This window comes from Setaria italica, chromosome II (genome assembly GCF_000263155.2).
Source record: "Setaria italica strain Yugu1 chromosome II, Setaria_italica_v2.0, whole genome shotgun sequence".
In the NCBI taxonomy this organism is placed as follows: Eukaryota; Viridiplantae; Streptophyta; class Magnoliopsida; order Poales; family Poaceae; genus Setaria; species Setaria italica.
The window spans coordinates 46,076,131-46,144,870 of NC_028451.1; the positions used below are offsets into that span (position 1 = coordinate 46,076,131).

Sequence of the window (68,740 nt, forward strand, 5' to 3'; positions counted from 1 at the left end):
ACCTCACGCGAGATGGATCGATCATGGCTGGAGAGGCTGGTGCGGCAATATGCTATTCGGGGGCGTACGTGATCGGCGCGAGCTACTTTGTTAAGGTTAAAGATACGGGGATCGTATCTGGACAGTGAGATTTGATCCCATTTTGTTTGACTCTGCCGGTTCATTCTAGGGTTCCGACACGAATTTCCAGTTTTGGTTGGGGCTCCGCCTATATAGAGTATGGGAAGCTGCTGGCGGAAATGGTAGAAATATGAGCAGGGTAAACTGGAACCTAGCCCCGTTTTTCATGGGGAAAAAGTACACGGAAATTGATAGTTATAAACTTTTTATATGCTACCTACCTAGCTAAGCTACCTTACGTGTTCTATGATGAATCGATCTCGTGTTCATACATACGCCGTTATTTTTACTTTGTTTAATTAAGAATCTTAATGAGAAAAGTTTTAAATTGACGACAGAACCGTGTACTGTAGTCCATGACGACAAATGAACCAGCATGAGTCACCATGCATCTTCACTGACGGACTGATCGACAGCAGCATCAGTGTGGCCGGCTGCTGGCGAGCAAAGCTGTAGCTCGCATGCCTGCTCGTTCGTGGACACGGCGTCGTCCCACTGTACATGGCTGGCGCTTCCGGCCGGCATGCATGGCGCTGTGCGTGTTCCCCTGCTCCCTGATGTCACGCAGGTCCTATCCGTCAACAAGCCTGCTTAATCATGCACCCATGGCCTGGGCTTTGCCCCCACCACCCCCACACGTTGCTCTGTTGCCTCCGATCTGACAAACAAACAATGGCTAGTGACCAACAGTATGTAGCAGCCGATCGATGGAGTATCACTGTCACATCATGATATACTTAACACCTTGCATAGAATACTAGTATATAACATTCCTATTAGGCCCCGTTTGGATCATTGGAATTGAATTCCATCATAATAATTATAATTTAGACACAAATTAATTAAGCTAATATAATTGTATGTGGAATATAGTTGTATATTATAGTTGGTGATATGGGAGAGATACTTATATGCTGCACTTTTACTATAGAGAAGCGAGTCTAAGAGCGTGCTATAAGAATTGAATTCCATTCTAATAACCATAATCTATAGAATCAATTTCCATCTCCCACCCCATGAATTTAAGATAGGCTTATATCTAAACTTTGGAAAGTTGTGGAATGCCACATTCCAACATAAATTAGCCTACTCCATTAAATAGATTCCAATTCATTTATACCAAACGGGGCCTTAACATAAATTGGTTTTACCCCTTGCAGTTAGCTGTGGTAATCGTTTCCCAGTTACAGCAGATAGATTATAGAAAGGGGGAAAAAATTAAACAGACAACAGGAGTGTAATGGGCTAAAACCGAAAACAGCGCTCGCCCATGTTGGGGCCCAAAACGTCCGCTCCCGCACTCGAAGGCCCGATACACACACACACCCGACGACCAGGAGGCGACCCAGCCCACCTAGAATGCCAGAAGTCACCACGCAGCCCACTTGCCACCGATCTCCCGTCGGCGCCGTCGCCCTCCTGCGTCCCGGCGCCGGCGGCGGAGCTGCTCTTGCCATGGCCCTCCTTCCTTCCTCTACCTAGGGTTTATCTATTCTCCTCCTCTCAAAAAATTATAAAAAAAAAACTTTCCTCGCGATTGCAATAGTTAAATCCGGGTGTTTTTCTGAATCCAGTTAACGTCTGGTCATCAGTTAATCTGAGTCACCGCGGCCATGGACGACCGAATCAAACGTGAGATTGTCATCGCTTCTCGTCCGTTGGGACGGTCTGTGCTTGGATCTCAACTGCTTGATCTTTCACATCATTAGTCCCGCTGCTTGGACTTTACCAGCTTGTGCAGGAACTCCTTCACCTGCAGTGGCGCAATCAACAGCACACGGGATCAGTCCACGTCGGTGACAGCTCAGTCGCTTGTCACCAAAAAGGACAAGCGCAAAAGAAAAGATCCCCAGGTCGAGCTTTTCCGAAAGCAACAGGCAGTGGAGACTTGAGAGGTAGCACGCAAATCTGGCCTGTGCCTAAATGCAGTAACAGGCTAAAACGTGAATTTGCTGTTTGGATTTCAGCTAGCTTTTTCTTTCACTTTTCCGAGCTCGAAAGTGCTGTTCCCTTGAACTACACTGGGTAGCTAGTGCATTGTACTGTAGGCAGTAGGCTGTAGCTGTGAAAATAGTATAGACATGTGCGTATACCTCGGAAGGTTCGCGCAGGGAGTAGGATGCACTGGTCTCCTTTGGGATCTTGGACACGAGGATTCCGACCCCTTGTCCCATGTTGCGCAGCACCTGTTTAATTTGACGACAAGGTTCAGAAAGCTAGCACAAGCGAATAGTCCTTTTAGATTGCACATTTAGTGAAAATGCCATGTGTGATCCTTTCAGGGAAAAATACTAAGGCCCCGTTTGGGTCCCTTCATTTTGAAGTAATTGGAATCTATTTAATGGAGTAGGCTAATTTATGTTGGAATGTGGCATTCTACAACTTTCCAAAGTTTAGATATAAGCCTATCTTAAATTCATGGGGTGGGAGATGGAAATTGATTCTATAGATTATGGTTATTAGAATGGAATTCAATTCTTATAGCACGCTCTTGGACTCGCTTCTCTATAGTAGAAGTGCAGCATATAAGTATCTCTCCCATATCACCAACTATAATATACAACTATATTCCACATACAATTATATTAGCTTAATTAATTTGTGTCTAAATTATGATTATTAGGATGGAATTCAATTCCAATGATCCAAACGGGGCCTAATAGAAATTGTCTTCTTCTTTTTTTAAAAAAAATGTCCTTCTGATATACAGACATAATAAACTTGTTTTGCTACAGGTCTGAGTACCTTGAAAGCGTCCTCATCAGTGCGATCGTCTCCAATATAGATCGGGAAAACATTTTTACTGTCCGCAAAACCTTCAAAAAAAAAACCAAGCAATTCGTTGGGATTGAGGGAGACAGAGAGAGTGGGAAAAAAGAAGAAGATCAAACAGATTTGTCTTTTTTTTTAAAAAAAAAAAAAACAGATTTGTGGGCGTGTACTCACCGAGAGCCTCCAGCAAGAACTGGAGTGCGTTGCCCTTGTCCCACTTGATGGAGGGGCGGATCTCCAGGACCTTCCTGCCCTTGGTGAGCCGGAGGTCCGGGTACTCCTTGAGCACCGACCGCACCTGCTCCTCCAAAGCACGCCATTTCTGTCAGGTAGATCGAGCGGCACGTCAGCAAACTGATGGGCAGAAAATCGCGAGGTGATTTGCTCATCGATCGGAACCCTCACCTCCTCCTGGACGCAGCGGAAGTGGACGGAGAGGCAGAACTTGTTGTTCTCCACCCTCGCGCCGGGGATCGCCGCCGTCGTGGCCGTCAGCGCGCGGCACACCTGCAGAAGGAAATCGCGAGGAACTCATCACCGGATTCTTGTTTGTTTGCGACGTGCGCGGCAACGAAACCGTGTCAGCGATGACAGCAGGAGTCATCTACGTACTCCACCGGAGTTTCCAAGAAGTTAAAGATTGACAGTGGTGGTGGTATAGCAGTTACCTCGTCGATGACCGGCAGGAACTCGCTCGCCGGTTGGCACAGAACAGCTTCGGCCTGCGTTTAATTGTTCCCAAGTCAACACAGTTCTATATTTTTTTCTGCCAAAAGCAGTCGCTTTCTTGTGACATGGCGGTGACTGAAACTGAAAGCTAGTGTAGTGTGGTTTGCAAACCTTTGCCTTGGCGTGCTTGGACTGCGCCGTGGGCCCCTTGATGTCCATGCCGTGGCTCCCGGCGTAGTACAGCTCCGCCAGCTTCACGAAGTTGAACACCTACACATCGCACCACAACAGACAACAGAGCCATGAGCATCATGGGCACAGTACTCGGCCACACCGGAAAAGCAACGCAGGTACTACATGAAAGCAAGGTCCCTGTTTGGCACATCCCCATGAAGTGAAAAATCACTAGCAACTCGCACCAACTGTGCGATCAATTTTGTCCGCGCTTCCGACCAGGTTCACGGTAGCATGTGCATCGTAAAATCACAAGTTTGCAAGGCCACAGAAAAAGACGGCGAGTTTTTACAGCACGAGGTGGAACCGGAACCCCCCAAAGCACGGAGGACCAAGAACGCGATGGTTGGGATCGGAATGCACCTTGTCTCTGCACCTCCCGCTCACGATCGCCGTCGGGAAATGTTCCGCCACGCCTCGCACCGCGTCGCGCATCTGCGGGAGCGTCACGCAGTTAGGCACCGCGAGGGACGGCGGCCGTGCACGCGACGGGAACAGAGCATGATGCTCTGCTCCGCCTCCACGCGCGAGGGGCCCAGAGAACAGGAACTCACCTCGTCGGTCATGACGGCGCTGTCGGGGTCCTTGACGATGGGCGACAGGGTGCCGTCGTAGTCGAGGAACATCACCACCTGCTTCCCCTTCGCCGCGGCAAGCACCGACTCGAACGCGGCCAATGCCGATGGGTGCTTCTCCTGCGGGACATCGGCGACGGGCGGTCAGGCCACGGGCGCCGGCACACGGAAGCAAAGATAGGGATCGAGTGGCATAATGCGTGCGTTCGCGGGTGTACACGTACCATCCAGTCGTCGTGCTCGGCCTCGGCGCGGCGCGGCACGGCGCCCAGCCAGGATCCCGCCCTGGCGACCACGCCCGCCGCGGTGCTGGGGTCCACCATGCCCTGCGCCGCGGCCGTTCTGCAGCTCGCCGGCGGGTACGACGTGAACCGTCGCCCGGGCTGCGCGGCCGCCGCGACGTCCTCGGCGGCGAAGGCGGCGTGCTTCGTCATTGCGCGCGGTGTCAAGAATCGAGAGGCCTGGAGGCAGAGAAGCAGTGGCAACCAGCCAAACCAAACCAGCAGCAACACGAGGAGGCCTTGGAAGAAGAGGAGGAGGCCAAGGCGGGCGGGGTTGTGTTTGCTTGAGGTTTTGGGCGGTGGCGAGGAGGGGCATATATAGATGTGGCCGGCCGGATGTTTTGGGGGCGCCCCGTCCTGTGGTTGCGCTTGGAAAAGACGCCGGTTTCGCAACAGTAGCGGCATGTTAGGTTTGTGGCAGGTCGCCGTCGAGCCGAAATCACCGTGCAATTTTTTTTTAAAAAAACGAAATCACCGTGCAATTGGGTGGCTAGACGTAGCTAAACTTAGTTACTATACGACACTAATTCCTATGATGAGAGGTGATCTGACTCATAATCCTACCAGCTGCAGTTGCTATGCAATTTCAATGCCTGTTTGATTGCGGTTGTTTGGCATGGGTGAATTTGTTATGTCATTGCATTAACTAATAGCAAGATTTGGACATTGAAAGCGAAGTAATAGGGCACTGCGTGAACGAGAGGTTTTTCCACGATGTATACTTGGTTAAGGCACGTACAATGGAAGTGCTTAGACATGTTGCCTTTTTTGCCACCTAATATTTACTATACAGTTTTGTCCTTGTCAAACTGTCATAAATTTGATCAGGTTTAAATATGTTTAACCAAATTGTTAGCAAACCTTATGTTTGGTATCATCAATATTGGTCGTTTTTTATAAACTTGATCAACTTAAGACGGTTCGACTTAGTACAAGATCATAATGCCTTTTTTTAGGACTAAGGGAGTATATATAAGATGCTCAATGTTGTACCAATACTAAAGGTGTGCTAATAATGTGTCTGAGCTTATTTAAGCACCAATTTATGTTGAAGGGATAACCTTTCATACAAGTGTTTCATGGCATCGTGGCACTCTCTCCCTCTCTCTCTTCGTAAGTACTCATGATGGTTAAGCATCTTGCAACTTGCATTGTATATGACCTAATTGAACTATTTTGCTGGATTTAACTTCTCTTTTGTTTAGAATAAAATGGGGTCATTTCCGTTTCGAAACGTACAGGCAGGAGGTCTACATGTTATAGTAATTAAGATCAATGTTTAGATATATTGACAAAATTGGACAAAATTCACTCAAGCCTTTAGCACCCGCTAGCGTCCAACTCCTGATCTCCTCTTTGATCTTGGCTATCCCAGACATCACCGTCAGCTCCCGCCGGTCGAAAACCCGCGCAAAAATGGGATCACTTTTCTAGCCTCCAAAGTGAAAGATATGCCTTTGGTATCACTGATCATTTTTCTGCATCCCTGATTGAGTAGTAAAACCTGATGTGCTCATTGAGATCGTCAGGGTCCCTGTTTAAGATCTTCTAAAACTTTGACTCAACACGAAGAAGTTCTAGAGCAATCTTCCTGAAAGCAATAAATGGTTGCTTGTCCAGATACATGATGAAAGACGCCGGCTCATTCTAAATTTCCTGAAAGCAATAAATGGTTGCTTGTCCAGATACATGATGAAAGACGCTGGCTCATTCTAAATTTCCTTTTGTTTTCATGCCTGATTTCCACGGTGGCTTTGAAAGGACTTTTCCATGCCTGAAAGCAAATATGGTCTCTCTCCATGTTTTCAAGGGACACCTACAGCTGCTACCGCCCGCTGGAAACATATGGATCTATGGGCTTGGTGAGGCAAGCATGCTGCCATTACCACTAATGCACATGATGGCATATTGCTCAAAAATTAAATGTGATCAGCCAATTCAACAGGGGCAGTGATTTGATAAATACCGAAGTGTTTTATGTCAGAATCAGATCAAACTAAAATTCAAATACCGAAGTGGCCGGGGATGGTCACATTCAAATTAAAAATTCACAACAAATTATTAAATACCATAGTGTTTTATGTTAGACAGAAAAGGATGGAATATATTCCTTGTTACTCTCCCCGTTCTCAGATATTTGACATTTAGGACAAGCTAATTAGTTTAGAAATAAACTTACTAGTTTGTCATAAACATCATATATTTGAGAACGGGGTTAGCACAATATTTAGGAGCTTTAGCTTGCTAATATTGGAGAGAATGTCCACTTAAGTTCAATCGTACTACTAATCTTTGATTCGAATCTTCATTAATGCGGGCTATTGTCAAACACGTTTATTCCAGTGTTATGACGACCAATGTTTCATATATACACACACCCGTTTTCTTTCATAGCAAGCTAAAGTCTATTGCCTCCAATAATAATGCTACCAGTAGACATCATCGTCTATTCGTAACGAAGTTTCACAAGCATCGATGACGTGCGACTCATATTCTAATGCCTGCAATTGCAAAGAATCTTTGCCAAAATTTCAGTTTCTTCTTTGGGTCCATGCTCCATATGCACTAGTTTATGCATGGGCAAATGCACGGCGTGTCCAAAGATTGCGCCAAAACTTTTGACTTTAGGGATCCAGAGGGCTTGCTCTAGCTACAAAAATCCATGTGAGTTGAAGCTAGTATACATATTGCCGCGTTACATGTATTCTACTAGTAAGCCCCATCACATTGTATTGTTTTTTCAGCTTCACGACTCAAAAGTCCATGTCTCCAGACTCGAAGACTCCGACCACGTGAATTTCTTGACTCGGTGCCGGGGTCACCACGCGCTCGCCAGAATTGCCGCAGTTTGTGTAGAAACTTACCTCGATGTACATACCCTCCCGTGTTCCTTTCTTTGAAAGGCGCCCCAGCTAGATAGTTTTTGTCTCACTAGCCACAACAAGAATAATACACATATGTGCATCTGAAATAAGGAAATATATAATTCGTCATTTCATCTGCTTAGGTCGTGCACAGAGTTTTGTGCACCCACTATAACTCATCCAAAAGCTTAACTTGTTTGAGGGATGGTGTACGTGATTTTTTTTTCCTAATCCGTTGTTGAAGTATAAGCGAATCACCCATATTTAATTTTCTTATCAATTTAGGCTGTTGAGTTGAATTATAATTCGTACGTGTAGTTTAATATTTCTGATGCAATAATAACATAGTAGAGTTTTATGTGCCTACTAACTCACCCAAAATGTTAAAAAACGACGTCTAAGGGATGATGATGGCAATATGCTACTTTCTCCGTTTCAAAATGTAGATCGTTTTAGCTTTTTTAGGTTCGAGATGTTGCTACGTATCTAGATATAATATACATGTAGATACATAACAACATATATGAAGGTAGGAAATCTAAAACGACCTACAATTTGAAACGGAGGGAGTACTGAACAGGAACAGGGACTTTAGGTTGTTTCTTCGCCTCTTGCGTGACGCCATCTTCAGAAAACCAAGTGGTCCTCTTGGTGACTTGGACCGCACGACGCCGGTGGTGGCGGCAAAGCTAGCTAGCGAGTTCAAGGAGATGGCTTTGTTGGATACCGAGCAACACTCTAGCTTTTGTCCGATCCTCTGGTAAAGCTGGGCATCTCAAAGACTGAAACTGGACATAGCATCTGCGACGAACACAGCTATCGAGCACACGCCCTCTTTCTTGCCTAGCAAGAATTGAAGTAGCATAGCATCTCGTGGCTGTTTCGAACTTTGGAACAGCACGGAAGCCGAGACCATATATACCGCAGCTGGTGGATGCATGTAGATCGACGCGTTTGCTGCCGCAGCACAAGATTCCGGCCAGGCCAGAGACCAGAGTGCTGGACAGCGCAGTGCTCCGTACTGCTCCGTGCTGCATGCATTGCAGGACTCTGCTAGCTGCAAATGAACGTGCATGGAAAAGGGATGGAAAATGTGACCAGTTTTATGGTAACGCTACAGGTTGCTGAAGGCAACTTGATGCATGTATACCTTGAGTCCCAGAAACAAGCTTGGCGATCACCGGCCAGGCGGCCAGTACGGCGTACAGCTATCATTGACGTGATGACTCATCGCAGGAATATTCAGTGACAGCAGTTTGCTAGGCCGCGTGCATGTGCATGCGCTGAATCTCGATTGCTTGCTTCTTGCTACTGCAAATTTGCATCTTCGTATCTGTTGGCACACAGAGCATGATGTTGCGACTGCTTGTATATACATGAATTTAATGTACCTGCAATTCATTTTATTTGTCGTTTCAGACAAGGGAACAGACCTAGGATCAGGCCAAAATTTCTGTCCTCAACGTCAAGTAAAACGAACCGGAGGTAGTACGTCTGTTTGAGCCGATCTGAAAACTATTTGGTGTACTGTACTGCCGACAGTTCGCACGATGACAACATGCTGTTCCTTTGAGATGAATTACGGGTCGTCGTTTCCTGAAGGGCGGCGAGCAAGAACAGTCTGGCCAGCAGTGCAGGTACGTACCAGTTATTCAGATTCAGGTGCCATCGCCCATGGGCATCTGTTACCATCGTCCAAAACATAGCAGGCACAGGACAAAGCAGACGGATACGAATCCCTGGCCTCCTGGGAGAAAAAACCATTAAAGATACGGCGCAAGTACGCTTACTCATTAACCCTTCAATTTGGCAGCATATATACCGATCTAGCTCGTCTAACCTGGGATCCAGCCCATGAGGGGTCGAGGCCATGCAACGACTCGATCGTGTCAGTACTGGCGCGGCGCATATGCTCGTACGCCGACCCCGGCCGATCGAACGCGCCGGCCGGCCGGGCAGGACAGGACAGGACGCCAAACCCCGCTGGCGAACGTAAACGAGCGCCAGGACCCGGGTCGCCTCGGGCGCCGGGCGAAGAGATGACGGGCGCATGCGGGAGCCCTCGTCTGGCCGATCGGATGGGTGCGCGCGCGTTAGGGGGCCCGGCCGGGTTGGCCCGGGGTCGGTGCGCGGAAGGAAAGAGAGTGGAGCAGCGGGGGCACAGCAGCCGTCCCATCGTCTGGTGGTGCCGCCGGCGGTGTGTCGCCGTCAGGTGCGGGGTAGTTCCTCTTGGCGTCTTCCGCTGCGGCGCGGCGCGCGGCAGCGCCCGTGTCACGACTGACTCACGCGAGATCGATCGGTGTGGGTGGAGGGACCGATGCGATGCGACCAAAGGCCGGCCGGGCGGGATGCGATCGATGATGGATACTGCTGATGGAAGAAGGGACGGTTGCCTTGTGCGTGTGTGCGCTCGGCTCGGCTCGGCTCGGCTGGGTCTGGGTTGGAAAAACCACCGGCCCATGTATTTGTTTGCCCACAGACTTGTGGGGGCCTGGCCTGGTCCTTCGCGGTGCGGTCCTCCTGATTGGTCGATCTCTTCTCAGCAGTTTTTCTTTTAATTAACCGTCACTTTCTTTGTTTCCAGATGTTAACCGTCACCTTGGCTAATAGTAACGGGGTGGAGATATGCAATGCAGTGACTGGGTGCTTACTCTACTACACCGAGCTGTCAAATCTTGAAATTGACGAAATCATTGTATGGTGCTTAGCAATTAACAGGCATTTCGTCTTCCACCGAAAGAATAACACCAGTTAGAATAATATCGATTAATTATTTTAGAATAAATTTAGAAAAACACAAACACCGGTGCCGAGTAGAGTACTCAAACCTAGGTGACCATTACTCCACAAATAACCTTATCTGTAGAGCTTGGCACCACTGCAAGAAACAAAATCCTTGAAAGTATCCAGAAGAAATATTAACACATGCTCTATGTTCAAAATAAATATATATTATCTTCATTGGATCAAAAAAAAGTTACTTGTACTAAATTCAGTTCAGGTCTCCAGAATCGCCTGTATGTACATGATGCCGGTCAATTTCCCAGTGGTTCATTCAGTGAGTGCGCCCACCAAATGAGCCCCCATTTCCCACCGGCCGGAGGCGACAACGACAAAGTGAGACCACACCGGCAGGAGCGAGCGCGAGAGTCACCGATCCAAGTCAATCATACGTGTTGGCCATAAAAAGCCGGCCGGGCCACTTGTTGCCTCGCTCTCGTGACACCCATCGGTCTCACTTGCTTTGCAATTGCAGCTGCTTTGCTGAGTGTAGGGTAAGTTGATGCATGTACGTGACACATCTCATTAAAAATTCTGCACCCAATGAACGAAGCTTCCTCTCTCTCTCTCTCTCTCTCTCTCTCTCTCTCTCTCTCTCTCTCTCTCTCTCTCTCTCTCTCTCTCTCTCTCTCTCTCTCTCTCTCTCTCTCTCCCTCTCCCCCAGAGTTAGGCCAAAACGAAGACCAGGTTAGGCCTAATTGATCGGCCTGCATTTGTTTATGCACCATCGACGTCTTGGCAACGATTTGCCACGTCGGCGCCGTACCTCTCTCAAAAGGTCCCTTTCGAACTTGGTTCTTTAATTTGGAGAAGAGAGGCTGTCAGGCTCAGCTTAACTTTGCAACTGGTGGTTGTTACACTCGCACAATCACATTACATTATCGATCGATCGCCTTTTCATTAGCTTGTTGTACGACGACTAGAGAGTGCATGCAGCAGTGTAGTGTTGCTTGGTTTGGAGTGTGTGGCAGAAAGCTGATAAAGAGGCAGCTGCATCCCCAAGTACACAAACAAAGCTATAGCTAGTGTAATGGTGGGAGGTGACTGGATTTTATGATTGGATGATATGGAAAGCTAAGAAGCGGTGGTTTTAGTTTGTTGACATTTTGGTTGGCATGGGCTCTTCGCGCCTTTTCTTTTCCCGCATCGTCTCTTGCAATGGCAAAGTAGTTCTCTCTCTTCCTTTTTTCTATAGCAAAAGGCAGGGAGCACCGTTGCTCGATTAAGGAAGAAAAGGTGGAAGATTGTAGATGTAAATAAGCGAAACGAAATCATCAGCATTTGATTGGGATGGTAAAGTCAGCTTGATCGATTACATATTGTGGGATTAGTTACATAGTTCATGTGCAAAGTTCTTCAGAATTGCTGATTTGTTATGCACATACATTAATTGATAACTTTTCGTCTTAGTTTGGACATACATGTTTGCATGCATGGAATATGACAATGTGCTTAGTGGCATCATCACAAGGGAGTTTTTGTCTATTGCAAGCTAAAAGCTAAGTTATATTTGTATTTGTGTCTAACCTTGGAACTCCTTGTTTAGGTAGCCTAAACATATATACATATAGACCGATTTGGTTGATCCGGCACACACATTTTGATATCTAGCTAGCTAGCTGCAGTATCTTTTGACTGGATACGGGCCGGCCTGCATGAACAGGACAAGACTTGGGCAATTTCAAGTAGCTTTTAAGTTCCTCTCAAGCTAATAAGGACGCTACTAAGTGATGTGTCAAAACTCACGAGTGCTTGTCGCTTCATGGATCTATTTGTCAACATGCTAGATTGTAATCCTAGAGGATGCTGCGTATATGCATGCATCTCCCTTGTTACGGTTGGCTGAATAATTGTAAAATGTATATCTGAGATAGATTTGGTTCCACGACATCAATGCCTGCTGTGGCGATACGTGTCCATAAAATAGTGCAACACTTTTGGCCCCTTTATGTGACTGATTCATTCACTCACGGTTAAATGTGACATGTCACTGTTGTGGCACACAGCATTATTGCATTCCTGGAATTGGGTTCAGAATCAGCTCATGTATTTGCTTTGTCTCTTCCTACCTGGATGGATCATGGAGTGCGATTGGGCACTAACTCACCGACGACCCAATACTAACTGTCTAAAGAAATTTTCATGCTTTTGGCCTGATCTAGACATTATAAACTTTCCACTAATGGAGCATAAAAATAACCTCAAAATTTCAAAAGTGTAGTACTGCACCACTTTGTTCCATGTTCTTACTGCTCCAAAAGATTTCTACTTTGATTGATACGCCTAAATCTTGTTAATGCCATTTCTACAAGCCTACAAAACGGGTGCTTTACATTAGCACATCACTGCATGTCAAATGTGGAATTTGCAAGTATAGTGTTGGCCAAGTACATGCAACTTTTCAAAAGCTTGCGGAAAGCCAAGACGGTAGCTATATAGCTAGACTATATATCTTTAAATTTTGTGATGCATGCATGGTTCGACGATACGACCAACCGGAGAGCACACAGCCTCACGTGGGAAAGTGAAAGATAGATCGACTGAAAATGGTGACATACATCTCGTTGGTCATATTCGAATCAATCGACATGCTTACAGAAATCTCCATGAAATGTATGAAACTTTTCTTAATGGAGAACTGAATGACGACAAAAGGTAAATTGTACTCCCTCCGTTCCAAATTGTAGATCATTTTAGTTTTTCTAGGTGCATAGTTTTTGTTATGCACTTGGATATAGTGTATGTTTAGATGCATAATAATATCTATGAACCTAGAAAAGCTAAAACGACCTACAATTTGAAATGGAAGGAGTAAAAATTAACTTCACTAATTGCAGGGAAAAATAAAGATGCCAGCTCCTTAACAGTTTTAGTTGATCATCAAGCTAGCTATCTTTGGTTGATCTTTTCCTTGATGTGATGTACTTTGTTCGTACACATGCAAGATAAATTCCCATGAAAGTGCACTTCATTTGGACTCTAGTGCCAACAGTGCCGCCTTTCGATTCCCAGTTCTTGAGAAATGGGCAGACAGTTTTCAGAGGGGAGGAACTGAAACCACCACACAGATAAAAAGGAGCGTCTCCTAGGCTTGACGATCGAATCTGTAGCCGCTTGCCGCTAGGCGCGTACGTGTAGAAAGCCAAAGTGTAGTACTTCATATACGTGCACCTGGAAATTTGTGAGATCACGCATGAGTCGTGGGTGGCTTTCAGAGTTTCGGTAAGTGGTGTGACTGGTGCCCCTAAAGTTCCATGTGTTTTTATTGTTTATTTACTAGTTTGGAACCGTATGCGTATCAAACTCCATAAAGCTAGCTAGAAGTTGCTAGCAGAATATATTTACGGGAAGACTGGAAGAGTAGTCTCCAGGGCCTGAAAGTCAAGAACAAAAAGGATAGAATTGCAACTTTGAACTTTAATCACTTGCAGTTGCAGTTAGCACCAATTTCTTAGCTACATAATGTGATCTGCATTTTGCTCATTCCTGACCACACAAGCCGATCGTCACTAAAATCAAAGTATATTCGTAATTACTCCCTCCATCCCAAATTGTAGGTTATTTTACCTTTTCTAGATACACAGGCTGTGTTATGCATTTAGATATATATTATATCTAAATATATAGCAAAAAAAACTATGTAATAACTAAAAAAGTTAAAATGATCTACAATTTGAAACTGAGTGAGTACTTAGATTTTTTTTGCCAGGATATCATGCACGTGAAAGAAAAATAACGAAATGACACCCCACTTACATGTTCTCATATTCTTCAGATAAGATTAAAAGGCGGTTAGCAGCCATGACATGGAAAAGCTAAGTCGGTGTAGCACCGGAACATGATGCGGCAATAATGTTAGATTTTTGTAGCTGTACGCTAATTTAAGCATGAGAATAAAATCAAGAGCATGAATTCTTGTTGTGCATGGGAGCAGCAAGATTATATTCTTAATATACCGTTGTGAGTTCAAGTCTCTTCAAGACCATCGTATATATTAGTGCATCTAACACCTGCATCACCCCCTATGATTCAACCTAACCAAGAAACTAAAAATATTATCTAGAATAACCAAGGTCTCTCTTACCTAGCTAGATTGTGTTTGGATCAGCTAGGAATTATGAGAACCAGTAAAAAAATCTGTATCCAATCAAACAATTGCTACAACATATATTTTGACCATCAATACCCTTTTTTTTAAACAAATCGGTAGAAGAGCTGCCTGTTATATTGATTAGAGATAAAAGGCTAGGCGCTTCAAGATCGGAAAAAGAAAAATTATACTCTATTAACAAGGAGTGACAAGTGCTTTGCGCCTGCGAAAATCTAATTGGCGGACTCATCTTTGATTCTTGTTGCAACAGTGATTGAGGAGGCCTCTACTCGGTCAAAAATTCGAATTCGAGTATTCCAACATACCAGGATAATAAGCGATCTAAGTCCCTTACGTGACACTCCTGGAGTCATTGCACGAGCTGACCATCAATGTCATGTTGAAAGATCTTTGAAACACGAATCTATTTATCTAACTTTTATACACTAAGCGTGCATATAATCTGCTGCTAACTTCAAGCGGAGGGAGCACGGAACTAGCATCAATTTAGGTCAGGTAAAAGCAATTGCCTAAGCATAGCTAGGCTTGGAGTCTCTGAAGAACACTGGCACGCCGAGCTGAAAAGTTGCACGCTTGCGCGCACGTTTGGTTAACGAATAGTACAAAAAAAAGCCCGCCGAAAATCTAACTACTCTCTCCATTCCAAATTACAAGTCATTCTAATTTTCTTGGAAAGTCAGAGCATCTTAAGTTTGATCAAGTTTATACAATAAAGTATTAATATTCATGCTATCAAATAAGTACTATTAGTTTCTTTATTAAATATATTTAATAGTATATCTATTCGGTGGTGCTATAAATCTTTATCATCCTTCCTATAATTTTGGGGCTCGGAAGGGAGGGAGCAGTAGCTTGGAGCTAATTTCCTTGACTAATGCCTGTTGTTGGCTGACCTGCTCTGCCACTGCAGTCTGCAGAGCACAAAGATAAACTGGTGTTCGCATGCGAGCGAGCGAGAGTCTGAACCCAGAAGGCACGGGCAGGTACAAGCAGCTTGCGCAAGAAAGCGCAGGAACGATGTGACTTGAAACGAACTCGGATCCACCTCTTTCCGCAGCTTTTTGCCAGCATTTGCAATTCGCACATGTTTGATGTGTTGGAAAGTACCTGGGAAACTGAAAGTGAAGTGCCCGCACCACACCACCGAGCGAGAACAGTAGCACAGCCTACCCGCCGGCGCAAACCGAGTGCTAGCATTAGCGGCAGCATCGGCGGCGAGGCTGCTTTTCTCACCTGCATTGGCTCCTTGCATTGCTTGGGGCCGCCAGATCGATCGATCGGGTGGGGGGAAAGGAAAACTACTGCTGCCAGAGCCAGAGTGAAATATTTGCCTGCGATGAATGATCCCGGTAAAGGCGCAGCGCCTTTCGTGGGGAGATCGATCGAGATGCCTTTACCTGCCCCCGCCATTGCCCATTGGTGGTGGTCCGTCCATTGATGGGTGCTTGGTAGCATTGCATTTTTCAGATTCAGATTCGGAATTGACCACCGTGGCTTTCAGAGAACAACCAGCCGCTGCGGCCGCGTCGGAAAGGGGAAAGCAACTAGCTGGACACAGGCACACTGCCGCACTGCCTTGTTGCAGCGTCCCGTGTGGAAGCTGCCATGGCTCCATCTGACTGGAAGATACCAGTTTCAGAGTCTGCGACTTCCCGCGTGCTGCAGACGTCAGTAGTTTGCACGATTCAGGGAAAAGAGAGGCGAGGCGAGCAAAAAAATGCAGGCGCGGTGACTGACACAGGCCTTTCAACGATCGTTCGGCCCAGTTTTTTTAATTCTACCCCGTTCGGCCCGTGGGGTAACAACAACGCGGCCTGGTGGCAACGTTGCAGCCCAACGAGGCCTCGGCGGCTCAAGGCCCAAGGATAGCAGCCGCTGGGCGCTGGGCGCACGGCCACTTTTCCTCACTGTGCGATCGATGATCGTTTCACGTTTGCATTTGGGGCTCGGTTAACAGACATGTGCTCGCTCCTAAAAAAAAATCAAAAAAAAAAAACAGACGTGCTCTGGTGCCGGGAAAACATTAGCATAGCGACTCTCATCATTAAGCATTCGAAATCATGTACTGACATCCTTTCCTTACAAAAGCATTCGAGAAAGGCGCACACAGCATGCACCTATGCCTTTGGCAAACACAACGACCATACCACTATGTATTTTGCATTTTGTACACACTGACATCCCTTGACCCTTGCAGCTTCATAGATACGAGTTCAAGTAGTCGTAGCGATGCCTCCTGCCGAACTCGATCAGGCTGCCGTACGTCCGGTCGGCGACCCCGACGAATAGGGCCTCCGCGTCCGGGCTGAACGACACGCCGGCGATCTCCCCGAAGATGTCGATCTCCTGCTCCTCCGAGTAACCGGCGTGCGAGTCGTAGACGTGGACGAAGTCCGCGGCCTCCGCCATCGCCAGGAACCGGCCGTCCGAGGAGAACTTGAGGCCCCGGACGGCGCCGATCCTCCCCTTGAGCACCGCCAAGGACCGCGAGAGGTTGCGGACGTCCCACAGCCGGCAGGTGGTGTCCTGGTTCCCCGTGGCGAGGACGCGGCCGTCGGGGTGCCAGGCTGAGGAGAACGAGTAGTCCAGGTGCCCCTTGAGGCTCGCGATCTCCTGCAAACAGCGAGAGACATGAATGTCTCATGTTACACTTTGTGGGAGGTTCAAAGTTCAGGCTAGTTGCATCATTGTATGGCAATCTATTACCTTGCCAGATTGAAGATCAGCTATCAGGCAGTCAGAACTATCGCCAAGAACAGCGACAAGCTTACCATCAGGGCTAGCTAATGTGTCCTGTTATTGACACAAAACTACAAATGTCATAGTGGAACAAGATTGAGTTACAAAATACATGAGGAAGGCATGGATATTGGAGTAACTCACATTGACCGACCATGGGAATGCAAAGTGGCTAAGTACACTGAACCTCTCAGTATCGAAAACTCTGACGACACGGTCATTGTTGCCAGCCATCACTCGTGTTGAGCCACTGCATCACCCAAAGAAAAGACAGTTATTTCAGAGTGCTTACAAATTCAAAATCTAGATACTAACCAGTAAGCTACTTACTTAGGAGACTCGTACACATCTACAGTATTGGTGATGTTATCATCATCTTCAGTGACATTTGTACAGAAAGCCACTCCAGGTTGATCAATGTACTGTCCAAATATGAATACATGAGCTAACGTACAAACATTCAAACAATGACAGAAGGTTGTGCACACCTACCTTGCAAACCAGTTCACCACGGAAACCACCTGCTACCATGAGATTGTCTCTTACGGCCATGGAGCAGATCTGCATTCTGAACAATGGCCGGGCTCCACGGACCTTCTGTGAAGTAGGGACTGGGTTGGAAGTTGGATATACAAAGAATAAAAAAGAAATAAGCTCATGTTAAAGGGAGCAAACCTGCTTTGGAAATACATGGTCTATCACATTGAGCACTTCCTCCCCTCTTTGAAGAAGGGAAGACCAGTGCATCACTGAATAATTCTGTGACATGTAGACATCATGCTTGGATGTGGCCCAAACAAGGTCCCTCAGCTGCAAATTTTCAGAACATGGTTAGCACCTTTGGAGTAGAAAAAACATTAGTTGCAAATTTTCATAGTTGGTGTTCTGTACAACATATAGCACACAGATGGATGTATTTTTCTAGCAACGAAATGCGGACAATCAGTTGTTCGCAGTAGTCAATAGGCTAGCTATAGTATACTCTAGTCAAAAGCAAGCTACATATTATCAAACTAGGGGTGTAACAAGATTAGTGAAATTAGTTGCTCCGCAAGCACACCACAAACGAGAATCAAAATGCATAACAAATAAAATGAACATCACAATTAGGTATTTTCCATGGCAAAGAATCAGCCAGAAATCAGATAGCAGCCAATATTCTGCCACTCCACCTGTCTGAAGCGAGTATGTTTTCTTCGATGGAAGCTCAAAATTTGCACAATCCAAAGGGCCAATACACAACCACCCATAAACCTATCTAAACCTCCTGTAAATTATTCTCATTTGGTAGGCTCTGCTCTAGACTCTCAGTTATATGTTTGGCATTTAGCAGCATTTGACAGTGACTAGTTACATCAGAAAGAAACATGTTGCTGTTGTTATAGTACAATCACCAACAATATTAGAAGCAACATCCATTTTTTGTAAGACATTCACATGATACAAAAAAATGCAAAACAAAAGTTTCTGTGATCTGATTGGTTTACCATTTATGAAATGGCACTTTGTACATAATCGTTTATAAGAAATTGAATAGACAACGTCAGGAAAGAGAGGAAAAGGAACTGGTAACAACAATGCGACCATGTTGTTAACAGCATAAACAGATGACACATGCACCAAAATTTCACTCAGCTAGCATCACAACAGAACATTCAGACACATAATTTGTGAAAAGTTGACACCATATGGCACGTCCTGCATAAAATTTTGTTAGTCCCTATCTAAGGTCCAACCTGCCAAAAAAATGCGAGCATGAATTATCCAGCAGAGGCTCGCTTATCATAAACAACCTACCATACCATATTCCACAGATGTCCTGACAACAACGCCGGCCGCTGAGGATGCTCGTCCACCTGCTTATGGGCCCTGGTGAAAGGATAGTGTTGCAGTGCTGTCCTATATCACAGCAGTGTTAATTGTAGATACATACTACACCTTCAGCTAGCATATCTAACTAAGCTTATCACACAACCTGCAGTTAGCGATATGGTATTACTGGTACACTCTACAATGAAGAGAAAGTGTAAGTAGGAAACAGAAACTTCACCTACTGAAACGGAAAGCAGTCAAACCTTCAAAAATATCGTAACATCTACAAAAAAGAAGGGTGTAAATGCAAGTGGCTAACATTTGTAGAATGAACATTTCAGCCGTTCTGATCTATGTTTTTTTCTATGAACTGTTTATCCTTCTTACTCGCATAGACAGACTGATTGTCTGACTAAATCCCCTTTTGTTGTAAATGACTCTGGATATGCAAAAATGCAATGCATTATGAAAAAATAAGCAAGGGTAAAAACAACAACATCTTGCGACAAGCAAGACTTGAAGGGGCAAAAAAAAACACTCTTGTCCCAGTTTGATGCACATCCTTTTCCTCAAAATTGCTAAGCATTATGTTGATTGTCATGATTGACAATCATAAACTCCAAAATTTCTTACTCAATCCAACAGCCTTCAGGATCACTTGGCATTACCATGAATTGTTTTACAAATTCTGGGAAGTGGAAACCAATGCAATTGTAAAAGATATATACCTGAAAATGAACTACCATTGTCCTGGCAAGTCTTGTGTTGAAACAGAAATCATAGAATGTGCTCTTTTTATCCACTTGTTTGCACTCCTACAAAAGAAGCGAGAAATGTTACACAGGTCACTTCTGTGTGGCAAAGAGTGCATATGTCCCTAACAGAAAAACTGAATCAATAGCAAGTTTCTGAGTTTCTGGTCCCTTTTCGTGTTGTGCTTCAAACTGAAAATGTTTGGAGACTGCATGACCTCAACAATTGAATGTTTGAGATAAGATCATAAGGTACCAGAACTAATTACGTCACAGGAGATACCAGAACTATGACTGTATTCCATTGAACACACTACTCTAACAGATTGAACTCAAGTATGAAAAAGCCTACTGATGCAAGTGAAATAGGTTGCATAATGATACTCCATAAAGTATATCATCAGTAGTTCAGCAATGCTCAGCTTAATTTATGATGACGCTTCTTGAAAGCTCAAGAACTATTGGAAGAAATAATTGACTTGTCGTATAGTAAGGCAACTATATAGAACATTTAATCTCACCGAATCCAACAACTCGTGCGACCTGGAGAGGCTCTCATAGTTCCTGTACCCATTCAGCCTCTTACCACGGTAGTCATCTCTCCCGTAATACAGCCTCTCCCACGGTATCCCTTGCATGTCTTTTCCATTTCTATACTCTGCAGCAGAAGTGGTATCATACTTGTTCTTATTCTGCAGCAAGCATAAAAACAGGGTCCCTGTTATGAAGCTCGTGGAGAAGACAAGCAAAATCTGTAACTATATAGGGCAAAAGAAAATTAAAACCAAGGAACAAGCACACCACGTTTTTTTTTTTGGCATGATACAGCATTGCTGTTGGTGCCAACCAATAAAAAAACAAAGTTCATTTTCCACCTGAAGTGGCAATTTGGTGGGTTCTCCAGTGATCATCTTTTCATTAACTAAAACCTTGGCCACCAGCCATTGACCATTTTCCAGTCGGTACTGCCAGCAGGAATCACGTAATTGCGTTTCGCGCATCCTTCCAAAAGTTGTTGCTTATTTATTTATGAGTTATGATGATGTCTGTATGCTAGTAGTAGCTCAGTGCCTCAGTAGTTGACCCAACAAACTAGAGAAACTACAGTACCTCAGCCTGGCAGTCGAAGATCCGTACCTGCCTGGAGGTGTCGCCGGCGGCGACGCCGAACCCGTCGAACTCCAAGTCGTCGTAGTCGTCCAGCAACTCCAAGTCGTCGACCAAGTCCATCTCCATCGTTCCTGCGAGGAAGGAAACGGAATCCCAAAGAAAAACTGCGTGAATTCGCAGTGCGAAGCGAGCTGAGAATTCAAGAGCTGCAAACAGTAGTAAGAACAGCATTCACGAGCTGCCGAACGGAACGAATAATCACAGATGATGCCCCCCAAACACCTGTTGCGGCGGAGGCTCTCGCGCGAGGCATGGAACCATCAGCCTACTGAGCCGAGGCCAGCGGATCATGGCAGTGCAAGTGGGGGAAACGCGCACCCAAACCCGCCGAAAAATCTTCAGTTAAAACTCTCAAGGGAAGAATCCGCGCGTCGACAGGAAGAAGGGAGGGGAGAGGAGCAGCAGCGATACCTGGGACGCGCCGAATGCTTCTGGTTCAGGGAGGGACCGGGATCGCGCGCGAGATCCTCGGACGGAGCGCTTCCGATTTGACGCTCGAGATAAAGATACACTCTCGAATCGAATCGAATAGAATAGAATCCAGTGGCTGCGCCTGCGCAGCGAGGAAGGCGGAGACGGCAGGAGCAGAAGCGGAGGTGCGAGCAGAGAAGAGAGCGAGAGGGAAGGGGTGTGCACGGCGTTTATACGGCGGGGCAGGGGGCCGTTCCCGTCATGTGTGTCCTCGTCTGGCGTCGGCACGGGCAGTCGGGCGCGGCCGGGAAGGGAAGGGACGGGACGGGCGGGGTGCGTGCGCTTCGTGGTCTTGGCCGCTGCTGGGCTGCTCACCACCGGTGCGGGTGGGAGCCGCGCGTAGTTTCGGCCGGCGACGCGCGTGTCGCGTCTCCTGTTTGGGCCTGCGCGCGGCGCGCCTCTCGACGTACGCGAGCCATGTCTGGTGACGCCTACATGAAACGCACGCGACTTGCCGCTGAAAAAATGATCGGCGGCAAGGCCGGGCCGCCGGGCCGCCACACCGTATGCTTGCTTGGGTCATGTTTAGTTGCCCAATTTTGAAGTGCCAAAATCACTGTGCTAGTACTGTAGCACACTGTAGCGTTTCGTTTGTATTTGTGAATTATTGTCCAAACATTGACTAATTAGGCTCAAAAGATTCGTCTCGCAAAGTACAACAAAACTGTGCAATTAGTTTTTAATTTCATCTACATTTAGTACTCCATGCATGTACCGCAAATTTGATGTGATGGAGAATCTTCTTTTTTATAGTGCTAAAGTTAGGATTTGGGGTGAACTAAACTAGGCCGGAACCATCCGGGCTCGGTGACGACGACACGACGTGACGTTCACCACCCCGGCCGGCCAGGCCGCCGTTCGTCGAATTTCATGTGCAAAAAAACTGTAATCCATGGACGAGGAGACGCTTGCTCGTCTCGATTCAGTGATCTGCATAAACCGGTTTGGGACGGGAGGATCGACGACGGCGCGCTGAATTTCCGTTCTCCAGTTGCAGTAAAAGTTGGGTGCAGCCTCGCGATCGGTTGGTGGGTTGTGGGGGTGGGGCCCGTGAGGGAGAACCTTCGATAGGACAGCGTGGACGCTGACTTGGATGACCGTGACTGCGTGATTGGTGCAGCACGAGCAGGCTGCCGTCTCACCAACCGTTGCTCGGGGACCATTTGGCATTTGCAGATTTGCTGGGGGGCATCCGGACGTGACCGGCAAGTACACCAACATCGTCTAGTTCCTGTTGATTCCATTTCAGACTATAAATAGACTGATAAAATTGCACCAAGTTGTTTTTTGGAGCAATAGCGGGACATATGTGTCCTGCCGTTTCATTACAAAATTTTGTAAATATCCACGCTTTGGCCTGCTCTAATTTTGACAGGTCAAATTTTGGAGCCCATCCATCGAGCAGCCTCTTTGTCACGACTCTCGCTGCCATGTCAGGCGTCAGGCCGATCGATCAGCTTCTGCTGCAAGACAAGGAACTGGCCGGTGGGCCCCAATTTGTGTGGCTTCAACACCTCCCACCCCGACCACGTGTAAGGCCGCCGCGCGCCCAGCGTGGCAGCAGCGCAAGCCACGAGCGGACGCGTGGCCCGGGTTCCCGGCTGGGCCGGGCGCTCCCGTCCGGCCCCGCTCGAACGGCGTCCACTACTCACGCCGTGAGCCCGGCGAGGTTAATGCTGCCGTCAAGCCTTTCGTTATTTTATCATGTCCAGTTTTGCAGAAAATGTCAAAGAAAAAAGGGACGTGGCGAGCGCCGGTGCGCCGAGCGGCCGACTTGGCCAGGAGATGTCTTTGGATTTAGCCGATTAAGAAACTGAATCACTACGATTCGGCCTTTATCGGATATTTTTTTATCTTACGCTGCCCGTCGTGTCTGCTTATAATTTGGTGCGTTTGGATGGCAACATCGGAGCCTCCTAACTGCTGATCGAATGGACACAGCAACTGTATATTATATGTATCTTATCAAGAGACGAAATAAAACGTGCGAAAATGACTTCGTTGTCACCTTTCCCTGAGTGTAATCCTCTTATATTTAAATTCGAAATCGAGAAGGTAATCCTCTCCGAATATTATTTTTTTAATGTCCAAGATGTATATAACACACACACACACCGAAGCCCAAGTGGGCTCAAAACTGAGGAGCGTTCTCATTCGGCCCATCAGTCGGAAGGAGAAACGAGATTTTTTTATTTTTTTAATTTTAGTATTTTGCAAAAACATATGTCAAAAATTACAAATCTATCCTTATACCGCCGTTTGAAACGGCTATAACCAAATGAAACGGCGGAATGTGCACGGTTGCACCTTCCCGCCAGTTGAACCGGCGGAATTTATTTCTTTAGGTAGCACACTTTCAAAAAATCATAACTAATTCATATGAACTCGGATGGAGATAACTTTATATAAAAATTGTAACTCTTAATAAGATTTAAAACTTTGTAGTTTAAACATTTTTCATTTGGATCAATCTTGGTGCTAAAATAATTATAAAAGTTTCATATTTAAAATTTTACATCTGAAAATTGTATCGATTATTTGAGGACTAAGATGGCTCCAAATGAAAATAGTTTGAACTATAAAGTTGTAAATCTCGTCGAGTGCTACAATTTTCATATAAAACTTATCTCTATCCAAATTCAGATGAATTAGTTATGATTTTTTGAAAGTATGGTATCCAGTTTCAATCTAAAATTTAAATTTTAGATCTGAAACTTGTGTCGATTATTTGAGCACCAAGATGATACCAAATGAAAAAACTTTAAACTAAAAAGTTACAGATCTCGTTGAGATCTACAATTTTCATGTATGCTACAGCCGTTTCAAATGGAGGTGTAGGTATAGATTTGTAATTTTTTATTATGATATATATTTTTGCAAAATACTAAAATAAAAAATATATAAAAAATTCGAGAAACGAACTCGTTAGGCCCACCAGCAGGACCGTTTAAAAAAAATTCGAGAAACGGGCCCACCAGTAGGACCCAATAAACGGACTCGTACGAAGCCACTCGGAACATTCGCGTCCATCATCTTCAACCCCCCCCCCCTAGCGTGGAACCTATATAGCTTCTAAAAGTATTTTGTTACTTGGCTTCCACTGTCTAAGATTCGTGCAAGGTAAGATGGATGGATCAGATCAAAGTTAGCAAGTTGTACGAACGAGGAGTTAAGATTCGTGCAAGGTAAAGATGGATGGATCAGATCAAAGTTAGTAGGTTGTACGAATGAGGAGTTGCTTGCGACCTAGACATGCGGCAGCTCATGGATGACTGCAAATGATGGGTTGGTTGGCGAGCTTTTTTTTATTGAAACTTCAATTTCATTTTTCTTTCAAACTATAAATGCGCTTTGGGTTCCACTATGGTTAGTTATAATTTATACAACAAAATAAGATCCAATATCAATATATTTTAATTTTTTATCTGTGTTTTTAAAAATCAACATTCGAAATATACTATTTCAACATTTGTGATATGTGTTCAACATTTTTAACATATTGCTTCAACATTTTGCATAAAATGTTGAACCAATTTACTGAAATTGTTGAACTAAGTTTGGATAAGTGTTGAAATTTGGTGTTTTAAATGTTGAGTATATTTGTTTAATACTTGAATAAAGAAGATAGCAAACTATAATTAGTTTGTTCTCAACCCATTATTATCCGCTTTCAAATTACATAACCGGCAAAAAAAATTAATCTTTTGAGCAAGGATGTACAGCGTCACGAAAAAAAGGTCGAAGCCACGCACAAGTAACTGCATCCGTGCATGCAACGGAACTATAGAAGTGTAGAAAATATAAAACAAAAGCATGTCGTGCTACGTGCCTGGGCCGTTAGTGGGCTTTAGATTTCAATCTCTTACCCAACTTCCGGAAGTTATATAGGGATACCCACCAGCTAGAGCGGTTTTGTCGTCGTGGGAGCGAGCGGAATGGCGGCGGAGCAGGGGGAGAAGGCGGCGGAGAAAGGAGCGGCGGCGGCGGAGAAGGGAGAGAAGGGTGCGACGGCCGCGGATGCGGAGAAGGGAGTGGTGGCGGAGGGGAAGGGAGTGACGGCGGTGGAGAAGGGAGACAAGGTGCGACGGCCGCGGCTGAGGAGAAGGGAGCTACGGCGGAGGGGAAGGGAAAGAAGAGAGAAACGGCCGCTGGTGAGAAGGGCGCGACGGCGGAGTGGGGGAGGAAGGGGAATGGAGTGACGGTCTCGGGTGAGGAGAAGGCGGCGACTGTGGAGGAGAAGGGGCCGGACCCGAGGAGGGAGCGGTGCCGGCGGCGAAGCACGAGAAGGGAGAAAGGGGCGGCGGTGGATAAGGAGCAGGGGGATGCGGCTGCGGCGTCGGAGGCGGCCGGGGAAAAGGCAACCTTTTTCTTTAGCGCCACCGCTCCCGCCGGAAAGACCATCACCCTGGTGAGCTCGGAGGGGAAGCCGTTCAAGGTGTCGGAGGAGGCGGTGCGGCTGTCGACGGACCTCGCCGACATGGTCGACAACGGCTGCGCCGGCGGCAACATCCCGCTATCCAACGTCACCTCCAGGGCCCTCGCCACGGTGATCAAGTACTGCGACAAGCACGCCGCCGCCGCCGCCATGGCCGACTCCGACCACGGCGCCGCGGAGGGAAGCAGCAGCAGCGTCAACGCCGCGGCATCCGAGACGACGCTGGCAGAGGGGGACCGCAAGCTCGTCGACAAGCTCACCATGGGCGCCCTCTTAGACCTCCTCCTCGCCGCCAACTTCCTCGACATCAAGGGGCTCCTCGGAGCAGCCAGCGACAAGGTCGCCGACATGATCAAGAGCAAGACACCCGCGCAGGTCCGCACGATCTTCGGCATCGCCAACGACTTCACCCCGGAGGAGGAGGCGGAGATCCGCAAGGAGAGCCCCTGGGCTTACGAGGACGAGGAGCCTTGGTTTGGAAGACATTGCTGCGCCAACATTTCACTGGATGTGCCGATCTAGCGGTTCAGTTCTACTGCCTCCTTTCTGACTAATGTCCTAGTGGTTGCTTCGTACTCGTATTGCCTCGGATCAATGGGTTCAGATGGACTCTGCAGAACCTTTTCATTTCCTCCTGTCGAAGAACAAATCGAATGTGTGGTGGAATTTTTGACTTGCCTGCCATTTCTGATCAGTCACCTGAACTACACCTCTGTTGCATGTGTTCTAATTTTTAGGCTAGCACTCTTGATATGCTTGCATGAGTTGAAATACGACCCTGAAATGCTCGTCACATATGCTCAGCACGACAGCACATGCAATTATGCAAATGGTGGTGGCATGATTAAATTATCCGTATTTACATGCTTGCATCAAGCTGTAGTGAGTTTGGTCCTAATTCATTCGGCTCCCGTGCTCCTCGAACTACATTCAGTTCAGTCAAACAATGGGAAGGTTGCTGTGCGTCTTTTTCAACCTCATCCTCGACGCCACGAAAAAGAAGTTTTCCTAAGACACATGCGGTCTCTTAAACCATCTGACGACACCAAATGGATAATCCTAGGGGATTTCAATTTAATCTACCGTGCAAGAGATAAAAATAATACGAACATCAACCGGAGGCTCATGAACAGTTTCAGAAACACCATTAACTTCTGCGGCTTAAAGGAACTAAACTTGCAAAATAGGAGATTCACATGGAGCAATGAACGAAGGTCACAAACACTAGTCCGCCTGGACAGAGTCTTCTGCAACCAAAACTGGGACCTCCGATTCGATAATTGTCTGTTACACGCGCTATCATCATCCCACTCTGATCACTGTCCCCTGCTGCTAACCAATCACGCCACTATACGCCGACCTGCAACCTTCAAATTCGAAAACTTCTGGGTACGATTGCCACACTTCCAAGAGATAGTCTCCACGGCCTGGAACACACCGACTCATCATACGGAACCTTTCCATAGGCTGGGCCATAAGCTTTATGTCACGTCGCAGGCGTTGCAGCGCTGGAGTAGATCAATGCTTTCAGATACACGTATGAAGATGCACATGGCTCAGGAGGTGATTCTACGTCTAGATGAGGCACAGGATACCCGCGCGCTGTCTTCGGCAGAAACGCAGCTACGGGGCAAACTGAAGCAGAGGCTCATGGGGTGGGCCGTCATAGAGAGAGCCAGGAAAAAACAATGCTCCAGAGTCACTTATCTAAAAGAAGGAGATGCCAACACAAGATTTTTCCATCTTAAAGCAAACGGCAGGAGAAGGAAAAACTTCATTCAGAAATTACGTCAGGACAACGGCTGGGCATTTACCCATAACGACAAACTACAGATCGTACAAGACCATTTCCAAAAGATTATGCAGGAACCGCCACGCAGGACGCTCGACCTAAACTGGCCAGCTCTTGCTCTCCCGACAGTCGATCTGTCGATGCTCGACAACCCTTTCACTGAAGATGAGATCCGGCGGGCCGTCTCGCAAATGCCAAAAAACAAAGCGCCCGGACCAGACGGCTTCACAGGCCTTTTCTTCACCACCTGCTGGGAGACTATCAAAGGTGACCTCATGGCGGTGATATCCTCCTTCTTTAACTCTCGCTGCGCCGATCTCAACCTTCTGAATAAAGCCACAATTATTCTTATACCCAAAAAGGAAGGGGCGGAGTGCATCGCAGACTACAGGCCCATTAGTCTAATACACGCCATCGCGAAGATCATAACAAAGACCTTGGCCCTGCGCCTTGCTCCTCTCATGAACAAACTAGTCTCACCTTGCCAAAGTGCCTTCATAAAAGGACGAAGCATCCACGATAACTTCCTGTACGTCCAAAACCTAGCACGCCGCTTCCACCGACGTAATCAACCGACCTTGCTTATGAAACTTGATATATCCAAGGCTTTCGACTCGGTACGATGGGACTACCTACTCACCATGATGCAACACAGAGGCCTCCCACCAAAATGGAGAGACTGGATCGCAGCCATCCTCACCACGTCAACATCACGAATTTCTCTAAATGGATTCCCGCTGGACCACATACAACACGGGAGAGGACTCCGTCAGGGCGACCCCCTATCGCCGCTCCTTTTCATCCTAGCGATTGACCCCCTACAGTACCTGCTATCGGCCGCCACAGAAAAGAGGCTGCTTCAAAAACTAAATAACCGTGCAACATTTATGAGAACATCCATGTATGCCGATGACGCCGTGATCTTTGTGAAACCTTCCACACGTGACATCACAAACTTGAAGACTCTCCTTCAAAATTTCGGGGAAGCGATGGGGCTCAGAACGAACATCGAAAAAACGAGTGTCACACCGATCAGCTGCTCCCACGCTATCTTTCAGGAACTGCTCAGCGACCTCCCGGTCGCACAGAGGAACTTCCCGATAAAATACCTAGGCCTCCCTCTAACGGTAGAACGCCTACGCCGCATAGATTTCCAGCCTCTGATCGACAAAGTGGCGAGCAAACTCTCAAAATGGAAGGGTAGAAATCTCACACAAGCCGGCCGACTATGCCTCACCAAGTCTGTCCTATCCTCACAACCCGTCTACACGCTGACGGCCCTCAAAACGCCCAAAGAAGTACTAGAGGACATCGACAAAATCAGAAAACGCTTCCTATGGGCGGGAGACAAAGAACTTACTGGAGGCAAATGCAAAATCAACTGGACGAGGACAACTCTACCGAAAAAACATGGCGGCGTCGGAATCCTTGACCTCCATAAATTCGCAAGAGCGCTACGCCTTAGATGGTTATGGCATGCATGGGCTTCCCCAGATAAGACGTGGGTTGGAACCGAAACACCCTGTGACGATAGAGATAGACTGCTTTTCGCTGCATGTACGACGATCAAACTCGGCAATGGGGCCAAAACACGCTTCTGGCAAGATGCGTGGGTCGCAGGGAGGCGACCAAAGGACATCGCTCCCCATCTTTACGCGAAAACCAAAAGGAAAAAGAAAATAGTACGGGAGGCCTTCCACCATACCAGCTGGATCAGAGATTTACAACACAGAACAGGCTTTACAAACACCCTATTCAGCGAATTCGTAACCTTATGGCCTCTAATCCAACAGTACCAGCTAAATTCGGGCCAGGAGGACGAAATCACATGGAATTTCACCCAGAGCAGTCAGTACACCTCAGCTTCAGCATACAAGGCCCAACTACTAGGTAGCGTCAAGACGCCAAACCTGGCAACGGTGTGGCAAGCCTGGGCACCGGCAAAATGCAAAGTCTTTGCCTGGCTGATTCTCCAAAACAGGGTTTGGACTTCGGATAGATTAGCAAAGCGGGGCTGGGACCATACCCCTACTTGCACCCTATGCCACTGCACGATGGAGACGGCGCATCACCTCCTCGCCGAATGCAAATATACAAAACAAATCTGGAAGCTCATAGCCCAATGGCTATCACAAGGAAGCCTACAACCGGATCAATGGAAACACAGTACAAGGGCCATTGATTGGTGGATCGACATCACATCAACACCAGGGACCCCACATAAAGCGTGCAGAAGCCTAACCCTACTGATTATGTGGGAGTTATGGAACGAACGAAACTCCCGCATCTTCCGCCACAAGGGTTCACCGACAACATCACTAATGGCAAAAATCAAATCCTCAGCTAATATGTGGCTAGCAGCGGGAGCGAGAGACCTAGCGGCCCTGCTACCGTAAACACACCTCTCTGATGCCCCAACGCCGCTTTTCCCTTTTCCTTTTCCTTTTCCTTTTCCTTTCTTTTATTTTCTTGACCGCTCCGCCGGTTGTATCTCCTCTATATCAATGAAATAGGCACACTCTCGTGCCCTTTCCGTTCAAAAAATCCTCGACGCCACGCACAAGAACAAGGACAATACAAATCGTAGAAATCTAGGGTGTTTTCGGAGGTTCATTGATGATTTGCAACTCAAGGATGCGTACCTCCATGGCCGTCGCTACACGTGGAGCAACGAAAGAGCGGACCCAACCATGACGAAGTTAGACACAGTTCTGGTCTCTGTTAGAATGGGAGATGAAATTCCCATACGCCTTCCTGCAAGCTCTTTCATCTAACATCTCCGATCATTGCCCACTTCTCTTAGCGACCAATGCGAGTTTCAGTGTCAAGAGACGCTTCCATTTCGAGGCGTGGTGGCTAAAACTACCTGGGTACATGGATGCGGTCACACAAGGTTGGACATGTCCTCCACTCATCTCTGACCCTTTCACCAGAATCGACATCAAACTAAAGAACACAGCGCGGGAGCTAAAAAGTTGGAGCCAACGCAGCGTCGGCCAGATCAAAACCCAATTGCTGGTTGCCAAGACATTGATCTTGTGGCTGGACAGAGCACAGGAAGAGAGACAGCTCACCGTGGAGGAGAGCAAGTTGAGGAAAGAGATTAAGTGTAAAGTGCTTGGACTGTCATCACTTGAAAGAACCATGGCAAGATTGCGATCAAGAATGATTCACCTTCGGGATGGTGATGCTAACACAAAGCTATTTCATATGCAGTCAAGCCATCATACCAAAAAGAAGTTTATTGGCAAGTTGGAATATGAAGGTGCCATGGCGTTCGCGCACGAGGAGAAGGAAGATGTGCTGTTCAGGTATTTCACCGAGATCATGGGCACAGCTGTGCGAAGCGAAACCATCGACCTGACTGTCTTGGGCATTCAACCGGCAATCCTGGACCATTTGGAGATGCCCTTCTCTGAGGATGAAATTTGGAACACCATCAAAACACTGCCCAACGAGAAATCGCCTGGGCCCGATGGTTTCACTTCTGAATTTTACAAGTCCGCGTGGCCGATTATCAGAGCTGACATAGTAGCAGCATTCAACGCTTTTTACAGAGGCAGCTGCTGTCAGTTACACAAGATAAACGGAGCGTTGATCACACTGTTACCCAAACGGCAAGATGTCAGGGCGCCGGGTGACTACAGGCCCATAAGCCTCATTCACAGTTTTGCAAAGCTTGTTGCAAAGCTCCTGGCAAACCGGCTGGCCCCTAAACTAAATCAACTAATCGATGTAAACCAAAGTGCATTTATCAAGAAGCGCTCAATTCATGACAATTTCAAGTTTGTTGAGCAAGCGGCCAGAACACTACACCGCAAGAAGAAACCTTCACTGCTTCTCAAGTTGGATATCTCCAAAGCCTTCGACACAGTATGCTGGCCATTCCTCTTGCAAGTCTCGCAAGCCATGGGTTTTGGACTTAAATGGAGTGATTGGATTTCAGCTTTGATCTCCACGGCAACGGCAAGAGTGCTTCTCAATGGCATGGACGCACTATTCGCAACGCTAGGGGTTTAAGACAGGCAATCCGTTATCCCCGATGCTGTTCATACTGACGATGGAGGTTCTACATCGCCTACTGAAGAAAGCGGTGCAGGAGGGCGTGCTAACAACGCTGCAGACACTGCTATCCACCACCAGTGCTCCATCTATGCCGACGACGTCATGCTGTTTGCAGCACCACATGTTCAGGACATAACAACGATCAAAGAAGTGCTGCAATTCTTCAGGAATGCATCAGGGCTTCACACCAACCTGCAGAAGAGCTTGATAGCACCGATAGCTTGCTCAGAGGAACAAGTTCACAGGATCAAGGACATCCTGCCAGCCCCAGTTTCTGAGTTCCCAATCCAATATTTGGGCCTACCGCTGACAGTCACTCGCCTGAAGAAGTCCCATTTCCAGCCTCTGATCGACAAGGTGTCTGCCAGTATACCAACCTGGAAGGCACCTTTGATGAACAAGGCCGGCAGACTGACCACTGTCAAAGTGATCATGAGCTCCATGTGTGTGCACACTTTCATCTCACTCAAAGTGCCAGATTGGGTGTTCCAAGAAATAGACAAGCGGCGTCGAGGATTCCTTTGGGCAGGTAAAAACAAAGCTCATGGTGGGCAATGCTTGGTTGCATGGCCATCAGTCTGCAGACCGACTGAATTTTGGGGGCTTAGCATTCTTGATCTTCGCATTGCCTCTTTCTCCTTGAGAATGCGATGGTTATGGCTGCAAAAAACTGATTCCAACAGGCCCTGGAGATACATGCAACTTGATTTCGGGCAAGATCACGTTCTGCAACAGTTGTTCCAGGCGTGCATTGAGGTGCATCTGGGAGATGGAAATTTAGAACTATTTTGGACAAACAAATGGTTGGGTCATTCATCGCTATGCATCATTGCACCGGAGCTATGCAACTTGATCAAACCAAGAATCAAACGCAGACAAACAGTGGCCCAAGCTCTACAACACAAGCAATGGATTCAAGACATTGCCGGACGGTTAACAGTAACCGCCCTTTCTGAATATGTTGCTCTCTGGCACGCCCTGCAAGGGATTCAGCTAAGCGCAGGCGTAGAAGACACCATCACTTGGAAATGGGATATCTCCGGCACATATTTGGCGAGATCAGCATACAAGGTGTTCTTCAAGACTGCTATCACATTCGCCGCAGCTGCACCTATCTGGAAAGTGTGGGCACCGCTCAAAGTGAAGTTTTTCATGTGGCTTGCGGTCAAGGATCGGTTGTGGACGACGGACAGGAGACAACAACGCGGATTGCAAGATCAAGCTGCTTGTGCACTGTGCGAGCAAGAACTGGAGACTGCAGATCATCTGTTCTCCAAATGCTCTTACACGCACGAGGTCAGCAGCTTCCTGAACATTCAAAATGACGCTCCACCACAAGGGGTCTCCCTACTTGATTGGTGGCTTCAGAAGAGAAGGGGCATGAACGCTCTCAAAAGAAAAGGCTTGGACTCCGCTTTCATACTAATCTCGTGGAAACTATGGAAGGAACGCAATGATCGGGTGTTCAGTCGATCGCCGGACAAGAGCGTTGGACGTTTGGTCAGTGAGATTTCAGAAGAGGGGCAGCTCTGGTGTGCTTTGGGCACAAAATATCTTGCCTCTCTAGGTTGGCCGACGTCGGTTGGTTTGTTTGGCCAAGCATAGTTGTCTCCTGCAGTTCCTAATCGGCTATTTGGTTGTTTACATTTTCGTGCAATCTCTTATTTGTGTCAATTCGTGTGCGTGTGCCTGGTTAACCCGTGTTGTACGTTGTAACTTTTCTTCTTAATACAAAAATACACAGCTCTCATGCGTATTCTCAAAAAAATTCTGAAACTTATTCGGGAATAGCACTCCACTCCCTTATTATTTATGCTCTGCATCTTTCAGTTCAGTAGTTCTTGGTGCATGATTTAGCAACAAGTCAATAATTGGGGAAATATGTGTTCCATTATGCTTGTTTGCCGTTGTTTTCAGAAAAAGTTTTGTGATGCGTCGTGGGGTATCTACCTATAAGATTTCAATAACAAAATGGCCTGAAATAAGTGACAACTTACTCTGCATCCTCTTTATCTTTGTATGATTGTATTTGATTCACAGTGAACTGTTTCTTTTCTCTCCTTTTCATTTCGGCATCATGTACTCTTAACAGAGGCGAGGAGCAAGTCATCCACATAGAACACTTTCAACTTGATGGCCCACAGCAGCAGTGAGTATATCTTATCAAGAGACAAGGTAAAACGTGCCAGAATGACTGTTTTTAAATTTTCCCCGTTGTTCTTTCTGGAAAAATTAAAAAAAAAGAATGAAATGGCCACGCGTAGTAACAGTAGGCCCACAAAAATCTCGAGGATCCTACAGAAGCCCAATTAGGCCTGAAAATGGTGCTCGTTTCCCCCGTTCGGGCCACACCAGTGTCGTCGGAACGAAGAAACGAACCATTTCGGCCCAGAGCCCAAGACCACACGACCCCCCTTCTTGAGGTCGAAGAAATGGAATGGCTGGTGCCAGTGTGCCACCGTGCCAGCCACGCCTCTCCCCGGTCCCCGCCTCCCCGGGCGCCCTGAACCCGTGGAGCGCGCGCGCATAAAGCAGCGCCACGCCGCCACCCCAGGCCCCAACTCGATCATTCCGGCAGTGCCCACATCACCTACTCACCGCCGTGAGAGCGCCTAAGCGAAGCGAGGGTTTCGTCCTTAGCGTGCGAGAGCTAGCCGACTGCCGAGAGCGATGGAGGTGGGGAAGAGCGAGAAGGGAGCGGAGGAGGAGGAGAAGGGAGAGACGGTAGCGGGGAAGGGAGAGAAGGGATCGGCGGTGGCGGGGAAGGGAGAGACGGTAGCGATGGCGGCGGGGAAGGGTGAGAAGGGATCGGCGGTGGTGGGGAAGGGAGAGAAGGGATCGGTGGCGGCGGGGAAGGGAGAGAAGGGTCCGACGGTGGCGGAGAAGGGGAAGGGAGTGGCGGAGGAGGCGGGGAAGGAGGTGGCCGACGGGGATATGATCACCCTGAAGAGCTGGGATGGGAAGCCGTTCAAGGTTTCGAAGGAGGCCGCGGCGCGGCTGTCGAAGCACCTCGCCGAGAAGATCGCAGGAGGCTGCAGCGACGGCGGCATCGAGCTCGAAAACATCGGCCCCGAGGCCCTCGAGAAGGTGGTCGACTACTGCAACAAGCACGATCCCTACGCCGCGGCCAGCAGCAGCCGCCGCAGCTTCTACACCGCGCCATCCAAGGAGCTGGAGGAGTGGGACCGCAAGCTCGTCGACCGCCTCAGCCAGGACGCCCTCTTCGACCTCGTCGAGGCTGCCGACTCCCTCAAGATGGACGGGCTGCTCGACGTCACCTGCCGCAAGCTCGCCGACATGATGAAGGGCAAGACCACCGCTCAGATCCGCGAGACATTCAACATCGAGAATGACTTCACAAAGGAGCAGGAGGAGGAGATTCGCCGGGAGCACGCCTGGGCCTTCAAAATCTAGAAGCCTTCGGATCCACTTCGCGCTGCGCTCACATCTCACTGGATCTGCCGGTGCCGGCCTTAGCGGTTCCGTTCTACTACCTCGATCCTTCCTTACTTGAGTTAATCGTAGTGGTTGCTTGACTTGCTTCTTAGTACTAGTTCTTAGTTGTCGGATGGGGTCAGGTCAAGTATTCGGTCGTAGCAAATTCAGCTCATCCTTTCGAAGAAAAACAGAATCGAATGTGTGGTGGAAGTTTTGAACTGCTTGCATGAACTGATGAATGAATATCACATCCAGAATTGCCCGTCATTTTCCGATCAATTCCATGCATCTGCTCTATGTCTGTTCAACGTGCTCTGGTAATTTCGACTAATCCTGTTCTAGCTTAGCTAGCACTCGTGACCTGCTTGCATTGCATGAAGTGCTTTCCACTCCCAAAATGAATTACATGTTGTTCAGTTGATTCGTTTTGTGCAATTGGTTGCAGCAATGCAGCATGATTGCTCAATCTATGCAGTTCTGCTTACAGGATGTTGCACTGAATACTTTATCCTGAACCTGGTGCTCCTGTTCAGATCTAAGTTGATTTAAGTTGCAGGCTGTGATTGTTGAGTTGCAGTTAACAATAGGAGTATTGTGGTGATGGTTTTGGCATGTCGATCATACAATCAAGCCTTGCTTCTCTCTTAACTGATTCTGTAGCAACTAAGCTCTTAATCATCAGCAGGGGTGTAATGGATGAGGATCTAGTCTTGTCATTGTTTTTTAGCACAAGTCATGCAAACTTGGTTCCGTTATTAATTGAACTGGGAAAAAGTACTCCAAACCCAGAATATGCTCTGCATTCTTCAGAAGATGAGTTGGCCAACTGGTGTCAATTTGGAATATGTATGTTGCATATTTATTGCCTTAAGCACAAAATGATCATGGTATATTGGTATGAGGGGCAGCTAGGTAAAGAAATTCCATACAAATGCAGCATGACATGAGAACTTCTCTGTTTGTTTTGTTTTCTTGTATACATGTATAGCCATCATGTGGGTTGACACTTGACACTGATTGCGACCTGCCATGTTGTATTCTGTTATATGCATTACCGACCCCTTTCTTTCTTTTTTTTTGTCCTAGAGGAAGTCTACTACTACTACACTTGATCAAGGTGTTCTGACAAGAAGTGATGATCTGCTCGCGTAGGCTGCATATATAATTCTGAAATGTATGTCATGAATGTTCAGTGCAATTCAATTTGTGTAGGCTGGTTGCATGCTTGCTCTATCTCTGCATTGGTCGGCTTGCATGAAGATGAAATGAACATTTCATTCTATGTTAGATACTATCTTCGTTTGGATGCACTCGGTTAAACATAGAAAGGTTGCCATCTGTCTTTCTCTGAAAAATTCTGGTACTGATTGTGTGGCATGTGTCCGGCGGTTATACAGGCACGTAGTCTTAGCTTTTTCCAAAAGATATGCTTGCAAGAAACTCTTAAATCTTACTTCTCACCAGGATGCGAATTTTACCTATCATATGCTAGAGTATACTTCGACTATGCTTGCTGCTTGGTTTCACGTGTGAACTTAAACAGCGGAACATCAGCTCAGTCCCAGAATGTGTTCTGCGTTCTTCAGTACATGAGTTGGCAAAAAATGGTGATGACCTGAAACATGTGTGCTGGTAAAAATTTGTGTTGTTTTGAGCATAATTTTGTCATAGCAAAGCAAGGTAACTTCTTATAGAAGTTCTGCAGTGAATGCCATGGGAAGTTATTCTGTTATGACATTGTGTTATTTTTGGCATTGTTTTGTGACGTTGTCTCCTATTTTTTTCGGCCAACACCCAGCTGTCGGAGGCAAGGGTCCAGTTAGCATCATTTTCTTGCCCTGACCTAACTTTTGATGACAAGTCTTAACACGTTCAGTATAGGCGTATAGCAATTGCCTACATAGAGTCAAGAGAAAAGGTTGTCTGCATTGCCATTATGTGATAATGTGAACTCATTCTGACGAGTGACAGCAGCCAAGCCGTTGAGTTGACACAACTGCAGTACATTGTTGTATTTTGTATATCTAACCAAACGACGCGAAAAAAAGATGCCAATAATTCATGTAGCTAACTTCTCCCCAAGAAAATGAAAAAGGCGAAAATCACTTCCTTGTTAATTAACCTGCCCCTTCGTTTCGGCAACTGGGCCTATAGAAGCCCAGCACTCATAAAATGGAGCTCGTTTCGGTTGGGCCCAGCAGTTGGACCGCGGGACCCACCCCCTTCTAGCGTTCGAAGAGATGGAGGATTTGCTTTACCCTTTTCGAAATGAAGAAATGCACGGAATTTCTTTTCGAAATCGATTGGCTGGTGCCAGCCAGGCAGCCACGCCACGCCACGCCACGCCTCGCAGCCTCGCAGGCTCGCCCCGACCCCAGCCCGTGAAGCGCGGTTTCGCGGGTATAAAGCGGCGCCACCGCCGCCGCCGACTCGATCATTCCGGCCGTGCCCACCCCACCAACTCACCGCGAGAGCGCCTACCGAAGCGAGAGGGTTTCGTCGTTGAGCGAGCGACAGCGCCATGGCGGCGGAGGGAGAGAAGAAGGGGGCGATGGAGGCGGAGAAGGGAGCGGCGGATGCGAGGGAGATCATCACCCTGAAGAGCTCGGACGGGGTGGTGCGCCGCGTGAAGAAGGCGGTGGCGAGCCTGTCAGGCCTCATCAGCCGCTCGATCGAAGATGGCTGCGCCGACGGCGACGTCCCCCTCCCCAACGTCGAGGCCAGCACCCTGGACACGGTGCTCGAGTACTGCAACAAGCACGCTGACCCCGGCGCCGCCGCGGCCGCCACCAATTCCGACTCCGATCCCACCGCCGCGGCCGCCGGCGGAAGCAGCAGCAGCAGCAGCGTCGACACCGCGGCGTCCGACGACATGAAGGCTTGGGACCGCGAGTTCCTCGACCTCCTCTCCCTCGACGCCCTTTACGACCTCCTCCTCGCCGCCGACTACCTCCAAATCGAGGGGCTCCAGGCCGTCATCTGCCAGAGGGCCGCCGACATGATCAAGGGCAAGACCACCCAGCAGATCCGCGACACCTTCAACATCGTCAACGACCTCACCCCGGAGGACGAGGAGGAGTTGCGCCAGCAGTACGCCTGGGCCTTCGACGAGTAGGAACCTTCGAACCCAGTAACCCACTTCGTGTTGCTCTAACATTTGCTACATCTCGCGATATCGATCTGCCGGCCTAGCGCGTGCCGTGTTCTACTGCGTCCTTTCACGCCCATCGTGTAGTGGTTGCTCTTGCAACGATAGGTTCAGATCAACTCGATCGGTCCATGCACTTGGTTAGCACTGTCATTCCGTGCTGTCGAAGAACAGAATCGATGTGTGGGTGGAAGGTTTAGACTGCTTGCCTGAAGCGAATGAGTCACATCCTGGTTTGCCTGTCATTTCCGATTATCTCATGAAATTGTTCTATCTCTGTCCCATTTTGTTCTACTACCATTGAATCGGTTGTGTTCTGGTCACCATCTCTGTTGATCTGCTTGCGTTACGTGATGATTATTTATTCCCGAAACGCATGGCATGTGTTTTCCAGTTCCATACCGTTGCTTGTAGATCACTGCTGAACCTCTGCACCTCTGCTTGTATGAAGTTGCTTGAATATTTTGAACTGCCTGCATGAAGTGAGTGGGTGGGATGACTTATTCTGATGTGCCTGTGCCTTCTGGTTTAACTCATGAATTATTCCATTTATGTCCAATGAGTTGTATTCTGGAATTGAACAAGGTGTTCTAGCCAGTACTCTTGCTCTGCTTGCATGAAGCTAATATAAAATACTGAAATGCATGCCTTGTGTGTTCAAATCTTACCCACTTGGTTGTACGATGTAGCATGACTGCATGATCACTCTTATCTCTATGGTGATCTGTTGTGCATGGACATTCTGTCCTAAATTGAATGTTGTGTTTGTTCTCAGTTGAATAATAGGAAGGTTGATCGATGCCTGTCTCTAGCATTCTGGTACCAACTTGGTAGTGTAAAATATAAGGTTCTCTCTAATTTTTTTGCAACTAAAGTTTCTGTGGAACTAAATCTTACCTTAATTATAACCATGTAATGGATATGATCTTATCTTGCTCTTAAGTTTGAGTATAATTCAGCTTCATACTGCTTTGGCTTCCAGTTTTAAATGAACAAGGGAATAGCACTTCATTCCCTGAATAAGTTCTGCGTATTTCAGTGCATGAGTTGGCAACAAGTCACGATACTACAAAAATGTGCTCCATTGTGCTGTTTAGCATAATTTTGTCATAGTAAGATGGGTAACTGGTTACAACAATTCCATGCAGAAGGACACAACTAATTCAGTCTTCTCTTTCTTCTATGTTTTGGATACAGAAACATACAGTTTCTTCTCCTATTTTCCACCCTTTTGAATTCATATATTGTATGACTGATATTTGCGGTGAGCAAATCGTCATCTCGAAAGATAAACATTACATAAGCAGTGGCTAAACCTACATGCTAGGAGGAAGTGTATTAGTATCACATGAGAACTGAGTGTTTGCTGTTTTTGGATAAATAATACTGCCTGCAGTCATTAAAACTTGTGATTCGAAGACATTGCTGCGCCAACATCTCGCTGGATGCGCCTATCTAGCGGTTCAGTTCTACTGCCTCCTTTCTGACTAATGTCCTAGTGGTTGCTTCGTACTCGCATTATCTCGGATCGATAGGTTCAGATGGACTCTACAGAGCCTTTCCATTTCCTCCTGTCGAAGAACAGAATCGAATGTGTGGTGGAAGTTTTGACTTGCCTGCTACTTCTCATCAGTCGCCTGAACTGCTATCTCTCTGTTGGCTATTGCATATGTTCTAGTACTGTCTTGATCAAAGGTGTCTACTATTTAGTCTAGCTCTCTTATCAGCTTGCATGAGCTGAGTGCTTGTCACAAATGCTCAGTACATGCAAATGGTGGTAGCATGATTACCACCATTTGTAATCATGTACTGAGCATATGTGACAGTCGTGTCAACTCAACGGCTTGGCTGCTGTCACCTGGATTCCTCAGGACATGGCTTGGCATGGCCTCTGTCCCTCGTCAGAGTAAGTTCACAGAATGGCATGCAGGCAATTGCTATAATAAACGTGTTAAGACTTGTCATCAAAAATTAGATCAGGGCAAGAAAATGATGCGAACTGAACCCTTGCCTCCCACAGTTGGGTGTTGGCCGAAAAAAATAGGAGACAGTGTCACAAAACAATGCCAAAAATAACACAATGTCATAACAGAATAACTTCCCATGGCATTCACCGCAGAACTCCTATAACAAGTTACCTTGCCTTGCTATGACAAAAATTTGCATCCTGGTGAGAAGTAAGATTTAAGAGTTTGTTACACCATATCTTTTGGAGAAAGCTAAGACGACGTGCCGTATAACTGCCGGACACATGTCACAATCAGTACCAGAATTTTTCAGAGGCAAACACATGGCAACCGTTCAATGAGTGCATCCAACTTAGAATAAAATGTTCACTTCATCTTCATGCAAGCCGACCAATGCAGAGATATAGTAAGCTGCAAGCATGCAACCAGCCTACACAAATTGAATTGCACTGAACATTCATGACATTTTTTTTTGAGAACGTGCAACGCACGTATTTCATGAAGAGAAGGGGAAGCGACCCAAAACGAAACACAGTACCGAATTACAGCGAGCTGGCTATCACCTGGGCACAAGTTTGCGATCCCACCAGCATGCAAGAAAGAAAGAGCTAAAGAAAAAGAGTACAAGGGCGAGCAGCACCCCATCAAAGTTCAGTCTATGTTCATTAGCCATTGTGAACATTTGCGACTAGTGCGGCGTTGCACCACCATCCCAGTTCTTCACGGATCCCAGTTCTGAAGATCATGTCAATACTTTCATTCCAAAGTCGCCAGGATGTCAGCGCGAAGCGAGAATCCAACCTTCTTCTAGACGATTTGTCAACACGTTTCCTTGCCGACAGCCACCAAAGAATGGTGGTGGATTGGGCTTCTGGGGTGAGCACCTGCCATCCCAACATTCATGACATACATTTCAGAATAATTATATATGCAGCCCACGCAAGCAGATCATCACTACTTGCCAGAACACCTTGATCAAGTGTAGTAGAAGACTTCATCCAGGACAAAAAAAAAACAAAGAAAGTGTAGTAGTTGACACAAGTTTTGGCTTGCTCTCCATTCATCTTCTGAAGAATACAGAACATATTCTGGGTTTGGAATGCTTTCCCCCAAGTTCAATTAATAACTGAACCAAGTTTGCATGACTTGTGCTAAAAAATAATGACAAGACTAGATCCCTATCCATTACACCCCTGCTGATGATTAAGAGCTTAGTTGCTACAGAACCAGTTAAGACAGAAGCAAGGCTTGCTTGTATGATCGACATGCCAAAACCATCACCACAATACTCCTATTGTTAACCTTCCTGCCTACTGATTCCCCTGGCATGGCTCTCCTTCCACGGACACTCACTGCTATATCTGACTACTCTCAAAAGAACATCAACCAACTCAACTACTGCTACTTATTCAGAATGTCATTCATCTTCTTGTTCACCGATAACACTGAGGAACTACAGCTACTACATCACGATTCCATCTTGTTCACCCTTCACCTTCCTGCCTACTGATTCCCCTGGCCTGGCCCTCCTTCCACGGGCACTTGAGCAGGAGGAGCTTCTACCACCTTCGCCAGCGAAACGGCCACCTGAAAATCAACCAAAATCGACAATTAGACGGTAATGACAACCAATTTCATCACAATATGAGAAACTTTTTTTGAAAGAACAACTTACACAAATGAGAATTGCAGTGATAAAAAACAGCCCCAATGTAAATGCTCCGAAAAGCACCCACTCCTGCCAGGCAACTCCATATCTACATAGACAGATCATTATTCACTAGAACAAAAACCCCCTAAGATTGTGAACACAAAGAAGAGTATCTGTAGCAGTAACTTACCTTGCCAAGATTGTGAACACAAAGAAATAAGCACAGGTACCAAACCAGAACGCCATTGGGGCCAACCAAGCAAAGGCACGGGACATTCTTGGCGACTCACGAGGGCCCTTCAGGGTTATGTAAAACACTAAGAAAATGTGGATCAGACTGACGGCGCCAAAACATATTCCGGTGAACCAGAGGGCTTCCTGTGAAGTGGTCAGCCACTCGTCCTGGGCACGGGCGAGGTCAGGGGAGGGAGGGGCGGCGCCGGGCACGTTGGGGGTGGGTATGAGCAGACCGTATTTTGTGTAGCGGGCAGCTAGGGTGAAGGCGATCACGCATGGGTATAGCATAAGCATGAGCACGACCTGAGGATTGAGAACAGCCTTGGCCTAGAAAAGAATAAGATTCAGGACCGTTTTCGAAGAAAACCCCACCAACTCAAGAACTTTGAAAGAACGGCGAGTAATTACCTGAGCTACACCGAGCGAGAACTGCTCCCGAACTACAAAAACACATGGAGAAAGAGTTTACAGGAGGCAAAACCCCAAACAAGATGAACAACAAATCAGAGGCAAAAAAAACCCCAAATCAAGAGGTGCAACAGAAAGAAGGAGCAACCAAATCAGGATCCCATTTGAACCAGCAGCTTACCGAGTTGCTTAGCGGCTAAATTTCGTGCGGTGGTAAGAGCTCCGTTGATGGCGGCATCGCCTGCGGTTCCGGCGGCGACGGCGTCGGCGGCCTGTCGGGCGGCGGCCTCGACGTCTGCGGTTTGGGCACCGCCGGCTAAGGCGATGGCGGCGGCGGCGGCGGCGGCGGCAATCTGGGCTTGATTCATTGTTGGCTCTCGCTGCTAGCAAAGGAAGCGCAAGCGTCGGCTCTCTGTTGGCTCTCGCGTCGGAAACTCAGATGACCAGGGGCTAGGTGGGTGGGGAGGCTATTACTTTATACCCGAGTGGTATAGGTGAAACGGTCTGTGGCCTTGCTTCTCTCTTGACTGGTTCTGTAGCAACTAAGCTCCGACGACACTGGTGTGGCCCGAACGGGGGAAACGAGCACCATTTTCAGGCCTAATTGGGATTTTGTAGGGTCCTCGAGATTTTTGTGGCCTACTGTTACTACGCGTGGCCATTTCTTTCTTCTTTTTTAATTTTTCCAGAAAGAACAACGGGGAAAATTGAAAAACAGTCATTCTGGCACGTTTTACCTTGTCTCTTGATAAGATATACTCACTGCAGCTGTGCACGTGGGCCATCAAGTTGAAAGTGTTCTATGTGGATGACTTGCTCCTCGCAGCTGTTAAGAGTACATGATGCCGAAATGAAAAGGAGAGAAAAGAAACAGTTCACTGTGAATCAAATACAATCATACAAAGATAACGAGGATGCAGAGTAAGTTGTCACTTATTTCAGGCCATTTTGTTATTAAAATCTTATAGGTAGATACATCACAAAATTTTTTTTGAAAACAACGGCAAACAAGCATAATGGAACACATATTTCCCCAATTATTGACTTGTTGCTAAATCATGCACCAAGAACTACTGAAGTGAAAGATGCAGAGTATATATAATCAGGGAGTGGAGTGCTATTCCCGAATAAGTTTCAGAATACTTCCCATTGTTTGACTGAACTCAATGTAGTTCGAGGAGCACGAGAGCCGAATGAATTAGGCTGTAGTGTGGTGGCAGCACTAAGACTGGGAGACTTGGTGATGAAGACTGAAGAGAGGGCAGGCACACAAAATTTGTCCTTTTTGCTGGAAGCAGCCGATCAGAGAAGCAGCCAGGGTCCTGCCTGATCCTCTGATTTCTTTGGGTCTTTTTTCTTTTTTCTCTTTTCTCTTTTCTGTTCTGTGTACCCACTTTCGGTTTGTTTGGCTCCATGAGTAAAGAAAGGTAGATATAGGTTACTCTGCTGATCTTATGTAGCTTCCATTTAGATTAATTTGCGAAATCTTTTTTCGGAAACCAACTCTGCACTTCCGCATTCTATGCCCAAATCAGTAGCACAATGCCAGGGACAGAAACTGCGCAACCCAAATCAGTATTGGTTAGATGCACGTACTTAAAAAAACAACTCGTTCAGTTTATGATACATGGAAAACTGACTATCACGATAGAGAGACAATGAGGCAGGTAATGAGTGTTCCAGTATACAAATCCCAGAAACAAAATCTGTGTCTTGCTGCCATTCTCTCTTGACTCTCAGATCACAAATTTGCCTTGCTGAGGAGTTGTGCTTGCAGTGTGGACTGAGTCCACTTTGAATTTGAAAAGTGAGTTTGCATATTTGAATTTGAATTCAAAGTTTGGACAGTGGTTGTGTGAAAGTGTTATGACGAAACTGAATGAGGTTTTCATTTGAACACTGGCATGGCGGGTTGCTGGTACTGGTGCATCGTGGGGATTGCCGCGTGGCCCCATCGAATCAGCCTCGCGCACCGGTGGAGAAGTGTCCTGAACTGGAGAGGCTTGCATGATTGCGGCCATCACGTGTGGTCCTCTCCTCGTGCTTCATGGGGTCTTCGTCTCCCCGGTTTGTCTCGATGGAAGAAGGCTGGTTAGGCGAGGAGGCAGGTCGCGATGCTGCAAGTGCAAAGTGCAAAGGACCCACTGACTATCCTGGACGCGCCTCCCCTTTGGGCCGACACCGGTCCTGAACTTTACTTTTTCAGAAAAGGACTCCGTCTTTGCAGGCTCGCCTGGCAGAAGATTTGAACGGCCGATTCTTTTGCGTCCCTCGGCAACCACGTGAGCTCCGCGAGCGCACAGGATCGGCGCCGGAGATGGCGGCCTCGACGGAGACGGCCACCGCGGTGCGTCGTCGGTCGATGTCTAGTCGCCGTTGGTATTCAGCTCGCAATTCACTGCGCCGTGCTGGTCGGCGGCGCCCAAGCGAGACGGCGCGTGGCTTTCAACCGGATCCACAAGTGAAAACGCAGCGTGATGGGACGCGGGAAGCATGCGCACGTCAGTCAGTACGTGCATCGCCGCGGCCGTTTGGAACAGGATGAGGCCGGGGACTAGCAGAAGCAGTCAAGCACCGCCAGGCGTCAGCCAGCCTCACCACCAGCATCACATCGTGAGAAATCTTGCTCTCGGCTCGTCTCTGGCACTGGCAAGCGGCCTTTCAGCCTATCCCCGTTGCGTTCTCCACTTCAGGTTGCAACACATCTCGTGGAGCAACCGGGCAACAGGATGCAGTATGCATCAAGTTTCACACCCAACCAACATTCCAGGGTAACTCAAATCGTATGCCACATATAAATTTCAACGAGAGCATGGCAACTTAGCAGCAAACATATAAAAATGCTGTACACGGGCAAGAAGCCGGAATTTCATGGGAACTACTATCTGTGTATATCTTTCCTCAAAAACCACTATCTGTATTGGTTCCTCATTTGCAGGACAACAGGAGTGCATATATCTCAACAACCCAAGTTTAATGTCATTGATCCATTTGGCCAATAGAGTGCCCACAGGCCAAAAAGCGACGCGCTACCACCGTACCACGTCTTTTCCATCTTCGAATCTAAGGTCCTGTTTGATATCAGGAGCTAAAATTTAGTCCTATCATATTGGATGTTCAGATGCTAATTAGGAGAATTAAATATAAGCTAATTATAAAACTAATTGTAGAACTCCTAGGCTAATTCGCGAGATGAATCTATTAAGCCTAATTAATTCATCATTAGCAAATGGTTAGTGTAGCACCACATTGTCAAATCATGGACTAATTAGATTTAATAGTTTCTTCTCACGAATTAGTCTCCATCTATGTAATTAGTTCTACAATTATACTATACTTAATATTCTTAATTAGTATCTAAACATCCGATGTGATAGGGTTAAAGTTTAGCCCATCGAGCCAAACACCTCCTAAGAGCGTAAGGCGTGGGAGTTAATTTTATCTAGTATAGTAGCTTAAATTGCTAACTTGGGTAAAGCACTGGTTGGTGGGCGAGTAAAAGAATACTAGCAAAGCCGGTTCAATGCTGCCATGTTTTTTACTTCTAGCACTTTTGAAAAACCTATATACACGCAGTAGTCCCTTCCCTTGCTGGATGCCTGGGTTGCAAGGGAAAATTGAAATCTCACCGAGCCTTTTAGGGGGCTCGAGCACCTGAACTTTAGTGATCATCCTATATCTATCTATGCTATGATCTTTATGGATGGATGGTGACGAAAACGTGGTTTCATACTCTTGAAAAACAGTAGCAATTTACGTCTCCTTTCTGTAAAAACGTAATCCCTTGTGCCTCCGATAGGTGAGACCCACCGAAGTCACCACGAGGAAACGTAATCTCCTGGGTCACCGATAGGTAGGACCCATTAGAGTCGCCATGATGAAAATATTTGGGATGTCATATGTTTTTGCATCTCCAATAAGTGGGGTCCACTAAAGTCACCAGGAGAAAAAAATTTGGACTCGCACACGAACTTGTACAATGCATCCGATCGTGGGCCTAACCGCGAGCAAGGGTAGCACTACTAGCAGCATGGCCCATTGACTAGCGGCAGTGACACAAGATGTTGCGGCCCAAGCCAAAGGGGAGACAGAGGAGAATGTACGTGAGTTCGGGAGACATCGGCGGCAGGTGTTTCTCTCCTTGAGAAAGCGAGGTGGGATTAAAACGCAAAGTGTTCCTTGTACGCCGCGCGCCTACCTCAGTGGGTTGAATCTTCGAAACGGCCAGGCCGCACGGGACGCGACATGCTGATAAGGAGGCGCATTCCTCATTTGCGCTTTTGTCTGTGTGGTTGACATGCGAGTCCCACCTGTCGGCGCTCGGAACTGTTGGAGGTATGCCCTAGAGGCAATCATAGAGATGATGATATTCCATTTGTATCCATGATTTGTATGTTGTGTTCACTGAATATCCATTGAAGGCTACTTGAATTGATTTGCAATTATGTGAATTGTATGTGAAACTCTTTACTTGTATGGTTATTCTAAAGTTGTCCCTAGTCGGAGTTCATGTGAGGACACACATGAATATTAGACTAGCACATGTATTAGTTGATGACTATGTTTCACAAGTCATGGACATGGAGATGTTGAACTAATAATGTGGACACATGTGGAGACATGTGCTAGGACTGACCCAACACGAGAAGTAGTTCTCTCTTTAAACAACATATACGCTTTGTCCTTAGACTTGAGATTGTCGCATGTATTCTAGATGTGGATCGACCTACTTAGGGGCTATCAAACGCTACGTCGTAACAGGGTAGTTATAAAGGTAGCTTTCGGGTTTGTCAAGAAGCATGCTATGAGACATGGTCAATCAAGATGGGATTTACCCCTCTCTGATTGAGAGTGATATCTCTGGGCCCCTCGAGTGATCGGATCCGAAAATGCATGGCCAGGCTACGTACGGTTAAGAGTTAACCTACAAAGGGATTCTGAATCACAGGATCGAGAAAGAGCGGTCGGCTTGAAGCTAGACCAAATATCGTGAGGCAAAGGGAATAGCATGTATATTATGTTGTGATGGTTCGTCTGATATGATCTTCGTGTGCGTATAGGAGTTGGCACGTCTTGCTAGAGGCCGCTACCGACTATTGGGCCGAGTAGGAGTACTCGGGCCATGTCTATACGTATCCGAACCCATAGGGTCACACACTTAAGGGTCTGGAAGCCCAATTTGGATCTGATCCGAGTTGGATTAGGTTTAGAAGTACTAATGGGCCTCGGATCCAGAGGCCCGTCAGGAACCTCTATAAATAGAGGGGTGGGGGCGCCCTAGGGTTCACACCTTTTGGCGAAACACACCTGCCGCGCCTCCCACGCCCTCGCCTGTTGCAACTCGCGGATCTAGCAGTCCGGCTTGCGATGCTTCCTCCCTGCACATGTGGATACCTTGGAGGTGTTGCGCCTGCAGCACTTGGACGAGCCATCGACGAGCCGCCGACGAGCCACGACGAGCCGCGGCACCGGAGGCTATCTTGCTGCACGTGGAGGAGCTGCTGGACGTGACGTGATCGACTACGTACGACTACGTGATCGTCTTCACTGCATCGACGCATATCTACATCTTCCGCACCAGTAGTGCGTCGAGTGGTAATCCCGTGATCCTTATACGGCAGTTCTTCCTGGTTATACGCGGTAGAAATTTTGATTTGCGCTAGTGTAGCCTACCTCGTATCCCTACAGTGGTATCAAGAGCCGTAGCTGCTTAGTTTTGGATTCGGGATGTGTGCATATGGAGATATGCGAGTTTTCCATTTGATCTATGTCCTGTTTTCGTGCCCTTGCTGCAATGGTAGTGTAACGACATACTCCTACCGGTCGGTTTCCGCCATCGGAGTTAAGTGATACACGTAAATCCAGTTGCAGTGAGGAAAGATCAATATGATTGGTCAAATCAAAATCCAGGGTCATACGCCAGGCGCATTAGATGTGCAATAGTAGATGGGATCTACTGCCGGGGTCGGGATTTTTGCCGTATGCGTATGCTTCGGTAAATCAGCCGTAAATTTTCGGTACGATCTCGGAATGGGGTGAATTTTATATGAAAATTGATCTACAGAAAAAACTACACATGAAATTCAACCGCTTTGCTGTTTTCGGCGAAATTAGATTTCCCAAATTTGGCTTGGAAGATGGAGTTTCGGGCCTCCGAAGTTTGGAACATTAGGACGCCTAACTCTGTTTTGCAGGATGTATGTATGTATCTTGTGATCAGTATGGCCCCCTTGTGTATGTGATGCATGTGTGTAACTCATTCGTGACCTGCGTGTCACGTGTACGGCAACACGGTAGGAGCCATATGTGTTGTCACTTTATTGTATTTAATGGTCTGCGTACCAATCTGTGATGATCCAAGCAACTATGTAATCTTCATTACTAGATTCTTTACTAGCTATTAGGCGTAATAGCATGCTCTAGTTCTTGGAGGACTTATCACCAGGAGGATGGCGCACATGGAAAATGGAGATGGAGATCACCATGGTGAACAGGTTCTATGGAGATGGAGATCACCATATGAAAACGGGCCATACTGTGTCACAAGCTGTGTGAATGCTATTCTGTTTATGTTTTACTTTCTGCATGCTGTGATGTTAGAAGTAGAACGATCCCTCACAAAGTTTAAGTTAGTATGCCCTCCCAACTAAAACTTGCACCGTCCCATGTCTTGTACAATTAGTGGTGGGTCTATGAAATTAGGGTGCCACTAGTTTTCCTTGACTAGACGGGTTTGTGTCGGACACTTACACGCATAAGGGTTGGTTTGCTTAACAAGGTTATCTTAACGGTTAAGGACCTTGGGGCATAAAGGTTGGGCGCCGAGACATCGAAATGTCACCCAACAACAGGAGTCATATGTGATATGATTAGCAAAAGTTGCTTACCGATCTACCTCGTTTGCTAGCGGTGATGCTAAAGCTCACTAGTAAACTTGTTAGTTGTGGATCCTGAATCACTAAGTTTCAATAGAGGGATATTGATTTTAGTGGGAGTAGATTCTGTTAAAATAGTTTAATGTAATTTGCTCTATCATGGATACGTTTGTCTTAGTGTATTTTGCATTACTTTTGTTGTAGATTAAATGGCACCTAGCAACACCACCACATCGTTTGCTTTGCGTTCGGTCCTTGAGAAGGACAAGTTGAATGGAACAAACTACTCGGATTGGATCCGTAACCTGAGAATTGTTCTCAGGGCTGAGAAAAAGGAAGATGTTCTAGACAACCCACTACCAGAAGAACCTGCTGATGATGCACCCGCTGCTGCTAAGAATGCTTACAAGAAAGCATGTGATGCTAACCTCGAAGTAAGCTGCCTTATGCTTGCTTGCATGGAACCCGAGCTGCAGATGCAGTTCGAAACAAACCATGAGGCGCACGATATGATCGTGGCGCTTAGAGACATGTTCCAAACACAGGCTAGGACTGAAAGGTTCAATGTGTCTAAGGCCTTTGTTGAGAGCAAGCTAGCAGAAGGCGCAGCAGTAGGACCACACGTAATCAAGATGGTTGGTTACACTCAATGGTTGGAGAAGCTAGGCTTCCCACTGGGCCAAGAGTTGGCCACTGATTTTATTCTTTCATCTCTTCCGCCTAGCTATGGGAACTTCATCTCGAACTACCATATGCATGGGACGGAGAAGGGTTTGAATGAACTGTGTGGTATGCTCAAGACAGCAGAGGCTGACATCAAGAAAAGCGCTAGTACCAGCCATGTGATGGCGATACAGAACAAGCCCAGCTTTAAGAAGAAGGGCAATTCTTGGAATAAGAAGGGCAAGGCTGGAACGTCCAAGCCAAACCCACCGCCCAAGGTTAAAGCTGGACCTGGACCTGCTCCAGACAAAGAGTGCTTTTACTGTCATGAACTTGGTCACTGGAAGAGAAACTGCAAGCAGTACCTAGCTTCCTTGAAGAATGGCGGAAGTAAGAGTACTTCTACCTCAGGTACGCTTGTTGTTAATGTTATAGACAACATATTTCTCGCTGATACAATTATTAATTCTTGGGTATTTGATACCGGATCGGTTGCTCATATTTGCAATTCGATGCAGGGAATGATAAGAAATAGAAGCGTGGAAAGAGAAGAAGTTGATTTCCGCGTGGGCAATAATGCAAGAGTTGCTGCTTTGACCGTCGGGACGATGCAACTCCACCTCCCGTCAGGATTTATTATGGAGTTGAATAATTGTTATTTTGTTCCTAGTTTAAGTCGAAACATTTTATCTCCTTCATGCTTGATGAAGGATGGTTATTCATTTGCGAGTGAAAACAATAGTTGTGTGATCTCTAAGAATAATATGTTTATGGCTTTTGCACCTATTGTGAATGTATTATTTGTTTTAAATCTTGATTGTTCACCTGTCTGTTATGTAAGTGCTAAAAGGCATCGGCCTAATGATTTGAGTCCTACCTACTTGTGGCATTGTCGTTTGGGTCATATAAGTGAAAAGCGCATGAAGAAGCTCCATTTTGATGGACTTCTAACTTCGTTTGATTTTGAATCATACGAGACATGTGAGGCTTGCTTGCTAGGCAAGATGACCAAGACGCCTTTCACAGGATTTCCTGAGAGAGCAGTAGACTTGTTGGAATTCGTACATAGTGATGTATGCGGACCAATGAGCACGACAGCTAGAGGAGGATTCCAATACTTCATAACTTTCACTGATGATTTTAGTAGATATGGCTATGTCTACTTGATGACGCACAAGTCTGAAACCTTTGAAAAGTTCAACGAATTTCAGAATGAAGTTGAAAATCAGCGTGGCAAGAAAATTAAGGCCTTACGATCTGATCGTGGAGGCGAGTATTTGAGCCACGAGTTTAGCAATCATCTAAAGAGTTGCGGAATTGTTCCACAACTTACGCCGCCTGGAACACCTCAGAGAAACGGTGTGTCCGAGCGACGTAATCGAACTTTGTTAGACATGGTTCGATCAATGATGAGCCAGTCGGACCTACCGTTGTCATTTTGGGGATACGCTCTAGAAACAGCAGCTTTCACAATTAATAGGGTACCATCTAAATCCGTAGTTAAGACACCATATGAGATATGGACTGGAAAGGTTCCTAGTTTATCTTTTCTAAAGATTTGGGGATGTGAAGTGTTTGTCAAGCGACTTCAGTCGGACAGGATCACACCCAAGTCGGATAAGTGCATTTTTGTGGGATATCCAAAGGAAACTTTGGGATATTATTTCTACAACCGATCAGAAGGCAAAGTGTTTGTCACTCGGAACGGGGTTTTCCTAGAGAAAGAGTTTCTCAAAGGAGAAAAGAGTGGAAAGACAGTGCATCTTGAAGAAGTTCAAGATGAGCCGATCGGGCAAGAATCAATGAGTGATGCTAACGTAGCAGAACAAGTTGAGATACCCATGGCAAGAGAAGCACCGCCACAACCACGAAGGTCGGTAAGGCTCCGCGAAATGCGGGAAATATTATTGTTGGACAATGATGAGCCTGCGACATATGCAGAAGCAATGATGGACCCAGACTCCGAAAAATGGCAGAATGCCATGCAATCCGAAATAGAGTCCATGGGAGACAATCAAGTTTGGAACTTGGTTGACCCGCCTGATGGTGTTAAAGCCATAGAGTGCAAGTGGATCTATAAGAAGAAAAAGGACATGGATGGAAATGTTCACATCTATAAAGCACGACTTGTCGCAAAAGGTTTTTGACAAGTTCAAGGAGTTGACTACGACGAGACCTTCTCGCCCGTAGTGATGCTTAAGTCCATTCGGATTATTCTAGCTATAGCTGCATATTTCGATTATGAGATATGGCAGATGGATGTCAAGACAGCTTTCCTGAATGGAAACCTAACTGAGGACGTGTATATGATACAGCCCGAGGGTTTTGTCAATCCAAAAAATGCTGGAAAGGTATGCAAGCTTCAGAGATCCATTTATGGATTGAAGCAAGCATCTAGGAGTTGGAACATTCGTTTTGATGAAGTGGTCAAAGGGTTTGACTTCACCAAGAACGAAGAAGAGTCTTGTGTTTACAAGAAGGTTAGTGGGAGCTCTGTAGTATTTCTAATCTTATATGTGGATGACATATTACTGATTGGAAATAACATTCCTATACTTGAGTCCGTAAAGACTTCACTGAAAAAATAGTTTTTCGATAAAGGACTTAGGGGAAGCGGCATATATTCTGGGCATTAAGATCTATAGAGATAGATCGAGAAGGCTTATAGGTTTAAGCCAAGATACTTACATTGACAAAGTGTTGAAGCGGTTCAGCATGGAAGAGGCAAAGAAAGGGTTATTGCCTATGTCACATGGCATACATCTCAGCAAGACTCAGTGTCCTTCGACTGCTGATGAGCGGGATCGCATGAGTAGAGTGCCATATGCCTCGGCTATTGGATCTATCATGTATGCAATGATAAGTACTCGCCCAGATGTTTCATATGCGCTAAGTATGACAAGCAGACACCAATCTGATCCAGGTGAGAGTCACTGGACAGCGGTGAAAAACATTCTTAAGTACTTGAGAAGGACTAAAGATATGTTCCTCGTCTATGGAGGTGAGGAGGAGCTCGTTGTAACAGGTTACACCGATGCTAGTTTCCAAACCGACAGAGATGATTCAAAGTCACAATCAGGATTTGTGTTCACGCTGAATGGTGGTGCTGTTAGTTGGAAGAGTTCCAAGCAGGAGACGGTGGCCGATTCTACGACAGAAGCTGAGTACATCGCGGCTTCGGAAGCCGCGAAGGAAGGTGTTTGGATAAGGAATTTCCTCATTGAGCTTGGTGTGTTCCCGAATACGTCCAGCCCATTGAATCTCTACTGTGATAACAATGGGGCAATTGCGCAAGCAAAGGAGCCAAGGAACCACCAGAAGAACAAACACGTAATGCGGCGATTTCATCTCATTCGAGACTTCGTTAACCGGGGTGAGATCAAGATATGCAAAATACACACGGATTTGAACATTTCTGATCCGTTGACAAAACCACTCCCGCAGGCTAAGCATGATGCGCATGTAAGAGCTATGGGTATTAGGTACCTTCTAGATTGACTCTAGTGCAAGTGGGAGACTGTTGGAGGTATATCCTAGAGGCAATCATAGAGATGATGATATTCCATTTGTATCCATGATTTGTATGTTGTGTTCATTGAATATCCATTGAAGGCTACTTGAATTGATTTGCAATTATGTGAATTGTATGTGAAACTCTTTACTTGTATGGTTATTCTAAAGTTGTCCCTAGTCGGAGTTCATGTGAGGACACACATGAATATTAGACTAGCACATGTATTAGTTGATGACTATGTTTCACAAGTCATGGACTGGAGATGTTGAACTAATAATGTGGACACATGTGGAGACATGTGCTAGGACTGACCCAACACGAGAAGTAGTTCTCTCTTTAAACAACATATACGCTTTGTCCTTAGACTTGAGATTGTCACATGTATTCTAGATGTGGATCGACCTACTTAGGGGCTATCAAACGCTACGCCGTAACAGGGTAGTTATAAAGGTAGCTTTCGGGTTTGTCAAGAAGCATGCTATGAGACATGGTCAATCAAGATGGGATTTGCCCCTCTCTGATTGAGAGTGATATCTCTGGGCCCCTCGAGTGATCGGATCCGAAAATGCATGGCCAGGCTACGTACGGTTAAGAGTTAACCTACAAAGGGATTCTGAATCACAGGATCGAGAAAGAGCGGTCGGCTTGAAGCTAGACCAAATATCGTGAGGCAAAGGGAATAGCATGTATATTATGTTGTGATGGTTCGTCTGATATGATCTTCGTGTGCGTATAGGAGTTGGCACGTCTTGCTAGAGGCCGCTACCGACTATTGGGCCGAGTAGGAGTACTCGGGCCATGTCTATACGTATCCGAACCCATAGGGTCACACACTTAAAGGGCTGGAAGCCCAATTTGGATCTAATCCGAGTTGGATTAGGTTTAGAAGTACTAATGGGCCTCGGATCCAGAGGCCCGTCAGGAACCTCTATAAATAGAGGGGTGGGGGCGCCCTAGGGTTCACACCTTTTGACGAAACACACCTGTCGCGCCTCCCACGCCCTCGCCTGTTGCAACTCGCGGATCTAGCAGTCCGGCTTGCGATGCTTCCTCCCTGCACATGTGGATACCTTGGAGGTGTTGCGCCTGCAGCACTTGGACGAGCCATCGACGAGCCGCCGACGAGCCACGACGAGCCGCGGCACCGGAGGCTATCTTGCTGCACGTGGAGGAGCTGCTGGACGTGACGTGATCGACTACGTACGACTACGTGATCGTCTTCACTGCATCGACGCATATCTACATCTTCCGCACCAGTAGTGTGTCGAGTGGTAATCCCGTGATCCTTATACGGCAGTTCTTCCTGGTTATACGCGGTAGAAATTTTCATTTGCACTAGTGTAGCCTACCTCGTATCCCTACAGGATCTTGGTGAGTTCTTCATGGACCTTCTTTTTTTTATTTTGATTCATAATGAAAACTTTAGACATGTATAGATTTCTCATTTGTTGCCCAAATCAAGTGGTTTTTTTTTTCTAACTTCGTAGAAAAAGTTTATCTATCTCATGGAATCCATTGTGTTACCTTATTAGAAAAAACGTCTTAGCATTCAGTTGCATTTGGCAATGAGCTTTTGTGACTAGGCACATGTCACACACATCTGCTATAGAAATTTATGATGAAATGTTTAAAAGAGCCAACAAAGTATGTATAAAGGTATGTAGTTGCAACTATTAGGAAATGCAGTGGCAACCTGCTCTGATTACCTGTTATTATCACGGTGACCAGCAAGAAACAGCAGTAATACGAAGTTGCCATTTTGGTATTTGGGTTAACTTTGTGATGGAATTATGGATAGTATGGAAAATTCTGATGTGAAAAGAGTATATATATTTGATGTTCAATAGGGGTGAAATCACTGTTCTCTAAAATAATAATAAGGGCATTTTGACAAGTGCGAAATTATCATATGTCACCTCTTTTGACACTGATGTGGTGATAATTGTATTGGGGAGGAATTCTTTCTTGGATTTCAAAAAGGTGAGGTAAGACCTCAATGTGGACGAAAATGAGGGTAAAGTGATATTTTGAGTTCAGAGTTCGTGCAAGAATGTAATAGCCCTTGAGTAATATGGTGTGATTGGGTTAAAATTGAGGACGATGCTATCCTTAAGTTTCGATTGCCACTTCATACGTACCATGATAATATAATTTGTTTTAAGCAGTTTGACGTATGTATTAAAGAAAAGGTGTATAAGGGTAGTGTACCAGGGAAAAGAATCGTATTGTGCAGTTGCCAGAAGTCACAAAAGTACAACTGAGTATTGGCGAATCGTTGGAATGAAACGACACAACTTCTCTAGATCGGTCGCGTCGTTTCACCATTAATAAATAAGCCATCGCACTACTGCGCACGATACATAACCACAACGTCTCCTCCTCGATAGTCCCATTCCTAAACTACACTGTTCTTTGCAGTGTAGGAGGAGTAGAGCCTCACACACGTACGATAACAATGTCAACCCCGCCAGATTCCCCGATTGATCCTTCAGGGTTGTGGCCTCCCAAGCTTCCGCAGGTTGTCCCACGTGTCTGTCGCAGTGTCATATGATGGTAAGTGTGGGTCCTCGGCCGATGAATTCTACGAAGTCAAAAGTGACAAAGACATCAGCGAAGGTGGTGACAACGACAGCGACGACAGCAACGACGATGACAGTGACGACGACGAAGATGATGGCAGCGACAACAACGGACTACCTAGCAAGCGTCGTTGTATGGACGGCTCGAGTGAGAATGGTGGAGCTACCGGTGATGCCACCGCCGCGCAATCTCCTAGCCAACCTTCCAAAGTTGTGAGGACTCGCAGATGGGAGGTTCATCCTCCGGTAACGTCAATGTCATATCTTCTAGATTTGACGCCATTGCAGTGCTTGGCCTACTCGATGATAGTAAGATTGAAAATTGGTATGGTTAAGGTTGATTTGAGGACTCACGGCGATGGATCGTGTCAAAAGAAATGTTGGTAGACGGTGGATCGTGTTAAAAGAAATGTTGGTAGATGGTGGGTGTTACATTTGCACGGTCAAGAGGGTGCATTGAAAAGGTGTTTAGGCAGTACAATTTCCAAAACACGAGATTTTTCATTCCAAAGAAAAGAAGGGTAAATTACATAAACTCACACTCAATATGTTGCTTGAAAAATCAGTCGCTTAAATTTCAAACAGAATACATGTGAGAGTTCACTCGATTTCTTCTTAGGACGTCAATCTTTTCCTTAGTGTTCTACTCAGCATATGATGAAAAATTTTAAACGAAAATTATGCTTTCAGAAGGAAAGAAATCAGCCAATTTAAGGAACATGTCCACGTTCATTTTCGTGGTATGGCCTCCGTGTTCGCGTACCAATTTCTTGTGTGGGTTTCGTGTGCCCCTACCAATTTACCTGCATGCAGCTGCGATGAGCAAAAGCTTTCCCTATCCTCCTCGAGTTTGGAGCCGCAGATCGCGTACGGGCAGCTTCTCTCTTCTCTGATCAGCCAGGGAGGCAATGAAGAAAGAACAAAGGATCGTACTCCTACCAAAGACAAATCTGAAATTGCACTTACAGGCTCAGCTTGTAAGAGAAAAAACCAAAACAATTTTCATTATTTCTTCCATGATATTTTTTTTGCGGTATTCACTTGGTACTCTGGAGAAGTGTGACCATCGATTAGCCCAAGCAGTAGGCTAAATTAACCGTTTTCCTTTGCCATGGCTAGCTATGCTCTCCTGTTCCTGTAGAGTCCAAGATTGCATTGCATGGTGCTCCGCTCCCAAACTTTACAAGAAAAAGAAGCTTTTACAAAGAAAGACCAGTACTGTGTTTCGCAGTTTGTCTCCTTGTGCAGTAGTTTGGGGAGGGATAAGATGCCCTTTTTCTACAGCAATGGGTGCGAAGCAGCAGCTGTAACTTGTAAAAGCAATAGATAAAACACAACGCATTGCTTGGCTTGCCAATGCCAGCTGCTGCCTGCTGGGCACTGCCCGAGGGAAAGGAGGCCGCCTGCGTTGCGTGCGGGCAGGCCGCCTGATCACGCAGCTGACAGCCCCTACTGCACCTGCACCATGCGCCAGTAGCTCAAGCTCAGGGCCTAAACCCTAGGCCTCAGGCACCTCCCCTTCTCTCTCTATGTTTTTTTGAAAGAATGCATTTTTCTATATTTTTTAGGAGTTGGCTTGCTTGATCGTGGACTCATCGTCAATTGTGCCATCGCTTTTGTACGCCCATTGCTTGCTTCCGTCCCATCGTCCAGGGCACATCGGCGCCGCGCGCTCTCTTGCCAGGGCAACGCTCCGACGCTCGTGCACCTGGTGGCAGCTGGACGCCAACGAACCGGCTCCGGGTGTTGGGTGGCCGCGCGCATGGCAGACATGGTCCGCGCCCAGTGAGCTCCTCTAGCCATCCCATAGCCATCCCACGGTTTGCCCGAGCGCCAACGAGTTATCGTCGCCCAAAGCACTGCCCTCTCGCCTGCGCGTCGTCCGACGACGGCACAATTTCTCCAGAGGGTGTGCGCCATTCAGCGTTCAGCAGCCTGCGTCTCGTACTCTCGTGGCGTCTTCTCCTGGACCGAGGTCGCCGCATTCCCACCATCGTCCCCGCCTCGTGTGCCATAACTCCTGGAGGTCCATGTGGCCTGTGGGTACACACGCCGACATGCAGCGTAGCCATCGCGTCCCCGAACTTGCGGCAATGCAGGCATGCAGCTGTTGGACACCCAACTTGAGCCCAATTTAGGGACGTGCAAAGAGATGCAAGTCCAAGTGCTAGTAGGCTACTTTCTCCCGTCTAAATTATTATTCGTTTTAATTTTTACTTTTGTTATATATTTAGAAAAAATAAAAATGAACAGTAATTTATGATGGAGGGAGTACAAAGGACGCTATTCAGAGTTCAGTGCTGTCTGTCTAATTCAGTGAACACCATCTTGCATTGCAGTGTAAAAAACAGTATGCATAGCAGACTATGTGCATCGTGTATGCCTTGATTCACTGGGAGAAATGTGTGAGTCATCTTCGTAGCCGATCCTTACATTACATTACAAATGTGTGCAGGATGCGGCAGGGCTGGCAGCTGCGTGATCTGGTGGTCAGGCGGTCAGCCGGCCTGCCACGCAACGCCGCAGGCGTGCTCTTTTGCCTGGCGCTGTGCCCAGCAGCTGGCAAAGCGAGCAATTCATACTCCATGTGCTGGACGCGAGTCCAGCCGGAGACCGGTGGCGGCGGTGGGCACGTGCGTTCCTCTCCGTCCGCCGGCGGCTCACCGCTCACCACCAAAGCCGTTATTGCCGTAACGTCGAAATTTTGAAGTGAAAAAAAGGAAGCTGAGACTCGGTGTGCGAAAGCTTGCTCTTTTTTGCGAGGAAAAAAAAACAGAGACCACGGTCTTAAAACACACTGTGTCAGGTGGTGGAGACCATCAGACCATGAAGGGGCTTCCGGCTTCCCCTTCCCTGTTTTGCCATTTGCTTTTACAGGTAACAGGTTACAGCTGCCTTTTCAGTATAGTTGGTGAAGCACAGGCACGCTGGCACAGCTTGTGCTAAACTGCCAATTGCCATTGCTGCACAAAAACTGGAAAATGGGTATCTTTTACTTTTAGTCTCCTTCCCCAAGCAAACAGACTCTACCACCCCTGCCCAAGCCTGCCTAATGAGACAAACAAAGGCACACCTTGGATCACAAAAGCCTGCTTTCTTTTTTGGGAAAAGAAAAGCCTGCTTTCTTTTCAAATCTTCTTTTTGTATGGAGTTGGGAGAACACTATGGAGTGATTGGCTGGTCACGTAAAAAAGGAACCGGTAAAATTTTCAACTTTCATGAAGATGCTCGTAGAAATCAGTGGTTTTTCCGGTAGAAAAACATAATTAGTGTAAAAAATTCAGTGGAAGATTTTCTTCAAAGGAGAAAAAGAACACCGGGGGTTGTATAGCAGGCCAAAAACAATCGTGCCATGCCTGGTCATTGTTTTTGTAGGGGATGACATTGTATGGTCATATCTCTGTTTTTCTTCTTCTAAAAAATAAAATTCTCCCGCGAGTCTTTCTATCTTTTTTACTTCAAATTTCATCGTTACGGCTGGTGGTGAACCGCCGGCGGACAGAGACGATCGCACGTGCCCACCGGTCTCCGGCGCCTCGCGTACAGTACATAGAGTTCTCTCCATCTGAAAACCGTTCACAGACCTCGGCGCAACGCTGCATTCGCACGAGCAGTCGAGCACAATGCGTTCGGCGTTCCCCATGGCGGAGCCGCGCCGCCGCGGTCGCATTCGTCGCCAGTGCTTAGTCGTCGCGAGAGCTAGCTCCTCTAGCCATCCCACGGTTTGCCCAAGCGCCAATGAGTTGTCGTCGTCCAAAGCACTGCCCTCTCGCTTGCGCGTCGTCCCACGACGGCACAATTTCTCCTGAGGGTATCTCGTACTCGTGGCATCCTTCTCCTGAACTGAGGACGCCGCATTCCCACCATCGTCCCCGCCTCCTGTGGCTTACCGGTACACACGCCGGCCTGCACCGTAGCTATCGCGTCCCTGCAGCTGTTGGACACCCCAACTTGAGCCCAATTTAGGGACGTGGAGATGCAAGTTTTGGGTCCAAGTGCTAGTGCTACTCCCTCCATTCCAAATTATTATTATTATTCGTTTTGATTTTTCTAAATACATCACTTTTGCTATGTATCTAGATATAGTTGCTATGTATCTAGAAAAGCCAAAAACGAATACTAATTTGGGACGGAGGGAGTAAAAAAAAGGACGGTATTCAGAGTTTAGTGCTATCTGTCTAATTCAGGTGAACTTCTCTGAATTTTCAGCTTATTCATATCTGCGATTTCCCTCTTTCACGATCAATTCTTGATTAACTCGATCCGTGAATACAACTCAGGCCTTGAGGTGCTTGGACTGCATTTTTGGCCAGTTTCCTTTTCAGCCTCGACTGCCAGACTGGAAGCAGATTACAAGTGAGACTTGAAGTTGGTATGCACGCGTGCGTATTGACAGGCAGATTAGCAGCAGTGGTCGAATGGTCTTGCTAATTTCAGGTACAAACTTCGTGCGTCTGAGGTGATAACAGAGAAGCATCGAAGAGAGCAGAAGATTAAAGGTAGGTCACCAACGCATCCCAACCACTATGTCCAGCCCTTCTGCGGCACGGGACGATACGACGGCGAGGTACGGACCAAGCTGCCAATGGCGCCGGGCACCTCCGGCGTTTGGTCATAGATGCCGGAACAGATGAATGAGGAGCCTCTTGGCGTTGGTGCAAGGGATTGCGCCGGGGGATTGGTGGGTTGGATGGGGCTCTGCGCTTCCGCCGGAAGCGGTGAGGACGGCGGCCGACGGGCGCGACCGCGGCAGAGCCGATTGAGCCAGGGAGTTATCTAAGAAATTCTGGCAACATAGGGGTTTATTTGCAATTAGCGATCCAGTTCCAAATTAGGGGGCGTTTTGCAAATATTCGGGATCGTCCACCGTCTAAACGGCAGCCGGCGAGGTCGTACCGGCGCCGGCGACCTCCGCTACATCCGCCACGACGCATCCCACGCGAGCCTCCGTCCACTCACAGACCCAGCTCCAGCGGCGTTGTCGCGCTCACGTCGCTGGTCACCAACCAAGAGAAGCTCCATCCGCGTTGGCTGCGGTCCGCTCCGCTCCTCGACCCTCGTCGCCCCGCAAGAACCGGCCGCCCTTCTACCCGCAGGTATCCAGCCAGCCACGAACTCTAGCACGCAATTATAACATCCTTAATTGTTAGGTTGTGTCTTCGGCTTATGCGTGCTTTGCGTTTGCGTGGATTTGGACCTCTGGTGATTCTCGCGTGCTTTCAGCCTCGAACTCTAGCCTCATCACCATGCGGATTCCCAGCTCCTAGATCTCGACGTGGCTGGTGAGCGCGAGAACTCCCAGCCTCGTACTGCCATGTTAGCTCTGGTGAGGAGCGTGGATTTGTGAAGATGGGGACAAGCTGTGCAAACACTTCCTTGATTGAAAATTCTGAATTTCTGCTCGTTTATGTTATATCTCATATGAATTACAGATGCCGTCTTCCTTTCTGCAGCCGTGCAGCCGAAGTTTTCATGAATTTTCAACAAGCGAAACCAGATATGAGATTGGGATCAGATATGTCTAGTCCTGTGATCTTGTCACTCCACTGAGTGAATTACATTTTGAAGTATGTCCCAAATTTCACACCTAACAAGTAACAAGCAGTAGTGGTATGGTTCCCTGGTCGTTCAGTGTCCAATGCTTGATCTTCTTTATCAGTTCTTATTACATCAAGAATGGATATGAATGTCATGGTGCACCTTTCAGTGCTCACCTGTTTTTATGCAACCACGATTCTTAAATACATTCAGTTCTCACAGCAAGCCCTCCATGTTACATTGTGATAATATTCTTAACTGAAAATTACACCCTTTTCTGTATTCTTTGCCCAGGTTACTTCTGTTTGAGGTGTTACTGTAGGGAGTATAATGCTTGGGAATGTTTCAGTTGCAGTTGTGAATCAGTCAGTATTCAGGTTTGTAAAACACTGCCCAGGAAGGCAAACCATTGTGGAAAGACTCAGCATGATGTTTTTTTTGTGTGCATAAGTGATAAATTCTGTTGACGTCAAGTTAAACTGAGAGAATTGTTTTATATATTTTGTGCATAAGGTATGGGGATAAATTTTGATTATTTCATTAAGTTAGGCAAGTGATTTTTTATATATATTTATGTGCATAAGTTATTGGGTATGTCAAACTTATGAATATAACTTTACATGACTATTTTTTTCATATATTATATACAACTACTGCCTTCTGACTCTATTCCCACTTTCCGTAATTTGCAGGACGAATTTGAAATGACAGGATATGCTGCCCATACCCAGGTCGAGCAAGAACTGAGATCAGTACTTTATGAAAGAGAGAGAAGGGACAAAGTTATATATAACAACTTGGATATACATTTTTTGTTAGCTTGAATGCTTTTCTGAGTAATTTTTGTATATAAGTATATATATTTTTCCATTGAAACTAGCTTTTACCGTCAAATTTCCCACCCAATTTTACTCCCCCTCACCCAACGGTCCAAATGATTTGCCAGCAAAAGAGAATTCAACAAAAATAAAGAAAATGGGTCTGTGGGACGCTGGACGGAGCTCATGGCGCGTGGTAAAGAAAATGCGCGGAAAGAGAAAACAGCAGCCGAGGGTTGCGTGCCCGCGGAGCCGTACATCCAAAAACCCTCGGCTGAAATCGATGGCCGCTACCTCTGCCAGACGGACCCGGGTCGGTGCTCGCCGCAAGGGGAAGCAGATCGTTGTTCCTCGTGGTTCGACTACGACGGCACCCCCATGGCCCGTCGTCAAGCATCACATTTTGCTGCTTTTGTTTTACCTTGGGTGCGTAAAGACTGGGACTTCTGCGATCTTGTGATTCCAGTGACCGTCCACATGATGTTTTAGAACTCATCGATGTTCTAAAAAATTCCTGAGGATCAAACAATTGCAAGTGCCAAGAACTAGTCAACGTTCTAAAAAAAATCCTAGGGATCAAGCAATTATCGTATGGCATGCAAAGTAGAACTAGTATCGCACAGGAGCAGACGAGCAGAAACAGCAAAAGGCATGCATGGTTGATTATGGTATTGATTTCCAGTAGAACAGACTACTTTGGTGTATATACAGTACAGTGTCATCGATTAGAGGCGCATCTTTGCTTCAATCATACTACAGCCTACCACCTGGAGGATTTTACTTCATTTACCTTTCCTTCCAACTCCCCAGGTAATACTAAACTTGAGGATTATATTCTGACACAATATTTCTCCATGTACATCTCCAGACTCCAGGGTCCCATGAGCTTAGTTCCACCTTGTGTCGTTGTCGCTGGATCTTCAACTATTGCTGGAATGGAGGAAGACAACAAATTAGGGGTAAGTATCAAAAGCGTTTACCCCAAAAAGGTTTTGTCCTCATCTTCATCTGTATCCAGCTCAAGCCCTTCCGCCGCTAGAAGTCTACTGATCTCGTTGTTCCTCTCTTCCTCCGCCTTCTTGCGCATAATATCCCTCTTCCGCAAGACGAGGGTATGTCTCTTTAGAGTTGTGCTGTAGAATTCCATAGATGCCTTCTTCTCCTTGGCAAATAGTTTCCTTTCCTCCTCGGGATCAACCTGTATTCAGTATTTTAAGCCGCGGATTCAGATAGAAATAAAGAGCATCAGGGTACCAGGATGTTTGATGGCACAGAGGATCAGTGTAATGTTGTAGTGTCACCTTTGAGCGTGAGAGACGCCGTGCTCGTAGTGTCATTTCGCGTTGCTGCTGCTCAGCCCAGGCAGCCACAGCCATGTCACCACGTTGGTCGAAAGCTTTTCGCTTCTTCATTACCCACTCCATCCATGCTTGAGAAGCCTGGTTCAAAGAGAGGACGGTTTTCAGAACAGCAGGAATGCCACTTTCAAACAACATGGTATATTTTCTTCTCAAACACAAAGAAAAATTTTCTCGAACGCGAAATGATAAATAAGTGAGGCAAGGAAATTCAGACCTTCATTGGATTCACATGATGCTCTCTATCATATGCTCTTCTCCTTTCATCATCAATCAACAGCTCATATGCTGCTTGGATTTTGATGAACCGGGCTTCAGCAGTTTCCCCTTCCTCAAGGGTTCCCTTGCCATCATAAACTGTAATGGAATGACATAATCAGATGGAATAAACGAAGATATTTTTTATTCACTTACTGTGTGAGAAATAGCATCAATCCACAAAAAGGTAGCTGCACCTATATTCCTATGACACTAATTCCTGCCCCTAATTGATTGGTTTAGCTGTCGGTAAACCACAGCTAGCCACAGACTTCACTTGACAGGTGTATTTTGATTAGTCTTCAGTTTATATACTAGTGCATATTCTCCAGGCAGTAGGCTTTAACAAGATACTTAAGGTATTTATGTAGGTTAAAACATGAATGGAAGAATCTGATCATTAATCCACCACAAGGCAAGAAACTCTGACGCACTACCACTGCGGCGCTAGATATACACACAAACTATACAACTACTGCTCAGGATAAGAAAATTCATTTGCAATGCCACATATTTATGCATGGAGAATCGGCTAAATACTGGATTATGCTATAAGACAGGAATACATAAATCTTCAAGGAAAAATAATATTTGTGATCTGCTCTTTGCAGTGCATAAGCAATTGATGCTTTACTGGTGAATCCACAATATATAAACTCACGGATAACAAGATTTTCTAATTTAATTTAATATTTCAAATGAGGGTCGAATACTGTGAAGCAGTAGTTACAGTGCACAATTTTGTAGCATTGACAATGATGCGTTGTGAATACTGTGAACAGGTCAGTGATAAACATAACACAATCAGATAACAGAGTGGCAGTCATCCATCATGTTTGTAGGAGCATGTGAATTTCAGGTCAGGAAACACCAACTAAATCAAATAACGCCTGGAATGCAGTGAGGAGAGGTGCTGTATAGGAGAAATAGAGAAAGGTGGATAAACTGACCATCAGGGTGATAGAACTTGGCCAATCTTCTGTAAGCTGTCTTTATGGTCTCCTCGTCTGCATCCCTGCCCAACTCTTCAAACCCCATGCCACACAGAGAGCACACATTAGCCTCGGCTTGAATTCGAAGTTGATGATACACAGGTAACAGGACATCTCAAACCACAAAACAGGGGCACAGCAGAGTACGGTAAGAGCAAATGATCGAACATTGGCAATCAATTCCCAATTTCTGATCAGGCGAAGCCCCGCTGGAGTACTGGACCAAAGCCGTTGACAGATGGGTTGATCAGCCTCACATGAACAACAAAACAAGTAGATCCCAAGCTTCAACGCAGCAAACGCCCAGACACAAATCCTAATTCCGAACCCGTACTCTACCTATCGCGCTCACAGACGACAGCATAGCGTCGTACCAAGCGTCTCGTACGGCGACTTCTCCGAATCCCAGCTCGCCGCGCGCGTGGAAGCCCTCCTCCGCGCCCCGCCGGCCGCCCTCGCGACCTCGTCGAGCACGAACGCGGGCGGCCCCGGACTCGATGGGACCCGGAAGCTCCCGCCGAGCGCCGGCACGAAACCCAGCCGCCTGGCGCTTCGTCCCGCGGCGGCGGACGAGGAGTAGATGTGGAGGAGGGAGGAGATGGCTCGGAGGCTGTTCATCGCCGGCGAGGTGGGGGGAAGCTTAGGGTTTGGGCGTGGAGGAGGAAGAGGCGGAGCCGTGCAGGCTAGGCCGGAGGTCCGCGGGTTTGTGGTCGAATGGAGGGAAGGCCTCCTGATGGTGACACGTGGATCACTTCTCTTCTCAAATAAAATAAGGCTACTTTTCTGGCCTCCACAAAATGTTACTGAATTTCACTTCTTTTCTGTTCATGTGTTGGTTGCACCGATGCATTCTTGCAGCATATGTAAAAGAATTGCTTTGCACTTGCAGGAAGTAATATCAACCAACAATCAGGCATTTTATTACCTTTGTAATAAACGATATAAACTTATATTTACAATTTACAGGGATGAACATGTACATATTCAGCAGATCAACCCTATCCTACAATGCCCTTCTGCAGTCTACAGTGTGAATGACTCAGCCACACGGTGAGCTTCGTTCAGTACTGAACCCGAACCTGGTCAGGTGCACATATCTAACTGAAGCTCTTGCAGTGTTGTATCAGTTTGGTCTTCAGAGAGTTGTAAATATAAGTCATTTCTTTTTGGTACCACCATCAGCATACATGGCTCTCTCCCACTGCGCGACATTTTCAACGTCCGAGGGCGGTGGCGGTAGGACCTCACGCTCCACCAGATCCCAGCTATCCAAGATGTTGTCTGGCACGCCACCGTGCTTCACCAGCTTACCGGTGTACAAGAAGCTCTCATTTGAGTTCAGAAGGAGGTTATCCAGAGTGCTTGGCTGATAAGAAGACAGATACTATCAAAATCAAATTGAAGTTTACATGCAAAAATGTACGTTAGACAGTAAGAGCAAACTAGGAATTTACCATGATGGCTGTGTGAATGCTGTCCATAAAACTGCTGTCAGATGATATGGCCGAGCTTGCCTTCCAAATAGATTTGTTTAGCTGCTGTGCTTGCTTCTCTGACCTGGAAGCAGCAGACATAGTCAGTTTTTTTACCCCCTTTTGACAACCAAGGATATGGGATCACAGAATGCATTACTATGAAACAGCATACGCTACCTTGAAGCAATGTTCGATTCAAGAGCAGCTCGAAGGGCCTTTGACGATGATAACATATGGAGCAACTTTGCAAACGCCTCAAAAGTAGAAAGATTGGATGGCACATCCAAGCCCAGTGAGTTATAATAGTAGGTAGTAATGGCAGTAACACTTGTCTTTAATAGTGATATTCCTCTTTGCAAATATTGATGCCTTTCCATGGAGTGGGAAGATCCACCAGAAAAGTTGAAGCTATTGCTTCTCTTCGAATCAAAAGAGTGTTTCTTGACAGAATCGATAGAGTCGACACCAAAGTTAGCCGAACCACTTTCTGTCAATGAACTTTCCTCACCACCTGTGCATACATTTTTCCTAGGTATGAAAAGTGGGTAAACTTTGCTGAAAAGAAGGAAAAATGTCATGTTAGTAAAGGTCTTATATGTTCATGATAGAGAGCTGCTGCTTTTACTAGATAAGTACCTCTGGGACTGTCGTGTACTCCAGTAAGAACTTCGCTGCCAAATTTGTGAGCATGAACCCTAATACATCACGTTACAAATATGTTAGCCAATGAACTAACCTGGTAGCCTTCAAAGTGCTACTCATGCACAACACATCTAAACAAGTACAACTTGCAGAATACACATGCACACTATTTACATAAAAAGGATAGGTGAAGATACGTACTATTAAACTGACAGGACTAAGCAATTGATGTTTCCTAATCTGGTATTGCAATTACTCCAATGCATGATTCAGGCAGTGAATTGGATCTTACCTTAAAGCCTGATACATGAAGGGCAGGTGCAGATAGGATACGAACTGCAATATTGATGAAATGTAGCATGTACCTGAAACAATATGGAACTTAAGTTTCACTAGTTCTAAGCCAATATCAGAAATTTTTTTGGAATGCGTTACAGTAAATAATCTCTACAACCCAAAAACCTAAGATTTCAACTTCTTAAATGGCTGTTGATAACAAGGAGGGCTACCGGTTTCCACATATACTCTCTTGCCATGAATTCCATTTCCATACAAACTAATGAAAATTGATAACATTTTTCTATGGTCCAGACAGCACTGTGAAGGTTTGGAAGCAAGCATGCATAAAGGTGTTATTTAGAAGATCACATAATAATGCCTACAAGAACATCTGTTCATCAAGTCATTCCAACTATTAAGAGCAAAACATTCCAATTAAATATAAAACTGAATGAGGGAATGTCATCATTAGGACAATAATTTGTAGGAGCCAGAGAGAAGTATAACCCCAAAGCAGCTGATAGCTCTTCTGATGGAACAGAATGTGGATCAAGACCACGAGGAAGACGAGCCCCGCATATCGAATCATATGGACCAGTGTAGTCTTCTTTCTTTTCTCCCTCTTTAATAACCTACATATTGAGAAAATGTATGGTATAAATCATTATGTAAGCATGAATGAATAATTGAACAATCCAGATTGAATATCACAAAGTATTCATAAGAAACCCCTCATTTCCTATAGTGAAATATGGAATCCACAAGCGGGAATGAAAAGGAAAAAAACATAAATCTACCAAAAAAAACTGCATGCTCCGAATGGGGTCAAAAGTGAATCTTGCCATGCTAGGTTATCAACAAAGGATCTCAAGAGCATATATACACATATAAACTTACTCGTCGCATTGGGAACAGTCTGCAAAGTTGCTTTACAGATTTTGATTGCATTTTCAGGCGCTCGGAGGTGGTTGCCATCTGCCAACATTGAGAACAGCTATTTCAATTCAATGGTATAATGAACATAGATATAACAAAGCTGATGGATAACATGGAAGTCTTGCTATGTGGACCAAACAAGAAAAGATGGTGCATATATACTCACGAGATTCATCTGTGCGACTTTCATGGCATTGGTGTGCATCGTCACTGCGTCAGCTCGCCTCTTTTTCAGCTGACGGCAAGAAGCAAGATGTATGCAGGGTCAGCAAGATATTTGTGTTTGAGTTTGCTTTAAATAAAAACTGAGATATAAATATA

At 46.4% G+C, this 68,740-nt stretch overlaps 8 protein-coding genes and 1 long non-coding RNA gene across 13 annotated transcripts in view; 4 read left to right on the forward strand and 5 right to left on the reverse strand.

The window, feature by feature from the left end:
- Positions 1-1,219: 1,219 nt before the first annotated feature.
- On the reverse strand, positions 1,220-4,924 carry LOC101755626 (probable trehalose-phosphate phosphatase 3). The gene is made up of 10 exons (XM_004958318.3): positions 4,595-4,924; positions 4,350-4,490; positions 4,159-4,230; positions 3,733-3,831; positions 3,561-3,614; positions 3,298-3,399; positions 3,067-3,214; positions 2,866-2,936; positions 2,214-2,306; positions 1,220-1,873 (listed from the first exon to the last, which is right to left on the reverse strand). Exons 1-10 carry the CDS (start codon positions 4,802-4,804, stop codon positions 1,826-1,828), a joined length of 1,038 nt encoding a protein of 345 aa, XP_004958375.1. The 5' UTR covers positions 4,805-4,924; the 3' UTR covers positions 1,220-1,825.
- Positions 4,925-16,414: 11,490 nt separating this feature from the next.
- LOC101756305 (uncharacterized WD repeat-containing protein C2A9.03) lies at positions 16,415-21,584 on the reverse strand. 4 transcript variants are annotated; one of them, XM_022824396.1, is made up of 10 exons: positions 21,292-21,584; positions 20,821-20,951; positions 20,232-20,402; positions 19,687-19,773; positions 17,822-17,956; positions 17,639-17,740; positions 17,477-17,568; positions 17,291-17,396; positions 17,114-17,200; positions 16,415-17,020 (listed from the first exon to the last, which is right to left on the reverse strand). In XM_022824396.1, exons 2-10 carry the CDS (start codon positions 20,944-20,946, stop codon positions 16,607-16,609), a joined length of 1,320 nt encoding a protein of 439 aa, XP_022680131.1. In that variant the 5' UTR covers positions 20,947-20,951; positions 21,292-21,584; the 3' UTR covers positions 16,415-16,606. The 4 variants fall into 4 exon arrangements, with proteins under 4 accessions (XP_022680131.1, XP_004958378.1, XP_004958377.2 ...); XM_004958321.4 differs by having other exon boundaries at positions 17,639-17,743; positions 21,292-21,577; XM_004958320.4 differs by having other exon boundaries at positions 17,639-17,743; positions 20,848-20,951; positions 21,292-21,573.
- Positions 21,585-24,542: 2,958 nt separating this feature from the next.
- On the forward strand, positions 24,543-26,308 carry LOC101752945 (SKP1-like protein 1A). The gene is made up of 2 exons (XM_004959782.1): positions 24,543-24,561; positions 25,380-26,308. The coding sequence occupies exons 1-2, from the start codon at positions 24,543-24,545 to the stop codon at positions 26,306-26,308; spliced, it is 948 nt and encodes a 315-aa protein (XP_004959839.1).
- Positions 26,309-34,313: 8,005 nt separating this feature from the next.
- Positions 34,314-35,057, forward strand: LOC111256418 (SKP1-like protein 11). The gene has a single exon (XM_022824370.1). The coding sequence runs from the start codon at positions 34,314-34,316 to the stop codon at positions 35,055-35,057; it is 744 nt and encodes a 247-aa protein (XP_022680105.1).
- A 2,541-nt stretch (positions 35,058-37,598) lies between these two features.
- LOC101753761 (SKP1-like protein 1B) lies at positions 37,599-38,297 on the forward strand. Its single transcript, XM_004959784.2, has one exon. The coding sequence runs from the start codon at positions 37,603-37,605 to the stop codon at positions 38,194-38,196; it is 594 nt and encodes a 197-aa protein (XP_004959841.1). The 5' UTR covers positions 37,599-37,602; the 3' UTR covers positions 38,197-38,297.
- A 3,000-nt stretch (positions 38,298-41,297) lies between these two features.
- LOC101754163 lies at positions 41,298-42,860 on the reverse strand. The gene is made up of 5 exons (XM_022824371.1): positions 42,674-42,860; positions 42,493-42,524; positions 42,038-42,411; positions 41,872-41,953; positions 41,298-41,783 (listed from the first exon to the last, which is right to left on the reverse strand). The coding sequence occupies exons 1-5, from the start codon at positions 42,858-42,860 to the stop codon at positions 41,700-41,702; spliced, it is 759 nt and encodes a 252-aa protein (XP_022680106.1). The 3' UTR covers positions 41,298-41,699.
- Positions 42,861-61,004: 18,144 nt separating this feature from the next.
- LOC105913870 lies at positions 61,005-62,555 on the forward strand. Of its 2 annotated transcripts, XR_001163369.3 has the most exons (5): positions 61,005-61,219; positions 61,347-61,449; positions 61,577-61,733; positions 61,956-62,038; positions 62,354-62,555. It is a non-coding gene; the product is annotated as an uncharacterized LOC105913870 (long non-coding RNA). The 2 variants fall into 2 exon arrangements; XR_002676464.1 differs by lacking the exon at positions 61,005-61,219 and having other exon boundaries at positions 61,241-61,733.
- A 560-nt stretch (positions 62,556-63,115) lies between these two features.
- On the reverse strand, positions 63,116-65,814 carry LOC101757901 (uncharacterized J domain-containing protein C4H3.01). The gene is made up of 5 exons (XM_004958323.4): positions 65,462-65,814; positions 65,046-65,120; positions 64,055-64,194; positions 63,781-63,918; positions 63,116-63,677 (listed from the first exon to the last, which is right to left on the reverse strand). Exons 1-5 carry the CDS (start codon positions 65,703-65,705, stop codon positions 63,456-63,458), a joined length of 819 nt encoding a protein of 272 aa, XP_004958380.1. The 5' UTR covers positions 65,706-65,814; the 3' UTR covers positions 63,116-63,455.
- Positions 65,815-65,980: 166 nt separating this feature from the next.
- Positions 65,981-68,740, reverse strand: part of LOC101758324 — a 3,817-nt gene continuing 1,057 nt past the window's right edge. Inside the window, exons 5-12 of the mRNA XM_004958324.2 lie at positions 68,586-68,654; positions 68,381-68,458; positions 67,991-68,115; positions 67,497-67,569; positions 67,199-67,257; positions 66,740-67,117; positions 66,542-66,644; positions 65,981-66,453 (exon numbers count right to left, since the gene is read on the reverse strand). Of these exons, the coding sequence (XP_004958381.1) occupies positions 66,244-66,453; positions 66,542-66,644; positions 66,740-67,117; positions 67,199-67,257; positions 67,497-67,569; positions 67,991-68,115; positions 68,381-68,458; positions 68,586-68,654 (1,095 nt within the window). The 3' untranslated portion in view covers positions 65,981-66,243. The remainder of the gene's footprint in view (positions 66,454-66,541; positions 66,645-66,739; positions 67,118-67,198; positions 67,258-67,496; positions 67,570-67,990; positions 68,116-68,380; positions 68,459-68,585; positions 68,655-68,740) is intronic.

Coding starts and splice junctions, on each gene's coding strand:
- LOC101755626 (XM_004958318.3), bottom strand. CDS start 4,804: ATGACGAAGCACGCCGCCTTCGCCGCCGAGGACGTCGCGGCGGCCGCG. Junction 4,231..4,349: donor GCGCCGTCATGACCGACGAG/GTGAGTTCCTGT, acceptor ACGCTCCCGCAG/ATGCGCGACGCGGTGCGAGG. Junction 3,400..3,560: donor TCCTGCCGGTCATCGACGAG/GTAACTGCTATA, acceptor TTCCTTCTGCAG/GTGTGCCGCGCGCTGACGGC.
- LOC101756305 (XM_004958321.4), bottom strand. CDS start 20,946: ATGGAGATGGACTTGGTCGACGACTTGGAGTTGCTGGACGACTACGAC. Junction 17,957..19,686: donor CAATGGTAGTTCATTTTCAG/GTATATATCTTT, acceptor GAAAATTTGCAG/CTGAGGGACCTTGTTTGGGC. Junction 17,744..17,821: donor ACCATGTATTTCCAAAGCAG/GTTTGCTCCCTT, acceptor CCTACTTCACAG/AAGGTCCGTGGAGCCCGGCC.
- LOC111256418 (XM_022824370.1), top strand. CDS start 34,314: ATGGAGGTGGGGAAGAGCGAGAAGGGAGCGGAGGAGGAGGAGAAGGGA.
- LOC101753761 (XM_004959784.2), top strand. CDS start 37,603: ATGGCGGCGGAGGGAGAGAAGAAGGGGGCGATGGAGGCGGAGAAGGGA.
- LOC101754163 (XM_022824371.1), bottom strand. CDS start 42,860: ATGAATCAAGCCCAGATTGCCGCCGCCGCCGCCGCCGCCGCCATCGCC. Junction 41,954..42,037: donor GTGTTCACAATCTTGGCAAG/GTAAGTTACTGC, acceptor CTGTCTATGTAG/ATATGGAGTTGCCTGGCAGG. Junction 41,784..41,871: donor TCACTGCAATTCTCATTTGT/GTAAGTTGTTCT, acceptor GTTGATTTTCAG/GTGGCCGTTTCGCTGGCGAA.
- LOC101757901 (XM_004958323.4), bottom strand. CDS start 65,705: ATGAACAGCCTCCGAGCCATCTCCTCCCTCCTCCACATCTACTCCTCG. Junction 65,121..65,461: donor GTCGCCGTACGAGACGCTTG/GTACGACGCTAT, acceptor TGGGGTTTGAAG/AGTTGGGCAGGGATGCAGAC. Junction 63,919..64,054: donor ATCATGTGAATCCAATGAAG/GTCTGAATTTCC, acceptor TCTTTGAACCAG/GCTTCTCAAGCATGGATGGA.